Raw genomic sequence first — 67960 nt, forward strand, 5'->3', positions numbered from 1 at the left:
TCATGGCTAGTCCAAATCCAACCAATGCAATGCCACCAAGCTGCTTTGGGGACGCTGAGGGTTTTGGGCTGGTAACTTTCCATACTCAGGGTAAACGGCCTTGAAGAATTTCCACACTCAGGGTAAATGGCCTTGAAGAGAAAGGGAAGCTCAGCTGTTAGACAGGATGACCCACAAAGAGTATTCCTTTTACATGACAATTTCTTCCTTTCAGGTGACACAGCCTGGCTCCTATATGACACGTATGGTTTCCCAGTGGATCTCACCGGGCTAATTGCGGAAGAGAAGGGATTAAGAGTCGACATGGAGGCCTTCGAGGAAGAAAGGAAGACCGCTCAGGTAGGGCTTTGGCTGCTGCTGACCCTTATCTCAAACTTAACAGGGCATCTGTGTAGGCGGCTCTTGACTTACAATTATTCATTCAGTGACCAAGGTTAGAGGTGACTTTGAGACAGATGACTTTTTATTAGTTTATAATATAAAATACAAAATAAAATAGTAGGAAAATAAGGGGAGGGAGGGATGTGGTGGCTCAGTGGCTGAGACACTGAGCTTGTCGATCAGAAAGGTTCGGCAGTTCAACGGTTTGAATCCCTAGCGCCGCATAACGGAGTGAGCTCCCGTGACTTGTCTCAGTTTCTGCCAACCTAGCAGTTCGAAAATACGTTAAAAATGCAAGTAGAAAAATAGGAACCATCTTTGGTGGGAAGGTAACAGTATTCCGTGTGCCTTTGGCATTTAGTCATCCTGGCCACATAATCACAGAGACGTCTTTGGACAGTGCTGGCTCTTCGGCTTTGAAACGGAGATGAGCACCGCCCCCTAGAGCCAGGAACAACTAGCACATATATGCAAGGGGAACCTATACCTTTAAGGGAAGGGAATAGTGTAGGTCAAAGGGGAAAAAAGAAAGAAAAGGCATTGACTTCCAACTTCCTTTGGTGCAGTAGAATATGATAATAGCATCAAACCTCAACTTCATTCCTTCATTCCAACCTTCATGTTTGGGTTTGTTTCATTTCCAGCTGAAGTCCCAGGGCAAGGGTGGTGGTGATGAAGACCTCATCATGTTGGACATCTATGCTATTGAAGATCTCCGTGCCAGAGCTCTGGAACCCACCGACGACTCCCCGAAATACAACTATCGGTCGGATTCAGACGGTTTCTATGGTGAGCTCCAGGCCGTTTTTTTTTAGTGCAGCATCTTCTGCCCATCCAGAGCCAACATATTTTCATAGATATCTAAAACACCTTCAGATGAGTAGGGACTTGCAGGCAATACATTCTGGGAATTGTACCCCAACACATCCAGTTGAAGGCTGGCCATTGAATGGTCTCTTCTGCCAATGTTGATGCTGTCCTTGCCCATCTTTCACATGATCCTTGTGTCAGATTTCCTAAAGATGCCCTAATTGATTCATAAGCATCGAGTCAAGTTTTAAATACAAAACCAGTGATTTATTAGGAGCTCCATTAGGCAAGATCTGTTCGCAGTCAAGCCTGTGCTTTGCTTGATTTCCTTCTGAACTTTATCCCTGTTCCTTCCCTCCCCTCAGTCTGTGTCATAAATCACATTACCCTATAGATGCACCCCTCCCAAACCGGCTGCAGTAATCTGAGATCCGACTCCAGCCGAACAGTATGCATGGAATGCACTCCCCCTCATTCTGTCCCCATGAAAACACTGACAGTTGTTGGAACCTTGTTGGTTCCTGATGGGATATGAAGCTCACCTGACTTTTTTTTCCCCCCACCTCTATTGGGGTGTTTCGTTTTGACCTACAGAATTTGGTACCCCGGGAGCCACAGTGAAAGCTATCCGACGGGACAAGACCTTTGTGGATGAAGTTCACACAGGCCAAGAATGTGGGATTGTACTGGACCAGACCTGTTTCTACGCTGAGCAGGGTGGACAGATCTATGACGAAGGCTACTTAGTTAAAGAAGACGGCGCAGAAGATGTAGGTCGGCCAATTAGATTTGGTGGGAACCTCGATCGGTTTCAGGATGGGAGGGCTTGGTGGACAAATACGCCATCCTCCTCCCCCTTAATGCCTGCTGACTAGCAAGTTGGAGGATCATGTTGTGGCCCACCAATGGCCAGTGGAGGAAGTTGGGGAGGAACATGGGCCAGTCCTGGAGTCTGGGGAAGGCTCTGATGAAGGCTCTGTGTCGGAGGCAGAGAGGGGGCCAGGGCCCTCCGACATTTATCAGCTGCCTTCGGAGTCAGAGATTAGTGAGGCAGACGAACAGCTGGAGCCTGTTCCCAGTGTGCGCATGTGCAGAGTTGCCAGAGGAAGGGAACAGCTAAAGAACAGGGCTCTCCTTGAGAGTAAGGATACAGGTGGACGATGAATGGCCCCTTCCAGAGGAAATAAAAGAGGACCGAAAGGGGAGTGGAGTTTGCAGGAGACCATTAGTTCGCTTAATTGGTTCGTGACTCTCTGAGACTCCTTGCCAAGTTCTGCAGATATCGGCCTGGCAGCTCTCCAAGCCAGATAAGGTCTGTGACTGTAAATCCTCCCTTGAAAGACTTTGCTGGCTGTGAATGAGCAGAATTCACAGGAAATTAATAAAAGGCTTTTTTGTTGGGACCAGAAGTTTGCTTCATGCTCTTGGGAAGCCTCGGTCAGAACAGATCACAGTCGGATCTTCAATCTAGTAAGAGGTGACTGGAACAGGCTCTAGATCTAGCATGCTTTTGGCTTGTTGGGATCGGTCTTGTTATCAATCTCCTTGGTTGATTTGATGGACCACGTCCGCTGACTCTCTTCTTTGCTTTGTAGAGGACGGAATTTACGGTGAAAAACGTACAAGTCCGAGGAGGTTATGTGCTCCACGTGGGCACAGTCTACGGGAGCCTGAAGGTGGGAGATTTTGTCGGCTTGTTTATTGATGAGGTGAGTGACTCAAGAAGGGAAGAAGGTTAAAGAAATTTGGATTGGATTCTTCCATCTAATCCTTTTCTTATGGTCAAACCAGGATTAAAATTGGATGCGTTGGCCCAGAGTACCCCAAGCTTTCCGGCTTTGTGGGGAAAGGAGAGGGTATGTGTTAGGAAAGCTCCCCATTGGGAGAGAGAGAGTGTTCAGAGAAGCGTTGTGAGAGTTGGGTTGGAGAACACACAAACCAGCATACAGAGACACTGCAGTTTAAATAGGCTTTTACTTTTGTGGAAATAGAGGTATCAGAGTCCATCAAACAGTCCAAGTCATACACAGATAAGACAGTCAGTCATCAATGTCTTTCAGTGAACGGATAATCCAAATAACATAGTCCAGTATCATATAATCAGTTCACTACTCATAGCAGTTGCAAAATTTACAATAGCTCACGGCACTTTCTAACAGCCAGCTTCCAAAACACTCAGATCAGATCAGCCCAGCATCTAATAAACAGAGAGCTAACAGTCATTCTGGCTCCCTGTTATGGCCGATTGAGGAAAACAGCAACCAATCCCATTTTACAGTATGATTTAAAGAAACAGGTATAGCATTGTTACATGATTTATATATTGCCAACACAGTATAGTTCCATGTGAGCGACTGGCAAGCCTGCATGTGTAGTTCCATTTGCACGAGTAGCAGGCATACATGCCCATTGCTTGTGCAAATTTCTTCTGACCCAGCTCCCCAAACATGACAAGCCCTCTGAAGTGAACTCAAAGATTCCTTTATTAGGAGCGCCAGTAGCCCTGGCACAAAGTTTCTCTTTCATCACAGGCTAACAAGTCCATCCGGCTGGAAGATGGTTGTCTGCCACATGTATTCCTCTCCGCCCCCTGCCTTTTATCCCCAGAACTAGGGTGGGGCTTCGCTAGCACCGTTGGCTCTTCCATCCCAAGGATCGGCCCATAGATTTCCACTCCTCTCCTCTCCTCTGCCTTCTGCGTATCTGTGTGTCAGGCACTGGATGGAGATGTCCCTCCTTTTCCTTATCAGCCACCTCCAGACCTGGGGGCTGTTGACTCTCCATCTGAGAACTGATGGATGGCCCAGGCTCCGCCTCTGCCTCTATCTCTGACAGCTCCATTCCCTCTTCCCCCTCGGAGCTCCCGGGTTTCCCTGATGCTGACCCTGACTCCCATGCCGCCTCCTCTGATTCCCCTCCAGCAGCTGACAGGCCACAACAAAATCGAGTGTGCATGCACGCACTCGCCTGCTGCTCATATAAAGTGAGGGTGCTCGCCCACCACAGCCCAGTAGTGGGGTACAGCCCAGGGGTTGGAGACCCCTGTGTCTACACTCAGTGTTGTCATGGGGATAGAATGAGGGGCAGTGCATTCCACGCATACTGTCGGCTAGAGTCGGATCTCAGATTACTGCAGCCGGTTTGGGAGGGGTGCATCTATAGGGTAATGTGATTTCTGACACAGATGAGTGGAGGGAAGGAACACGGGGAAAGTTCAGAAGCAAATCAAACAAAGCACAGGCTTGACTGCGAACAGATCTTGCCTAATGGCGCTCCTAATAAATTACTGGTTTTGTATTGAAAACTTGACTCGACAGTTATGAATCAATTAGGGCACCTTTAGGAAATCTGACACCCTGCACTCGCCTATTGCCCAGATCGCTTATGGTTCAAAAGTTTTATTTTCTTTTAAAACAAACATTTCATCATTCCTCAATCAGTAAGACATCGGAGTACAATTTTGTTTGTGTGTCAAAATAGTTCTAATTTACCACCAAATTCTTGTCTAGCCTAATGTATACCCCTCCCTCCACCCTCCCCCCAACCCCCCTCCTCCTCCCCCCCCCCAACTTCCCAGAACCCGTACACGGTATGGATTTTTAACAAACACAGTCTAAAATCTATTGAGAAAAAAGAAATAAAGAAGTTAATGACATCTCTACATTGATCTTAGCTTCTTCTTGCTGAGCTAACTTTAAACAATTTAAATCATTCCTGATCTTAAGCATAGGCTAACTGGAATTTCTTGGTCCCGTATTTATTTTGTATATAGTCAATCCATTTTTTCCAGTCTCGTTTATATCTCTCATTTGAGTGATCTTTAAGATATGCCGATATTTTAGCCATCTCGGCTAAGTTTGTAACTTTCAATGTCCATTCTTGAATTGTAGGCAAGTCTTCCTTCTTCCAGTATTGCGCCACCAACAGTCTTGCTGCCGTTATTAGGTGCAGAGTCAAGTTAGTCTCTACAACTGTAAAGTCAGTACATATACCTAGTAAGAATAACTGAGGAGTAAACTTTATCCTTCTTTTAAAGATATTTTGCATAATCCACCATATTTTTATCCAAAATGCCAGATCGCTTATGGACCCCAGCTGGCTGACTAGAATTGATCCTTTTGGGATCCTTGATGAGAAGGATCCTTCCTTCCCTTGCAGATCCTCTCATATCCGGTAACCTCTCTCTTTACCTTTCAGCCAAGGCGAAGGCCCATTATGAGCAACCATACTGCCACCCACATCCTCAACTTCGCTTTGCGTTCTGTGCTGGGGGAAGCCGATCAGCGAGGATCCTTGGTGGCTCCGGACCGATTGCGGTTTGACTTCACCGCCAAGGGAGCCATGTCGACCCAGGAAATCAAAAAGACAGAAGAGATTGTTAATAGGATGATTCAAGACGCCAAGGTACAGTGAGATGGAGTGCCAGTGTCCTTGTGTTGAATCCCTTTGGAATATAATTACTTCCCTGGGTTTCTGGATAACCAGTGGAAACTGGATTTCTCTATCCAGATGCGTATCAGGGTATACAAAGATAGGTCAGTCTCTACTTTCTCTACCAATTGCTTATAGCAATAGACTTGTATACTGATTCACAGTGCTTTTACAGCCCTCTCTAAGCGGCTTACAGAGTCAGCCTCTTGCCCCCAACAATTTGGGTCCTCATTTTACTCACCTCGGAAGGGATGGAATGCTGAGTCAACCTTGAACCGGTCAGGATCGAACTCCTGGCACTGGGCAGAGTTAGCCTGCAATGCTGCATTCTAACCACTGCAGCCCCACAGCTCTTAATGCCCAGAATTTATCCCATTCTTTTACGTATTAAAACCAATTTATTGCATTTATTGCATGGACACGGCTGCTAGGTTTCTGGCCCGATTCTAACTTTTCTTGGGATCATTCTATAGAGTTGAGATTAAGAAGCTGCTCACCTGCCTGAAGGAAATTAAACTGAGGCCCATTGTTGTGGCCCGCCTGTAGCCCGCAGAGCTGGCAGCAGATTCAGACAGTGAGGAGGTTGGGGAGGAACATGGGCCAGTCCTGGAGTCTGGGGAAGGCTCTAATGAGGGCTCTGTGTCAGAGGCAGAGAGGGGGCCAGGACTGTATGCCAGTTATCAGCTGCCTTCAGTGTCAGACATCAGTGAGGCAGACAAACAGCTGGAGCCTGTTCCCAGTGTGTGCATGTGCAGAGTTGCCAGACGAAGGGAACAGCTAAAGAACAAGGGCAGACGTGGGAGTAAGGGCACAGGTGGACAATGAATGGCCCCTCCCAGAGAAAATAAAAGAGGGAAAGGAGAGTGGAGTTTCCTGGATACAATTAGTTTGCTTAATTGACTCGTGATTCTCTGGGACTCCTTGCCAAGTTCTGCAGATATTGGCCTGGCAGCTCTCCAAGCCAGATAAGGTCTGTGACTGTAAATCCTCCCTTGAAAGACTTTGCTGGATGTGAATGAGCAGAATTCACAGTAAATGAATAAAAAGGGGTTTTATAGGGACAAGGAGTTTGCTTCATGCTCTCAGGAAGCGTGGGTCAGAACAGCATCAGGGAAGGCTGCTTTTCACCACAGGTGAATGGCCCCTCCCAGAGGAAATAAAAGAGAAGCGAAAGGGGAGGGGAGTTTGCAGGAGACAATTAGTTCATTCCTGCATTCTTGTATTCCATCGTCTGAAAGATATCGGCCTGGCCACTCTCCAAGCCTGATAAAGGTCGATAATTGTGAACTCCCTTGAAAGACTGTGGCAAAGACTTTGCTGGAGAGGAATTCACCATAAATTAAATAAAAGGGGTTTATCGGGACGAAGACTCAGCTTTGTGCTGCTGGGGAAGGAACTAGGTAGGTATTGGCTTCTCCTGGTATGGCTAGTGGGCCACGTTTTGCTCACCTATAATGGGTCTTTATGTCTTGGCAGAAAAACAGAATGATCTTGAGACAGTTGCAGTAAGAAACACTAGGTACAGCCACTGGATCTCCTCCCCTGGGATCTGCTAATCTTCGGTGTCCCTGTGATCAATCCCCCAGGTTGTGTACGCCAAGGAGTGTCCGCTGGCAGCTGCCAAGGCCATCCAAGGCCTCCGAGCGGTATTTGACGAGACCTACCCAGATCCTGTACGTGTTGTCTCCATTGGCATCCCAGTTGACGACATGCTGAATGATCCCTCCAGCGCAGCGGGTGCCGTCACATCGGTCGAGTTCTGCGGGGGCACGTGAGTACATCGGGGTTGCAGGGAAAAACAAACCCTTTGCATCGGGAAACCCAAAACAAATCATGCATTACCTAGCACCGGGATGGCGAACCTATGGCACAGGTGGCACGCGTAGCCATTGTCAGCCATTTGTCAGGGCACGCAAGGCGTTGACTGACTTCAGACTTTTTTTGAGGCCATTTTTTACCCTCCCCAGGCTCCAGAGGCTTTATAGGAACCTGGGGAGGGCGAAAATAACCTCCACCGCCCCTTCGGGGGCTTCCCTGAAGCCTCCGAAGTGCAAAAAATCCGGCCCTACGGACAAACCGGAAGTTCAGGAACGGACTTCCAGTTTGCTCGTAGCACCGGTTTTAGCCCTCCGAAGCCTTCAGGGGCCTTCCGGAGGCTTCCCTGAAGGCCGTTTTTCATCCTCCGGAGCCTTCAGGGAAGCCTCCTGAAGGTCCCTGAATGCTCTGGAGGATTAAAAGCAGCCCTACATACAAACTGGAAGTGACTTCCGGTTTGCTAGTAGGGTTGTTTTTTGCCCTCTAGAGCCTTCAGGGAAGCCTCTGGAAGGCCCCGGAAGGCTCCAGAGGGCTAAAACCGGACCTACGAGCAAACCAGATGTCTGTTCCCGAACTTCCTGTTTAGGGCCAGTTTTTTGCGCTCCGGAGGCTTTAGGGAAGCGCCTGAAGCCTCCTGAGGGCCTCCGGGGGGGGGGGGGAGGTTGTTTTCGCCCTCCCCAGGCTCCTATAAAGCTTCTGGAGCCTGGGAAGGGTGAAAAAAGCATGCAAAAAATGGGGGGGGGGTGTGAACGCTGGCTATGCAGCATGCGCGCTGGGGTCGTGCATTGAATTATGGGTGTGACACACTCGTGCACGACCCCCCCTGCGTTCTCCCCGCTTTTGGCACGCAAGCCAAAAAAGGTTCGCCATCACTGACCTAGCAGATTAGGTCTTCCGATCCAGACATGCATTCAGTTGCTGAGATGAGAGATATTAAAAACTCTTAACTTGCCTTCTGTAGGGATTCTCAGTCATCCAGGTCATGGTTGTCCCAAAGGTGCTTTTCCAGGAGGCAACCTGAATGGTTTTGGGAGTAGGAATGGATTTCCATAGAGAGAGAAATTGCAGAGTACAGGAACCAATAGGTGACCCTGGGGACACAGCTAAACCTCCAAGTGCTTCAACAAACCTCTAAATCAGGGGTGTTAAACTGAAGAAGGCCAAGGGGCCAGATCCAGCCCGCTGGATGCTTAGATCTGGCCCATGGGGCTACCCTGGAAATATCAAAGGACTGGCCCACGGTATCTCTCTGCTAGTGAAAAGGAGGCCATCGCAGCCGAAAACACAGCTTAGGAGCCATTTTTCGCTGGCAGAGTGCTCGGGCCGCCACAGGCGTCCCCAACACAAGTGACATTGAGCTGGCCATGTCCCCCACAGGTCAAACACAACTCAGATGCATCCCTCAATGAAATGGAGTTTGACACCTCTGCTCTGAAAGGATGCCCATGACCACCTCTCTGCAAGGGATATAAATCCTTCCGTTCCCCACCGTCCTGTCAGAGCTGAAGAAGCTTCTTGGAGAAGAAGCGAAAACGTCTTCAAGGAAAAAAAAAATCAAGGAAATCCAGTTGCCTTCTGAGAAAGCACCTCTGGGATTGAACTTGCCGTGTGTTTTTACAGGCATTTGCAGAACTCGAGTCACGCCGGGCACTTCGTCATTGTGTCGGAAGAAGCCATAGCGAAGGGCATCCGGAGGATAGTGGCCGTCACTGGCGCCGAAGCGCAAAAGGTCAGTGGAGAAGGAAGAAAGACAGATGCTCTGGGGAAGCTGAGCCAGTTGAGAACCTGACCTGTTTAGATACATCAGGACTGATCCATTGGATCCAGAGGTGGAATTCTGCTGGTTCGGGGAAGCAGTAGTGGCGGTAGCACGAGGGTCTGCCCGCCCACCCCGATGTCATCACGGACCCCCTACGCAGGCAGACACACGCGCTCCCGAACCAGTAGTGAAGATAAGAGGATACCATTACTGATTGGATACCTGTTTAATTTTAAGCTAAGAGACTTGTCCTTGCTGTCAGGTTTCCAAATAGCATCCAAAAGTAAATCAGAGTCCAAGGCAAAGTTCCAATTTATTAAGAGAGCCACGTTGGCATTTCTGGGAAAACCCGGATCTGAAAGCTTCCCGGTTTTCTCCACCCAGTTGAAAGTTCAAGATCTTGCCCCCACACCCAGAAGTCCATCTCATGGTCCAATCTTCCACAGCCATGCTGGCAGTTCCACCCATCCAGTTCCGGTCAGGTGCAGAGGTGCAAAGACAAAAGGATGACCTTAGATTTCTAGAAAGAATGTTGTTATGGCTACATGTCATCTAACTCGGTACAATCCCTCCTCCCATTTTCCCGCAGTAGAAAATGCATAGCAGAATAATAGAGAGTGTGGCAGGCCAAAGACCCAAAAGAAAAGATGGCTGCAGGCCTGACACTTGCTCCTAGTCAACGTGATCGTTTTCCCTTTAGGAGAAATGCTGGCTCTCAAGTCGTCTCTCTTCTGTAACCTTAACTTACATCCCTTTTCTCTTCAAGGCGTTGAGGAAATCAGAAGGTCTCAACAAGCAGCTTGCTGACCTAGAAACCAAAGTAAAGATCCAAACGACACCCAACAAAGACGTCCAACGTGAGATAGCGGATCTTGGCGAGGTAAGGAAAGAGAAAAAAAGGGAAAGAAAAGGCCTTTGTAACCTCTCTCTCTCCTAGGACCCTCTACTAAGTCTGGTCATCATCTCCAAGTTACTAGCTAAAGAGTTGCAGTTTACAACTTGCCAGCTGGGTTTATAGAAAGGACTTTGCATGTCGCTACCAAAGAGGGTCTCTGCCTAGACAATGCAAATTCAGTAGCTGTCATACTCAGGAGCCGAGGTGGTGCCGTGGTTAGAATGCAGAATTGCAGGCCAACTCTGCCTGCTGCCAGGAGTTCAATCCTGACCAGATCAAGAGTGATTCAGCCTTGCGTCCTTCTGAGGTTGGTGAAATGAGGACCCAGATTGTTGGGGGCAATAGGATGATTCTATAAACTGCTTAGGGCTATAAACCACGGAAGAGGTATACAAATCTAAGTGCTATTGCAAACTATCATCTATCATATATCTCCCTATCTATTATCTATCTTCTGTCTCTACAATATCTATTATCACTGTCTGTTTATCTATCTATCTCTACCTTTGTCTATCACATCTATCTATCTATCTATCTATCTATCTAGCTATCTAGCTATCTAGCTATCTAGCTATCTATCTATCCCTCTGTCTATCACATCTAGCTATCTATCCCTCTATCACATCTAGCTATCTATATCTATCCATCCATCCATCTATCATCTCAAGAGCTCTGGTGCAGTGTTAGAATGCAGTATTGCCAGGAGTTCAGTCCTGACCGGCTCAAGGTTGACTCAGCCTTCCATCCTTTCGAGGTTGGTAAAACGAGGACCCAGATTATTGTGAGCAAGATGCTGACTCTATAAACCACTTAGGGAGAGCTGTAAAGCACGATGAAGCAGTGTATAAATCTAAGTGCTATTGCCATAAGCTGGGATGGTCTGTGCTTGGCTAGTAGTAGAGAAATTTATTTCTTGAATGTTCCAGTCCCAGTTTAAGGAACTTTGATTTTAGTGATGGGAGCCCACCAGATCTGCAGCTGCTACATTGAGATGTTACTCCTTTTGCAGGCCCTGGCTACAGCCATCATTCCCCAGTGGCAAAAGGATGAACTCCGAGAAGCCCTAAAAGCACTGAAGAAGATTATGGATGATTTGGATCGGGCCAGCAAAGCCGACATCCAGAAACGAGTGAGCCTGTCTCCTGATTTTCTTTCCCGTGCTGTTACTCATGGAGAGCTTAGAAATTGTTCTAAGGCAGCCCTTGATTTATGACTAGTTCGAAGTTAGTGACGGATCTCCCTGGAGGTACTTAACAATTTGCTTCTGAAGTTCCAACATCCCCACTCACCCCATCCTCATGTGCAGCGATTTTGAGTGTGCAAAGACTAAAACTTCCAGAATTCCTAACTATCTAGCCACACTAGATAGAAATTCTGGGAATGTGTAACTCTTAAAACATCTGGGAGAAACTCACGTTGGCAAAGGTTAGTCATAAGTTGCCCCACCTTCTGTCTTTACTCTTCATTTTAGCAAGCCAGACTTAGCTGAGAAGTTGGCATATTTATTTTTCTCGTGTGCGTCTCCCTTGGTACCTGGCACATTACATTGTTGTTGTTAGTTACGAAGTTGTGTCCGACCCATCATGACCCCAGGGACAACGTTCCTCCAGGCCTTCCTGTCCTCTACCATCCTCTGGAGTCCAATTAAGCTCATGCCTTCTGCTTCAGTGACTCCATCCAGCCACCTCATTCTCTGTCGTCCCCTTCTTATTTTGCTCTTGATCGTTCCCAGCATGAGGCTCTTCTCTAGGGAGCCCTTCCTTCTCATTAGGTGGCCAAAGGATTTGAGTTTCCTCTTCAGGATCTGGCCTTCTAAAGAGCAGACAGGGTTGATCTCCTCTAGGACTGACTGGTTTGATCATCTTGCAGTCCAAGGGACTCGCAGGAGTCTTCTCCAGCACCAGAGTTCAAAGGCCTCCATTCTTTGGCCCTCAGCCTTCCTTATGGTCCAACTTTCACAGCCATCCATTGCGACTAGGAAAACCATAGCCTTGACTATACACACTTTTGTTGACAGGGTGACGTCTCTGCACACACACACACACCTGCTACTGCTAGTACTACTACATAGACCCCAGATCAAGATCAGATCTTGGAGCCCAGATCAAGTTCAGTGTCAGGGTTCTAAATAGCATTCAAAATTAAATCAAGAGTCCGAGGCAAAACATTCCTCAAAGTTCCTATTTATTAAGAGAGCCATGCTGGCACATCTGGGAAAGCCTGAATCTGAAGGCTTCCCGGTTTTCTCCACCCAGTTGAAAGTTCAAGATCTTGCCCCCACACCCACCAGTCCATCACATGGTCCTATCTTCCACTGCCATGCTGGCAGTTCCACCTATCCAGTTCCGGTCAGGTGCAGAAGTGCCAAGACACAGGATGACCTTGGCTTTCTAGAAAGAATGTTGTTATGGCTACATAGCATCTAACTCCGTACAAGCCCTCCTCCCATTTCCCCACAATAGAAAATGCATAGCAGAATAATAGAAAGTGTGGCAGGCCAAAGACCCAAAGGGAAAGATGGCTGCAGGCCTGACAATGAGTAAGAATTCTCTCTGCCTGTGCAAGGAGCATCATTTTTCCATCTCTGTCGTTTGCGACCTGAATTAGGCAACCTCACTTTTGTCTCATGCTTGTTTTTTTCTTCTCCAAGGTGCTGGACAAGATGAAGCAACTCATTGAGGCTTATCCCAACCAGCCTCTGGTCATTCTGGAAATGGAGAATGGTGCTTCTGCTAAGGTACTTTTTTTCCCCCCAGTGCAACATCCTTTGTGAGGCTGTGGTGCCGCAGGGATTAGAATGCAGTATTGCAGGCTAATTCTGCTCACTGTCAGCAGTTTGATCCTAAAAGGCTGAAAATTGACTTAAAGTTCCATTCTACCGAGGACGGTCAAATGTGAGCCCAGATTGTTGGGGGGAATAGGCTGACTCTGTAAACTGCTTAGATGGGGATGTAAAGCACTATGAAGCGGTATATAAGTCTTAAGGGCTATTGTGAAAGGGGCAGAGAGAGATAGCGTGTTTCCCTCAAAATAAGACAGGGTCTTATTTTCTTTTGATCCCCTGAAATAAGCGCTTCTTAGCCTTATTATTTTTGAGGTGCAGGAGGCGGTGAGCTGCTGCTGTGTTGCAATATTTTCAGAGGGGGTGGTGGTTATTTTTAGCTCATTCGCTCCAAAGTCCGATAGGGCTTATTATCTGGGGAGATCTTGTTTTCGGGGAAATAGGGGTTTCAAAAAGTTGGACCTGAGTTACCAGCTGAACAACAACAAAACACCGAGAAGATTGCACATTTGGTTCCCAAGGACAAGAAGTGGTTGCACACACACCCCTTCTTGGCATGAAATGATGGGGGGGTTACCGTATTTTTTGGAGTATAAGACGCACCGAGGTTTTGAAGAGGCAATTTAAAAAAAAAAAAAGTTTTTGCACTCTGCAGACCTCCCAAAAACGGGTCCATTTTTTTTACACAAAAGAGGCATGAATAGCCTTTAGGAGGCTTGTAGAGTGTTCCTGTGGGGGTGGGGCCAAAAACAAGCAAAAAATGGCCTATTTTTTGTCAAAAGAAGGGCATGCATAGGTTTATAGAGTGCTCGCGGGCCGGGGGGGGCAAAATTGAGCAACAAATGGCCTGTTTTTCGCTCATTTCTACCCTCCCCAAGCCCCAGGAGCACTCTAGAAGCCTCCTAAAGGCTCTGCACAGCCATTTTGGTGAAAGGGGTGGGGTTTCGGCAGGCCAAAAATGCTGTATTCAGTGTATAAGACACAGCCAGACTTTCAGCCTCTTTTTTGAGGGGAAAAAGGTGTGTCTTATACTCTGAAAAATACGGTATTTCAGTTTTACAGTTCTTTCCTGGTCCAGCTTCAAGTGCCAGTTCTTGGCATGTTCTTTCCCTACAGGCCTTGAATGAGTCCCTGAAGCTCTTGAAGACACATTCTCCTGAGACAGCCGCGATGCTCTTCAGCGTGGATAACGAAGCAGGCAAAATTACCTGCTTATGCCAAGTTCCTCAGGTAAGTAAGATTGGGAGCACCTCCGAGTCTGGGTAGTATACGGATAATTCAAGAAACAGAAGTTCCATTCTTCTTTTTTAATGTTATAGAACTAGAGCAGGGTGTCAAACTCAAGACATGCGGGCTGGATCCGGCCCGCAATGTGGTCGGATCACAGTAGGATTCAGTTATTGATGTCATGTATTGAAGCTGAGAGGAGGACATTTGTGTGTTATGTGATCACTATCAAGTTGGTTGGGTTTTTTTTGTGTGTGTTCTTTCATTTAGTGAGCTTGTAAAACGTAATAAAATTAAAGTAATGGTGCAAAGAGTTGACTGGTCCCCCAGAAAGCGATGTAAAATAGTATTATTAAGTGAACAAGGCTACAGTTATAAAGACATTAGAAGAAAAATTGGTGGAAACTTAACCAAAGGTGGCATTTCTAAGTTTTTGAAGAGGTATATGGTCGGATCTGGCCATCTTGGTCAACCCACATCGCTTCAACCCGGTCTACCCATTGCGAAGAGGAAACAGCAGTTTGGGGAGTGGGGTCAAACTGGCCACACCCAACCAGCCGCTCACCCCACCCCTCATGAAGTCAGCCACAGCCCTGATGTAGCCCTCAATGAAATTGAGTTTGACACCCCTGATCTAGAGCAACAATAACAAGCCTATCAGATTTCCCCACATACGACATAAGCCGTAACTCCCAAGAGCCTCAGCATTGATGGAGGATGCTGGGAATTGCATCCGACCTTATCATGGTTTGTTTAACTGCAGATTTGCAAGTGTTTTGTCTTTCGGGAAGCTGTGGCGTTCTTGGTGCTCTCTGAGCTTGGTTGTTTTCTTGCAGGCATTTCATTCCCAAACTAGGTAACATCGGGTGGGATTCAGTGGGTTTGGACCGGTTCGGGCGAACCGGATGTTAATTTTACATCTTGTTTGCCGAACTGGTAGTTGTAAGAACTGGCTGGCCCCTCCCCTTCCAGAAATCTCCACGCGGCCTGTTTTGGATGCCAGGTAACTGCAGGACCCGCGTGAAGGCTTTGGAAGGTGCAAAAAACAGGCCTCCTGGAAATCCAGAAACACACACATTTCCAGTCTCCGGAGCCCGGGGGAGGCTGTTTTCGCTCTCCTGGAGGCTTGAGGAGGCAAAGAACCAGTTGCTAAAATTTCTGAATCCCACCCCTGGGTAGTATATTTCATAATGAAACATCTGCAAGAAAACCACCAGGCTCAGAGGGCATCAAAGGACCTCACGGTTCAATTCCAAGCTACAAATCTCCCCTTCTATCGGTTTCAGGAAGTTGCCAGCAAAGGGCTGAAGGCCAGCGAGTGGGTGCAGCAAGTCTCGGTGCTGATGGACGGCAAGGGAGGAGGCAAAGACCTCTCGGCCCAGGCGACGGGCAAAAACACCGATTGCCTGGAGGAAGCCCTGCAGGTGGCCACCGAATTTGCCAACCTGAAGCTCAGTGAGTTGAAGAACTGATCAAACCTGGGAAGGATGTTCCTTGCCTGCAGGCCAATAGCTTAGATGTTCTTTTTAGCGCCATCGGTGGAGGAGTAGACCATACGTGGTTGTCCTTCATTCGTCTGGCACAAACTCCAGGGATATGGTTGGAAAAGTCGATTATTCAGATACTTGACGATGAAACCAGATCTGTGGCCCTTTGAGCTCCATCTCCTGAGAATAGCCATGCCATCTCAGGACACCTGCTGCTAAAGGAACTGACCTTCCAGTTGTCACATAAGTGCGTCCTTCATTGCAATGCCACTGTGCAGTTTACAGGGAATTGTGCAGTTTCCTTCTCATCTCTGATTTAAGCACTAAGTTTCGGGGTATTGTAACGTGAATATACGCAGGGAGGAACCTGACCTGCAATCCTCGCATTTCTTCTTTCTAACCGTAGAAACCTCTCCCCCCTCATTGTTTAACCTCCGTTAGAACAAGCCTGCCCTACCTCTGGAAAACTAGGAGGTCAGAGAGGGGCCATATAAATAAAACAAGCAAGAATCTGTGTATCGCACAGTGGAAATAACAAGTGTGTTGTTTTATTGGATCGGCGCGTGTCATGCCTGCAGGGGGCAAGCTTCGGATTTACACAATTCGTTCTCCTTTGCAGAAAACATTGGGGAAATTAAGCCTTTCCCTATTGCGTAACAAGAGGTGGTTAAGGATGATAGCAATATCACTTAGACCTTCCCTGTTTCCCCGAAAATAAGACCACCTGGATAATAAGCCCTCCCCCCCCAAAATATTGCAACACAGCAGCAGCCATGAGGTGACCACGCTCTGCACCACAAAAATAATAAAACCTCCCTAAAAATAAGGTCAAGTACTTATTTTGGGGGTCAAAAGAAAATAAGAGCCTGTCTTATTTTCGGAAAAAACAGTATATACCGCTTCAGGGCTCTCTCTAAGCGGTTTACTGAGTCAGCCTCTTGCCCCCAACAATCTGGGTCCTCATTTGACCCACCTCGGAAGGATGGAAGACAGAGTCAACCTTGAGTCTGGTGAGATTCGAACCACCAAATTGCAGGCAGCAGAAGTAGCCTGCAGTACTGCACTCTTACCACTGTGCCACCGAGGCTCAATGATGGGCTTGTTGAAATCATAACAAGCAGATATGAAGCTTGTTTAAATTAATCTTGATTACCTTAATTATACCCAGCTAGGTGTCACCGTCTAGTGGATCTTGGGTGATCTTAAAAAAATTAAGCAGGGTGAAGCCAGGCCCCTGTTTGGGGGTGGGGGGCTATTATGATTGTTGACGAGACTGGGATGTTGGAAAAGCTTCACAGTAATGGTAGTGGTGGGGGCGTAGTGTTAAACCACTTCCATGTAGTTGCTACGGGGATTCACCTGAATGTGGCCACAAAGTCATATCTGAAATCTTGACTCAAAAGAAACTTTATTAACTGGAACAACTGTCCTCTTTGAAGCCATGAAAGAAAGGGAGACCCCATGGAGCTGGAGAAGACTCCTCCATTGGACTGCAAGGTGATCTGAGTTTTCTTTGAAGGCTCCACATTACGGTTGCCCCAAAGGGTTTTTTTCGAGAGGCAAACTGGATTTTGTTTTTCTTTGAAGATGTTTTACTTCTCGTCCAAGAATTTCTTCAGCTCTGACAGGATGGTGGGGAATGGAAGGACTTACATTCCTTACAGAATACCTTATACCAGGGGTGTGTGTGTGTATACACATACGTACATACATACACACACAGAGACACCTGATATGTCTGGAACCTGCACTGCATATCAGACATTAATACAATTGAGAGATATTTCATGAGAAGAATCCTCTACTCCTCTGCTCGCAACAGAATCCCTTATGCCACCACGCTTGAAATTTTGGCCTTAGACAATTTAGAACTACACCGCCTTCGGTCGGACCTAAGCGTAGTACACAAAATTAACTGCTACAACGTCCTACCTCTCAATGACTACTTCAGCTTCAACCACAACAACACACCAGCTCACAATAGATATGAATGTAATGTAAATTGCTCCAAACTCCAGTGGAGAAAATACAACTGTTGTTACATCCTCAAACCCCCAAGACTTTAACCTTAAACTGTCTATTTTGGACCTCACCTCATTCCTAAGAGGTTTGTGAGGAGCGTGCATAACAGTGGTGGGATTCTGCCAGTCCGCATCTATTCGGGAGAACCGGTTGTTAACTTTCTAAGCAGTTTGGAGAACCGGTTGTTGGAAGAAAGCTCCTTTTGTTTTTTTCCACTTTACAGGGCTAATCCTGTAAGGAAGGCAGGAAGGAAACATCCTGATGTTGTTTCTAGCCTAATCTTTATTGTCCTGCTTACAGAAACTGCCTCTCCCTTTAACCCTTATTACATTGTAACAGCTAAGGCCAAGCGCCCATCGATGTGAGTGACATTGAGTTGGCCACGCCCACCCAGTCACATGACCACCAAGCCACACCTACCCAGCTGGTCATTAGGTCAGAGAACCGGTTTTTAAAATTATTTGAATCCCACCATTGGTGCGTAAACGCACCAACTGTCCCTGTCCTGTCCCCACTTATTCGTATCCATTTTCCTGTATTCATAATCAAGTTAATACTTATATCTGTTATCTTATACATGCTTGACAAAATAAATAAAATTTAAAAAAAATATTTATTTATAAAATTTATATTTATTTATTTATAATATCTATAAAATTTAAGTTTGCATCCTTTTAAGAGTGAATGCAAAGAACCAGCTGTTCTTTGCAAGGAATATAAATCCTTCCATTCCCCACCATCCAGTCAGAGCTGAAGAAGCTTCTTTGGATGAGAAGCGAAACGTCTTCAGAGAAAAACCAGACAGTCCAGCTGCCCCTTTGAGGGGAGGAGAAGCACCTTTGAGCCAACCACGACCTGGATGGCTGAGCATCTCCACCGACGGTCCCCGCGAACGGAGCAGCCGCCGCACTCCAAGCCTTGCGCAAAAGCGCTCCAGGAAACCCCAACCTTGGAGAAGCGGAGAGCCGAAGCCGGCAGGGGGAGCTGCTGGAGGAAAAGGCCTCGCCGCCTTCCTCCGCCCTTCCCCTTCCGGAGCCGTGCGCGCCAAAGCCGTGCGCCATGCCGCTGGATCACCGGCGAGTGCCGGGCCCGGAGGAGTCGCAGTCGCCGCTGCTGTACGTGCCCGGCGGCCAGAAGGCGAGCGGCGAGGTGGCCCAAGCCAACCGGGACCCCTCGGCCCTGCAGCCGCTCTTCGCCCGCGTGGGGCTGCTGAGCCAAGCCAAAGGCTCGGCCTACGTGGAGCTGGACGGAGGCACCAAGGTCCTCTGCTCCGTGGCCGGGCCGCGTGAAGTGGGCGGTGGCGGCGGCGGCGCGTCCGGCGCTCCGTCCGAACAGCGGGTCCGGCTGGTGTGCGACTTTCGCCGGGCGCCTTTCTCCGGCCGCGGCGCCCGCAGCCGCCCCGGCGAGAAGGAACCCGAGCTGGCCCTGGCGATGCAGGAGGCGCTGGAGCCGGCCGTGCGCGTGGCGCGCTACCCGAGGGCGCAGCTGGAGGTGAGCGCGCTGCTCCTGCAGGACGGCGGCTCTTCCTTGGCCGCCGCCCTTTGCGCCGCCGGGCTGGCTCTGGCCGACGCCGGCATCGAGCTCTACGACCTGGTGGCGGCTTGCGCGCTCAGCCGGCAGGCCGGGCCGTCGGGGCCCGAGTGGCGGCTTCAGCCCACCGAGCCCGAGGAGCGCGCCGCCTCCGCCCGCCTCACCGTGGCGCTCCTGCCTTCCCTCAACCAGGTCTCCGGCCTGCTGGGCAGCGGCGACGGCGGGCAGGCCGACAGCTGGGCTCAAGCCCTCCGCCTGGGCCTCGACGGCTGCCAGCGCCTTTACCCGCTGCTGCGCCAGAGCCTCCTGCGCGCCGCCAAGCGCCGGGCGCCAGAGCCGCAGGAGCCCGCGGAGATGGACACGGAGGAGACCCCCGCGGGGACGGCTTGACATTCGCCCTCGGGGCTTTTCCACGCAGGATCGTGCACGTCGGACTTCGATGATGGAGAGGGATGTGGAGCCAGAGACCTGCCTGATCCCCGTCGGACTTAATTTGGAAACTTTGTTCCCACCCTCCGCTTTGGAAGATGGGGTGATGGTGCCCTGGAACCTCAAAAGCTGTGGCTGTTTTGACTCTAATTTTGCACCCTTGACTTTGCTTTTCTAAGTTGTGTAACCTGCGGCGTCTCCTGAACCCACAACCGGCGTCTCCTGAACCCACAACCGATGCCCTGTTTTCCTGCTGAAATATGACTGTGGGCGAGATGAGAGATTGTTGGTCCTGCGGAAGTGGCCTCTTGAACCCTGTTTGTTGATGTGATCTTTTGGGAGACTTGGGGAGTTTCTTGCAAGTTTAGGTTCAGTTGAAGTGATGGCCAAGTTTTCACCAGAAACCACAATTCAATTCAATTTATTACATTTATATGCTGCCCTTTTCCCCCCCGAAGGGGACTCAGGGCGGCTCACAACTCAAACCAGGGAAGGGGAATACAGACAAAAATTTAAAAAAAACAAAGCATAACAATACATAATTTAAAACACACGACAGTCATACCATTTGAGACGGGGGCAACAGCTCTTTAGCCCCAGGCCTGTCGGAACAGCCAGGTTTTAAGGGCTTTGCGGAAAGCCTGGAGGGTGGTGGTGGTCCGAATCTCCACGGGGAGTTCGTTCCAGAGGGTTGGAGCAGCCACAGAGAAGGCTCTCCTCCGAGTGGTCGCCAGTCGACACTGGCCGGCGGATGGAATTCGGAGGAGGCCTAATCTGTGGGATCTAATCGGTCTAGTGGAGGTAATTGGCAGCAGGCGGTCTCTCAAGTACCCACAAGTTAGCCACAATAGAGCTGAAAGAAAACCAGTGGGGTGATGTCTTAAGGGGCGCCATGGGGATTCAGGTTATGACATTAAGCCAGAGGTCTTCAAACTTGGCCACTTTAAGACTTGTGGACTTCAATTCTGGGAGTTGAAGTCTACAAGTCTTAAAGTTACCAAGTTTGGAGACCCCCTCCATTAAGCAATAACATGGCTTGTTTCATTCATTATGAACCCAGTGTAATCCAGTGTGGTTAACCATAATTTATTTCGTGCTTTGGACAGATACAGCCAGTAGCTTGTGTAAATGCAGGTTTTTAAAAGCCAAATGAATGTTGATACCATTTTTTTTCCATTTTCACACAATAATTTTTAAAAAAATACCCAGTCTTGTTTATTTTGCATTGCTTTGTTTTTCCTGGCTCCTCCTGTCTAGGAAATAAGCCACATTGTTATCTTTTATTTCTTGTTTTTGATCCTCGGTTGACTAAATCCTTGTTAGTACAATTTTTTTTTAAACTTCTCGACTCTCCTTTGGCATTCTCCTAACTTTCATTCCATGTGGTTTCATTTTCCTCTCAATAATAATTCACTGGGACTTGATTTTCTGGCTGTCATTCGAACATAGACTGGTTGTCTTATTTATAATTAAAACACCTCTTTGTGTTTTCTATAGGTTGCTTTATATATTGAAACATTTTACTACCTCCCATTGTAGAAAATAAAGGACACTATTTTAATGAAAATAAGCAAAAACTGGACTTAGGCAAAGGGGTGTGTCTGAAACTTTTAAATCCAGAGAGATGAGATAACATTCAGAAGAGAATCAGGTAGAGAGACCCCCACACACACAATTCAAAGAAGTATAAGGAGGAGGAGGAGGAAGGGGGCTTGCCCAATCAGACTTGAAAAGAATGTTGTTATAGTTTCAATCAAAGTAGTTTTAGCCTTGCATGGAGTTTTCTTAATCTGGCCTACCTAGTTGCTGATACCTATTCTAAGAATAAAACTATTCTCTAAAACCAACGGGCAGAGAAACTAAAGGAAACATATTCATAGGGCAGATGACTAAGAGCTGGCATTTTGAGTGCCAAGGTGAAAGGATGGCATTGGCTTTGATTTTTTTTAAGAGATAAGAGGGAGGTCTTAATGCTCTCTCGTTATTATGGTTATATCATGCGGTCCAGTTCTAATACCATTTGGTGGGGAACTTTGTGGGTTTTGCAGAGACATCTGATTGGCCATCTTTGGCATGATCTGGCAGGATTGATTCTTATTATAAAATTTATAAAGTGCATTAAGTCAGAATCCAGATTCATTCTGCATGTTGTGTAAATACAGGTCAATGATCTGGAGCAGCCTATATAGTCTATTCCTATTCCCTTTCCATTCCCTTCCAATCTATATTTAGTCTAGTCACGATGGAGTCCTTCAGGATTGGGCGGCCTATAAATTCATTAAATTCAATTCAATGGTGAATTTTTCTCTGTCACGCATGCACGAGACACATGCACGGAGGCGGGGGGGTTACGTATGCATGCATGGGACGCAGGGGGATTGTGTGTACATGCGCGGGGGGGGAGATTGCGGTCTGCCAGGCCCAAAACGGGTTGCAGGGGACTGTGGCGTGCCCCCCCCCCCCCCCCGCAGCACATTTTTGGTCCCAGGAGGCTTCAGGGAGGCCTGCTTACCCCCAAAATAGGACACAGGGTTTTTTGCGCATGCATGGGGGGCAAGCGCATTACATTATGGGTGTGGACACTTACACGTGTCCACATAATTTTGGCACGCAAGTTGAAAAAGGTTAGCTTTCACTGGTCTAATGTATTCTTTCCCATGTCTATTCATATTCTAATTCTATTCCTGTTCTCTGGAGGTGGCGCAGTGGTTAAATGCAGCACTGCAGGCTACTTCAGCTGACTGCAGTTCTGCAGTTCGGCTATTCAAATCTCACCGGCTCAAGGTTGACTCAGCCTTCCATCCTTCCGAGGTGGGTGAAATGAGAACCCGCATTGTTGTTGGGGGCAATATGCTGACTCTGTAAACCGCTTAGAGAGGGCTGAAAGCCCTATGAAGCGGTATATAAGTCTAACTGCTATTGCTTTTGCTATATTCCTCAAACGCATTCTCAAACCTCAGCAAATTTCAAGATGTGTGGGCTTCAACTCCCAGAATTCTCCACCCAGTTTGGCTGACTGGGAAATTCTGGGAGTACGCCTTGAAATTGTCACGTTTGAGAAACACTGATTTAGTATGTCCAGTAGCTCCAGCCACTGTAGTTAATTCAGTAAACTATGGTTAAAATAAGCTATGGTGAGTACAAGAGCAGACGAGCATTATGTAGCCATTCATGGCATGTTGTTTTCAAAGCACTCCTGAAGTAAGCAGAGCAAAAAAATGTGTTCAGTGTGTGCAGTTTTGATGGAGATTCTTAGACATCTTTTACCTGCTAAACCACGCGGATCCAGTCTTTCTTATGAGGGACCAAAGCCACCCAGGACACCCATCATTAATCACCCAAGAGCTCCCCTTGAGGGAGGTGGGTGGTTTAGAAATATGAAATATAAATAAAATATTCACGGCATAAAATCTTTGTCCTGCCTTGCCTAGAATAATGTGTGCAACACAAATCCCAGAACGACATCTTTTGATGACTGCAGACAAGATGAACCTGGACTTGAAGCATCTTGAATCTGATGTGCAATTGCTCTTTATTGTTGTTGTTAGTTGCGAAGTCGTGTCCGACCCATCTTGACCCCATGGACAACGTTTCTCCAGACCTTCCTGTCCTCTGCCATCCTCTGGAGTCCGTTTAAGCTCACGCCTTCTGCTTCGGTGACTCCATCCAGCCACCTCATTCTCTGTCGTTGCCTCCTTCTTTTGCCCTCCATCTTTCCCAGCATGAGGCTCTTCTCCAGTGAGTCCTTCCTTCTCATGAGGTGGCCAAAGTATTTGAGTTTCCTCTTCAGGATCTGGCCTTCTAAAGAGCAGTCAGGGTTGATCTCCTCTAGGACTGACCGGTTTGATCACCTTGCCATGCAAGGGACTCACAGGAGTCTTCTCCAGCACTAGAGTTCAAGGGCCTCAATTCTTTGGCACTCAGCCTTTCTTATGGTCCAACCTTCACAGCCATACATCGCAACTGGGGAAACCATAGCCTTGACTATACACACTTTTGTTGGCAGGGTGATGTCTCTGCTTTTTAATATGCTGTCTAGATTTGCAGTCAGGGTTGATTTCCTCTAGGACTGACCAGTTGGATGGCCTTGCAGACTCGCAGGAGTCTTCTCCAGCACCAGAGTTCAAATGGCCTCCATTCTTTGGCGGTCAGCCTTTATTAATTGCTCTTTGGGCACCCATAAAAGAAAAAAAAACACGTTTGATCTGTAGCACATTGCTATTGTTTATTTCGGAGTCACAACGATTGGTTCAAATGTGCAGTCACAGTGACTGCTTTTCCTCTCCTCCCCCCACCCTTTCTCCCATCCTGGACCTATGTTTAAGGTGGTTATCTAACAACAGCACCCAAGGTCCTCCCTCAAGTTGACGCAGGAGGCTCTCCACCAGCACGGATTGGAAGGAAGAGACATCAAAGGCTGCACAAGCTGTAAGTCGTGGGAAGAAAACGCAATACATGGGAAAGGAAGCGCTTGGCGAGGGATTCCCAGCAAGGTAGCCCTCCCTACTTGCTTTCTTCGAGATCCGGTGTGTGATTTCTCGCCTGCAAGGGAAGAAAATATTCATATGGCAACTCTCAGCTTGTCCAATTGCAGCTTCTCTTTTTTTTTACGATTGGAGGGCAAACATGGCTTCCTACTGCAGGGATCACCAACCCCAGGGACTACTAAATTCACATTTTTAAATCCCGTGGACCACTAATAAAATCTGCCTAATGACCAGCTGGGTGGGTGTGGCAAGGTGGTCATGTGACTGGGTGGGCGTGGCCAACTTGATGTCGAAGGCCGCTTTGTCAGCCTCTACTCGCCACTCCTCGCCTGCCCGCACGGGCTCCTTAGGGGTCCCAACAGGAAGCAGTTGCTAGAGCTAAGCAGCCCCCATGAGAAAGAGTTGGCAAAACAGTTCAAATTGGATCTGATCAAGAAGGAGGCTCAGCAGAAGCACCTCACTGAGGACTACGAGTATAGGCTTTCCAAGCAGAGGGAAGAGCTGCGGGAGTACAAGGCCAGGTACCGGCACCTGGAGATGGGCTGAAATGCGGGCTCAGTGGGCTGAGATGGTCAGCCAGTTCCAGGCCATGATGCAGTCCCACTGGAGCAAGGCCCTCCGGCTCTTTGCCATCAGCGGCACTTCCCTCCAGCCTTCACCCAAAGCCCCCCACCAGGAGGCTGAAGGAGACCCTAAGTCAGAATTTCTTCCCTCCTCCGACCCGCACAAAAAGACCCCGAAGGGGGAGACTCTCTGCAGCAACACAAACATTCATTGTACGTATCCGGCCCAGGGGCCGTAGTTTGAGGACCCCTGATTTAGTGCAATATTAAAAAATGCAAATATTTTTCTGCAGACCCTCCAAAATTTTCTTGTGGACCACCAGTGGTGAACAGACCACCAGTTGGTGACTGCTGTCCTATGGCATCTGAACCAGGTCACCATATCTAGAGCTGCAGAAACATATTTCGTAGTTCCCAAAATGTCAGACGCCATGGAAAGATGGGGGAAACCAAAACAAAACTGCCTGCATTATGGCTTAATGTTAAGGATGAGCCCGATCACTAACTGGCAGCAACTCAGCAGGTTTTAGCTATTTCATGCCTTGCCCTTGGAAGCCTGCGTTGGTTCCAGAATCTTCCAAACGCTACTGCCAAATTGTAATTTTTAATGTCACGGAAAGAGCCGGTGATTTGATGCAGAAGAAGCAACGTTAATGGTCTAATTAAGTTGCATTTAATTGCCGTTAAACCGGGGACACTGTTTTCTTGCTTCTGCTTCTCTCTTTGTGGTCTTGCCCTTGGGAAGCACCACCTCCACACTTGTGTGGTCCTTAGCCTACACAAAATTGGGACCCCCTGCCCTAAAGGGCCCCCTGATGTCCCCCGTTTCATTTCATCAATCTCTTGGCAAATATCCCAAAGCTGCTTTTCCAAAAGGCAACTGGACTTTCGTTTTTCGTTGAAGTCATTTCTCTTCTCATCCAAGAAGCATCTTCAGAACCAGAGAAGGTCACCCATCTTCAGAAATAACTCACCATCCAAACCAATTTCTAAATAAACATAAAACTCAATTCTCCTAAGAAGTCTTAGAACAAAAACCAAAGCCCTTTGACACAAGAGCTGAGGTGGCGCAGTGGTTAGGATGCAGTACTGCAGGCCACTTCAGCTGACTGTGATCTGCAGTTCAGCGGTTCTAATCTCACCGGCTCAAGGTCGACTCAGCCTTCCATCCTTCCGAGGTGGGTGAAATGAGGACCCAGACTGTGGGGGCAAGTTGCTGACTCAATTTGCTAAAAAATTTGTAAACCGCTTAGAGAGGGCTGAAAGCCCTATGAAGCGGTATAGAAGTCTAATAAATAAATAAATAACTGTCAGTCAACAACTGAGAATTTGTTCCCCCGTTACATATCAAATACTACCCCTTCAGAAGAGATGCTTAAATTGCTATTTGCAAACCACAATGGGGACAGGCTAAATATGATTTAGGACAAGGAGTGCACAATGGGCCTTAAGACACAGTCTAACACTTTGACCCATGGCTGCAGTGCCGCTAGCCATAAATCAAATTTATCTTGGAGCCTCGAAGTTGAAATCCCAAAGGTGCTTATTTTTTTTTTCAAAAGGCAAGTGGACTTGTTTGTTTGTTTTCCTTTGACAACGTTTCTCTTCTCATCCAAGGAGCTTCTTCTGTGCTAACTGACAGCTGGGGAATAGAAAGAATTACCGTATTTTTCAGAGTATAAGACGCACCAAGAGTTTGAAGAGGCAAAAAAATTTTTAAAAGTTTTTATACTCTGCAGAGCTCCCAAAAACGACTCGTTTTTTTGCAAAAACAGGTACTCTTTTTTTTTTCAAAAAGGCATGAATAGCCTTTAGGAGGCTTGTAGAGTGCTCCTGGAGGATGGGGGCCCAAAATTGAGCAAATAAACAGCCCGTTTTTCGCTCATTTCTGCCCTCCCCACCCCCCAGGAGCATTCTAGAAGCCTCCTTAAAGGCTCTGCACAGCCATTTTGGTGAAGGGGATGGGGTTTTAGGAGGCAAAAAAAAATGCTGTATTCAGTGTATAAGACGCACCCAGATTTTCAGCCTCTTTTTTGAGGGAAAAAGGTGCGACTTATACTCTGAAAAATACGGTATATTCTTTGCAGTCATCTGTTTATTTCTATTCCCCGCTGGTCAGTTAGAACTGAAGAAGACAGAAGAAGACAGGAAGGGGAAGAGAGACGGTAGGAATAGGGGAGAGGTAAGGGAAGAAGGAAGGGGAAGGAGAGGAGGAAGGAAGGATGTAGAGAAGGAAGGGAGGGAGAAAAGAAAGGGAAAATAAGGCAGTAGGGATAGTAAACAAAGCAACTCAAACTGTACATTATAACTTTTTAAATGGAATAACAAAAGTATAAGAATGGCAAAGAAAAAGAATAACTATGTGAATGTATACCTATAATTGTATGTAAAAGAATAAATAATAGTAAGAATATAAAGCACAATATAGGTAAAAAATATTTTATTATAAATAGCTAAGTATAAATAAATATAGAATTGTACATAAAAATGGATAACGAATAAGGAGACCATGAATGCAAGATAGAAATGTATAGAAGGGAAAACACTAACTGCAAAGAAACCGATACGGAACTGCTGTATGATATATGATGGAACTTCTTGTTCCTATGTTGTTTTAAGTCATGTGTTTGTTCTTGTTGATGTGTTTATGTGTTTAAAATTAAAAAAAAAAAAAGAACGGAAGAAGACGTTTCACTTCTTGGACAAGAAGGGAAACACCTTCAAGGAAAAACAAAAATCCAGATGCCTTTTGAAAAAGCACCTTTGAGACAGCCACGGTCCTGGATGACTGAGAATCTTCCACAGGCACTCTTGACATAAATAACCTGAGCAGATTGCACCCAGATGTTAATTAGGCAACCAAATCTTTGCAGCTCGGTGTTTTCCAGCTAAGCTACCTTCGACAGCCAAGACCTCTAGAATGGTATCGTCCACTTCCACCCTGAGCTTCTGCCCTCCCCTCTCCTCCCCCTCCCCCTCCCCTCAATGCTTCTGAGCCATCTGATAACAGGAGGAGGAGAAACAGCGGGCGTAAGCATGCCATCGAGGCAAATGAGGATGGATGCTCTGATGTGTGAAGGAAATGCAGTAAAACCCCATCTGGTGGAATAAGGCTGCTCCCTTGGGGGAAATCGCAGAGCCCCACTTACCGCGGTGGCTTCTTCGGTGTCTGTGCTCTCCTCTGCGCTGTCAATCTCTTGCTGAGGGGTGTGACCCTCGTTTTTGGCGCTTTCCTTCATCCTGATCAGTTCTCCCGCCGGGGAGGAAGCCTCCACGCTGGTGAATAATTTTCTCTTGCTGTCCTTGGTACCTGTGAGGTCAGAGATGCTCGAGGTGGGGTTTCTCCTATTATGGCAAGCAGGAGCAGGGGGCTTTGGGGGTTCGCCCATCTTCAATACGTGTTTACAACCATTTGACAGTTGACTCAGCCTTCCATCCTTCCAAGGTGGGTAAAATGAGGACCCAAATTGTTGGGGGGCAAATAGGCTGACTCTTTAAACTGCTTAGAGCAGGTTTTTCAACCTTGGCAACTTTAATCCTTGGCGGACTTCAACTCCCAGAATTCCCCAGCCAGCAGGTCTTCCGGTTACTGCTGCACATGCCCACGCTCTGATCAATTGGCCAGCCTGCATGCTCACACCGGAAAATGGAAGACCAGCTCTTCCGGTTTCCAGCACTGCCGTGTGTGTGAAGGCCAGCTGATCAGCACATGCGCATCAGAAAGCCGGGAGATAAATGGGCACCGCCGTGCATGCCAAGCAACATGGCTCTGAGTGCCATAGGTTCGCCATCACAGTGCTAGGGTAACAAAGAGGATTCAGAATGGCATGAGTTGTCTTTCAGTACTTGAGCGCAGAGGTGAAATTCATTTTTTTTTTACTACCAGTTCTGGGGGCATGGGTTGGTGGGCATGGTGTGGCTTGGTGGGCATGGCAGGGAAAGGATACTGTAAAATCTCCATTGCCACCCCACTCCAGGGGGAGGATACTGCAAAATCCATTACCACCCCACTCCAGGGGAAGGATGCTGCAAAATCTCTATTACCACCCCACTCCAGGGGGAGGATACTGCAAAATCTCCATTACCATCCCACTCCAGGGGGAGGATACTGCAAAATCTCCATTACCATCCCACTCCAGGGGGAGGATACTACAAAATCTCCATTACCACCCCACTCCAAGGGAAGGCTATTGCAAAATCTCCATTACCACCCCACTCCAGGGGGAGGATACTGCAAAATCTCCATTACCATCCCACTCCAGGGGGAGGATACTGCAAAATCCCCATTATCACCCCACTCCAGGGGGAGGATACTACAAAATCTCCATTACCACCCCACTCCAAGGGAAGGCTATTGCAAAATCTCCATTACCACCCCACTCCAGGGGAAGGATGCTGCAAAATCTCTATTACCACCCCACTCCAGGGGGAGGATACTGCAAAATCTCCATTACCATCCCACTCCAGGGGGAGGATGCTGCAAAATCTCCATTCCCTCCCCACTCCAGGGGGAGGATACTGTAAAATCCCCATTACCACCCTACTCCAGGGGGAGGATACTGCAAAATCCATTACCACCCCACTCCAGGGGAAGGATACTGCAAAATCTCCAATACCACCCCACTCCAGGGGAAGGATGCTGCAAAATCTCCATTACCACCCTACTCCAGGGGAAGGATACTGCAGAATCTCCATTACCACCCCACTCCAGGGGAAGGATGCTGCAAAATCTCCATTACCACCCCACTCCAGGGGGAGGATACTGTAAAATCCCCATTACCACCCCACTCCAGGGGGAGGATACTGTAAAATCCCCATTCCCTCCTCACTCCAGGGGGAGGATACTGCAAAATCTCCATTACCACCCCACTCCAGGGGGAGGATACTGCAAAATCTCCATTACCACCCCACTCCAGGGGGAGGATACTGCAAAATCTCCATTACCACCCCACTCCAGGGAAAGGATACTGTAAAATCCCCATTCCCTCCCCACTCCAGGGGGAGGATACTGCAAAATCTCCATTACCACCCCACTCCAGGGGGAGGATACTGCAAAATCTCCATTACCACCCCACTCCAGGGGGAGGATACTGCAAAATCTCCATTACCACCCCACTCCAGGGGGAGGATACTGCAAAATCTCCATTACCACCCCACTCCAGGGGGAGGATACTGCAAAATCTCCATTACCACCCCAGTCTGGTGGCATTTGCAGGTTCTCCGAACTACTCAAAATTTCCACTACCGGTTCTCCAGGACCTGCTGGATTTCACCCCTGCTTGAGTGGCTATGACAGGGAGGAGGGGGTCAACTTATTCTCCAAAGCACCATTCCAAGAAGCAGCGAATGGAAGTTTGTTAAAAAGAGATCCAACCTAAGAACTAAAGAGAAAATTCCCGACAGTGGGAACAGAGATGGAACAGCTTATCTCCCAGAGTTCTTGGTGCTCCATTGGAGGCTTCCAAGGAAAGATTGGGCAACCATTTATCCAGGATTGTATACGGTCTCCTGCCTTAGGCAGGGGGTTGGGCTAGAAATTCTCCAAGGTCCCTTCTAGCCCTTAAGAGCCTTCTCTCCCTCACCTGTGGGGTGTTCCCGCTGTTGATCCATCCGATTGAGGCTTTCCAGTAAGTTGTCCACCTGTGCTTTGATCTGGCTTAATTCCCCTTTGATGGAGTGCAATTCTTCGGCTCGTACTGCAAGGAGGAGGGAGAGAGAGATGGGAGAATGAGCAGTGCTCCTTTTAAAAACCCTCTGCAGAAAATGAACTGGGAAATGTGGGCTGGTGGGTGGGGGAGGTATTCGTTCTAGCTTTTATGCCAGCAGCCATTTGCATCCTTGCTAATGAACAGGATAATTTCCCAGCTTTTGCAAACAACGGCATCTAAAAAAAACCCCAAAAATGCTGCTGCAAAGGACACCACAATAAAGATCAGGAGAATTGTTTCCCTATGCACATCTGCAAACCCACCCACCCACAAATTGGCGCATACAGAGTGTTGTTGTTGTTGTTTTTCAACCCAGAAATCCTTTCCTTCGAAAGAAGCAGATTTGTAATAGGAATGGTTTGTATTTGAGTATTTGAAAATTTATTTATAGGCCGCCCTTTTCCCTGGGGGGACTCAGGGCGGCTTACAACTCATAGGGAGGGGGATACAAACAATAACACATAAGAGCAATACATAATTAAAAATAGAACACAACATTCATACCATTCGGGTGGGGGTGAGTTACATTCTTTATCCCCAGGCCTGACGGGATAGCCAGGTCTTGAGGGCTGTGTGGAAGGTCTGGACGGTGGTGAGGGTACGAATCTCCACGGGGAGATCGTTCCAAAGGGTCGGAGCTACTACCGAGAAGGCTCTCCTCCGCGTAGTTGCCAGTCGACACTGACTGGCAGATGGAACTCGGAGGAGGCCTAATCTTTTGTAGATTATTCCCGCTTCTTCCTGGCCTTCGATTGAATCGGCTGGCTGGTTCAGATCAATACAAAATCCTGCTTTCATTTCTAAATTCCCACCATCGTTTCTCCAGCCTACGTTTCCTATTCTGCCTTTTCCCTTAAGACAAACGGAATTCCGCTTTCTCTATCTTCATTGGTTCTGCCCTATTTGAAGACCTGAATGCTTGGGTGGGAGGGGGTTGGACTAGATGACCTACAAAGTCCCTTCCAATTCTGTTAAATCTAGTACAATCTAGTGCAATAAAACAGATTAGATGGAAAAGATGCTACCAAGCTCCTGATTTTTGTCTGTTCTGACCCAGAATTACTTAACAAGCAAGAAACAGAGTCTTGGTTCTGGCAAAACCCCTTTTATTTACACGACTGTGAATTCCTTCCATTGACAGTCAGCAAGGCTTAGCAAACAGTCTTTCAGGGGAATGTTTATCAAATACGAACCTTATCTCATTTGGAGAGCTGCCAAATGACTAGTTCCAAATGCAGGGGAAGGCAAAACTTGGCACTGAGTCTCTTATAGTTACAGACAGACTTTTTCTCTCTTGACATGACCAAATCAACTTATTGTTTCCTGCAAAAGCCCACTCCCCATTCGCTCTTCTTTTGTTTCCTCTGGGAGGGGCCAATCACCTCCAAGGTGTGGCTTTACTCCTAAGTCGACCCTCCTTTCTTAGTTGTTCTTGTCTTCTGGCAGCTCTGCGCATGAGCACACTGGGAACAGGCTCCAGCTGTTCCTCTGCCTTGCTGCTGTCTAGTTCCCTCTCTGTCTCTGGCGCAGGCTTGGAGAACTGCCAGGCCGATATCTTCCAAACGCAACTGCTGTACAAGAAAATACTTGGCTAGGAGTCTCTGAGAATCAGGAACAAATCTTCACACTAATTAAGCGAACTAATTGTCTCCTGCAAACTCCACTCCCCTTACTCTTCTCCTTATTCCCTATGGGAGGGGCCATTCACCTTCCACCTGTGCCTTTACTCCTGAGTCAATCCCTGTTCCTTAGCTGTTCCCTTCTCCTGGCAGCTCTGCGCATGCGCACATTGGGAACAGGCTCCACTGTTCTTCTGCCCCACTGACTCCAAAGGCAGCTGATAAATGTCGGACGGCCCCGGCCCCCTCTCTGCTTCCAACACAGAGCCCTCGTCAGAGCCTTCCTCATCCCCCAGGACTGGCCCATGTTCCTCCCCAACCTCCTCACTGTCCGACTCTGCTGCCAGCTCCGCACTCAAAACCATTGTTCCTCAATCATGACAACTTGAAGATGCGTGGACTTCAACTCCCAGAATTTCTGGCTTGAGAATTCTGGGAGTTGAAGTCCACAGACCTTCAAGGTACCAAGGTTGAGAAACACTGCCCTAAATTAACGTGGCTCTTGTACTACAAGATGACTCTTGCCACCCAAGTCTCTGTACAACATTGGGGTCCCCAGACACTCACATTTTGTACGTCCTGTTGTGGGATTGCTGTTGCTTCTTAAATCCGTGTGTGGGCTCAGTCTGGTTTTACTTTCCGCCCCGAGATGGCTTCTTCTGGTTTTGATAGGAATGTGTCCAATAAGAGATGGGATCTTCTGATATTCGTAGATCCTGCAGGAAAAGTGGGCAGGAGAAGTTGATTTACTAGTCTCTTTTTAGAGTATATTTCAAGAAAGAGTAGTGTAGACATTTTTTGGGGGAGGAGAATAAAAGCTAAGGAAGTTGCCATCTGTATGATTGAATAGCAAAGTTAAGGAGACAAGATGAAAGCGCTAAAGTCACCTGTATGGCAAATCATCTTTGTAAAGTTCATACTCCAGGTCACAGTTGTTCCTGCAAAGGAAAAGAAAAGCGCTTTTTTTTTTGAGTGATTACAGCATTTTTATTTATTTAGTAAATGTATACACATGCAGTGATCTAAGTAGGAATGGACCATGACAGTTACATCCATCAACTCCAAGGAGAGATGGAGACAATATACCAACTGATGCCAAGCAGGACAACCATTGGGCCATCCAAGATTTCTTTTTCTTTTTCTTTTTGAATTTTTATTTTATACACATAAGCACATCAACAGAACACATAAACACATTAACAAAAATAACCACATAACTTAAAAACAACATAGGAACAATAACTTCCATCGTATATCATACAGCAGTTCCGAATCGGTTTCTTTGCAGTTAGTGTTTTCCCTTCTATACATTTCTGTCTTGCGTTCATAATCTCGTTATTCATTATCCATTTTTATATACATTTCTTTATTTATTTATACTTAGCTACTTGTGATCAATTATTATTTACCTATATTGTGCTTTATATTTTTACTGTCATCTATTCTCTTACATACAGTTATAGGTATACATTCACATAGTTATTCTTTTTCTTTGCCATTCTTATATTATTATTATTCCATTTAAAAGGATATAAGGTATAATTTGGAATGTATTGTTTACCATCCTTCACACCTGCTATGATACCACCTTATTTTCTTTCTTTTCTTTTCTCCCGCCCTTCCTTCTCTACTTCCTTCCTTCCTCCTCTCCTTCCCCTTCTTCCTTCCCTTACTTCTCCCCCACTCCTACCCTCTGTCTTCTCCTTCCTACTCTCTCCCCTTCTCTTTTTCTCTCTTCCTCCCTCCTCTCCTTCTCTCCCTCCCACCCACCTCTTCTTACCTCTTTCTTCTTCCCCTACCTCTCCTCCACATCTCACCTTATTTTCACCTTCTTTGGAAAAGAAAAGCTTTAGAAATGCATACTTTCAAGAGCGAATAGCTCACCATTTCCATAGCACATTTGAACCAGCATCTCCATAACTTTGATCTCATTCTCCATCTTATTTTTTAAAGCTAAAAGTTCCCCTATCTGCTAGTCAATCCCGACTCTGGGGGGCGGTGCTCATCTCTGTTTCAAAGCCGAAAAGCCAGCGCTGTCCGAAGACGTCTCCGTGGTCATGTGGCCGGCATGACTAAACACCGAAGGCGCACGGAATGCTGTTACCTTCCCACCAAAGGGGGTCCCTATTTTTCTACTTGCATTTTTACATGCTTTCGAACTGCTGGGTTAGCAGAAGCTGGGACAAGTAACGGGAGATCACTCCGTTACGTGGCGCTAGGGATTTGAACCGCCAAACTGCCAACCTTTCTGATCGACAAGCTCAGTGTCTTAGCCACTGAGCCGCCACGTCCCTTCTCTCTTATTTTTTAAGTCAGTCTAATTATCATCCCCCCAAAATCAAAGAAGGTCTTTGTAAAATGGTTCAACCTCCATGCACGTCTGAACGGAAGAAAACTGGAACGCGTTAAAAAATAAATCTTCTCTTTTAAACAACGGATACTGTAAAATGCCAGGCGTGATAAGCTTTTGAATATGGTTCAGTCTGAAATTTAAGTCGTTCTATCTTTTTTTGCTTTCAAGGTGGGGACAAATGTGTAAAACGTCTTTCAAAGAGAAGAGGGAAAAAAAAGGATTCATTTCTTCAAAATTGGTTTTGAAGTTTTTATAGAGTAGAGTAGAATAGAGTAGAATAGAATAGAGTAGAGTAGAGTAGAGTAGAGTAGAGTAGAATAGAATAGAATAGAGTAAAATAGAATAGAGTAGAATAGAGAAAAGAGTAGAATAGAATAGAGTAGAGTAGAAAAAAGTAGAATAGAATAGAGTAGTAGAATAGAATAGAATAGAATAGAATAGAATTTTTTATTGGCTGTGTGATTGGACACACAAGGAATTTGTCTTTGGAGCATATGCTCTCAGTGTACATAAAGAAAAATAAAATAGAATACATTCATCAAGAATCATACGATTGATATTCATAGGTTACTAATAAGCAATCATTATACTAGGAAACAAATAAAACAATATAACATGGTTATCGTCATAAGTGGGAAGAGATAGGTATTAGGAAGGAAGAGAAGGAGAATAGAAGTGCAATAGAATAGAAGAGAAGAGAAGAGAAGTGGAATGGAATGGAATAGAATAGAGTAGAATAGAGTAAAATAGAATAGAGTAGAATAGAGAAAAGAGTAGAATAGAGTAGAAAAAAGTAGAATAGAATAGAGTAGAGTAGTAGAGTAGAATAGAGTAGAATAGAATAGAATAGAATTTTTTATTGGCCGTGTGATTGGACACACAAGGAATTTGTCTTTGATGCATAAGCTCTCAGTGTACATAAAGAAAAATAAAATAGAATATATTCATCAAGAATCATACGATTGATATTCATAGGTTACTAATAAGCAATCATTATACTAGGAAACAAATAAAACAATATAACATGGTTATCGTCATAAGTGGGAAGAGATAGGTATTGGGAAGGGAGAGAATAATAATAGTAATACAGTCTTAGTAGATAATTTGACAGTGTTGTCGGAATTAGTTGTTAAGCAGAGTGATGGCATTCGGGGGAAAACTGTCCTTGTGTCTAATTGTTCTGGTGTGCAATGCTCTATAGCAAGTATGGCGAACCTTTGGCACGTGTGCCACAGGTGGCATGCGGAGCCATTTGTCAGGGCACACAAGGCGCTGCCCTATCAGCTGGTCAGCACACATGTGCATGCTGGCCAGCTGAGTTCATCCTTTTTTAAAGCCATTTTTCGCCCTCCCCAGGCTCCAGAGGCTTTATAGGAGATTGGAGAGGGTGAAAACACCCTCCCACCCACACCCCACACCCCCCAGAGGACCTCCAGAGGCTTCATGAGTTTCCCTGAAGCCTCCGGAGCGCAAAAAAAACCAGCCCTACGGGCAAACCAGAAGTTCGGGAATGGACTTCCGGTTTGCTTGGAGGGTTGTTTTGACTGCTCTGAAGGCTTCAGTGAAGCCTCCTGAAGGTCCCTGAAGCCTCCGGGGGGTGTACGGGGGGCAGGGAAGGCTGTTTTCACCCTCCCCAGGCTCCTATAAAGCCCCTGGAGCCTGGCGAGGGCGAAAAAAGCATGGAAAAAATGGGGGGGCGCCTGTAGTGCGCGCATGCGCACTGGGTGCATCGTGCATAGCATTATGGGTGCAGCACGCCCACACACGACCTCCCTGCGCTCTCCCCACTTATGGCATGCGAGCCAAAAAAGGTTCGCCATCTCTGCTCTATAGCGTCGTTTTGAGGGTAGAAGTTGAAACAATTTATGTCCTGGATGTGAGGAGTTTGTAAATATTTTCACCGCCCTCTTTTTGACTCCTGCAATATACAGGTCCTCAATGGAAGGCAGGTTGGCAGCCATGGTTTTTTTCTGCAGTTCTGATTCTCCCTTGAAGTCTGTGTGTCTGTCTTGTTGGGTTGCAGAGCCAAACCAGACAGTTTTGGAGGTGCAAATGACAGACTCAATAATTCCTCTGTAGAAGAGAATCAGCAGCTCTTCCGGCAATTTGAGCTTTCTGAGTTGACGCAGAAAGAACATTCTTTGTTGTGCTTTTTTGACATCAAAAACATTCTTTGTTATGCTTTTTTGATATCAAAAACATTTTCCCCCTTTCCTCTGCATGGCTCACAACGTCTGCCAACATTCCTCCTGTACGCAACTATTAAAAGGCCCATGAGCTCCTTGTACGGTTATCGCTTGTGGTTTCTTGGGCAACAGCTTAAGCCGTGTTCTTTCCATGACTAAAGTAGAATGTTCCATTAGTGCCGGTACTTCTGACACAGCTTCTACGCAACGAATCTCACAACCATTTCCTTGAGGGAACCAGGAAGCTGCTCAAAACAACAAGGACAAGCATTTACACAAGGCATCCTCCTTGACTTTTCCATACAGGTAGTTCTCAGCTTATGACAACTGGGACTGGAATGCCTGTTGCTAAGCAAAACAGTCGTTAAGTGAGTAATACCCGATTATGCAAAAAAAAATGGCGTAATCATTAAGTTCATCACCATGGTGTTAAACAAAGCTCCAGGTCATTAGGCAAATCCAATTTCTCCTTGACTTTGGAAACTTTGGAAGGTTGCAAATAGCAATAGCAATAGGACTTAGACTTATATACTGCTTTACAGCCCTTTCTAAGCAGTTTACAGAGTCAGCCCATTGTCCCCAGCAATCTGGGTCCTCAATTGACCCACCTCGAAAGGATGGAAGGCTGAGTGTCTACGCTTGCCAGTGGCTCAGGACCACAGAGGCTTTCCACCCCATGCCCCCACCCCCCCACTCACCCCTTCTGGAACCCATTTTGCCCAATGGCGTGAAAGGCGCAGCTCAGATGATGATTGGAGTTACTCCACCACGGTGGGCAGCCAAACTCTACCAATGCTGCAGGAAATGTTTGGGGCAGTGGGCTTCCGAGATAATGGACGTGGCAGTGGTTGGAGAGATATTGCGGCAGGGTCCCTGGAATTGGACAGTCCAGGATAACCAATCCAGAATGGTGAGGTATCAACCCCAGGGAGGCCTTTGCCCAGGTTCGCCTGGTGCACCAGTTGCGACCCTATCTGGACCGGGAGGCCCTTCGGATGGTCACTCACGCCCTCGTCACCTCAAGACTGGATTACTGTAATGCACTCTACATGGGGCTGCCCTTGAAGAGTGTTCGAAGACTTCAGTTGATCCAGAATGCAGCCGCGCGAGCGATAGTGGGGGTACCTAGGTACACCCACTTTACACCTATCCTCCGCGAGCTGCACTGGCTTCCCATTGGTCTCCGGACACGTTTCAAGGTGCTAGCCATTACTTTTAAAGCCCTACATGGTTTAGGACCTGGCTACCTGAGAGACCGCCTCCTGCCATTTACCTCCCAGAGACCAATAAGATCACACAGATTAGGCCTCCTCCGGATTCCATCTGCCGGTCAATGTCGGCTGGCGACTCCCCGGGGGAGGGCCTTCTCTGTAGCTGCTCCGGCTCTATGGAACGATCTCCCCATGGAGATCCAGACCCTTACTACTCTTCCAGCCTTCCGCAAAGCGATTAAGACCTGGCTGTTCCGGCTGTTAACTCATCCAGCCCCATTCTAAGTTATGTGAATGTTGTGTATTTTAATGTCTGTTTCTTTTTAATTTTTATATGTTCCCTCTCCCCGTTTTTATCTGTAAGCCGCCCTGAATCTCTCGGGAGTGGGCGGCATACAAATCCTAATAAAACCTAAAACCTAAAACCGAACCTGGTGAGGCTCAAACTGGCAAATTGCAGGCAGCCGGCAGGCAGCAAAAGTAGCCTTCAGTACTGCACTCTAACCACTGCGCCACCACAGCTCCAGCAGTGAAATCCTCTGAAGTCTGCTGCCAATTCAGTGATTCTGCTACCTTTGCACGTGTATGGGAACTTTCCACCCTTAGGTGCTTTGGAGAAGAGCTTGACTCCCTCTTCTTTGTGGCAACCCCTGAGATATCAGAAGACTGCTATCATGTCTCCCCTAGTCCTTCTTTTCATTAAACAAGACATACCCAGTTCCTGCAATTGTTCTTCATATGTTTTAGCCTCCAGTCCCCTAATCATCTTTGTTGCTCTTCTCTGCACTCTTTCTAGAGTCTCCACATCTTTTCTACATCATGACAATGCAAGCCATGGGCCTGCACCTTGGAGATGCAGCTGATCATGCAAAATGGCGTTCAATGATCCGAAAAGCGGACCCTGCACTAGGAAGAAGAAGATGAATGAGGAACGCTTCTAAACCTCTTCAAAATTCAAGAGGAAAAGAAACTAGCTTGGGTCCTCTTATGTATCGTGAGTCGGAAGCCTCAACTCTTAGCCACAATTGTGGAATTCACCTTTCCAGTTTTCCACTTCTTCCTTTGGTTTTTTTTCTCTTCCTAGAAGCAGGAGAGAAAATGGCCCTGCAGTTCTGGGAAGGAACCCTACCTATCATAAATATGCATGTTTCGGTTTTGATATGCCATTTCCCCTTGTTTCCCCTGCTCTTTTGCTTGTTTTCTGCATGGTCCAGGGAGCAACAGCAATTGAAGAGTACTTTAGAGATCGTATTTGAACAGAAGAAACCTCCGTGATTATGCAGATGTGGCAGACTTTTGCAAACAGTGGTTTTTAGAGCCATCCACTTGGGCACTCTGCGAGAAACTAAGAGGGAGCACGCTGAGCGAGTAGAACTAATAGTCTACTTCAGGATGTATTATTGCCAGCACTATACGCTGTGATTGCACCAGGGAATGAATGCAGAATGTGAATATTGCTATAATAATAATGTACTAAATGCACATGCTACCTGACGCCTGATAATGTGGCCGTTGGCTACACATTTCAGTGAAACAATACAAAAATAGGTTTTTAGCCTGAAAATTGAAAGTTGAAATGGAAAGTACTTGGTGAAAGCACAAAAGCTTGATTTGCAACTCTTCTACTAATAGGCAACACTTCTCAATAACTCACAGAGGCGTTTGGATCAATCAGGATAGAGCTGGAAGGAACCTTGGAGGTCTTCTAGTCCAGCCCCCTGCTCAAACAGGAGACCTTATACCATCTCAAACAAGTGACTGTCCAGTCTCTTCTTAAAAACCTTCCACTGATGGAGCACCCACAACTTCTGAAGGCAAGCTCTTCCACTGGTTAATTGTCCTCACTGTTAGGAAGTTTCTCTTTAATTCCTGGGAAGGTGATTTTTTTCCACAGCTGCAGTTTTCTGGCTCAGACAGAGCAGAGAGCTCCATGCCATTCCTGGAAGAACAGCTGCACCAGGTTTTCAGGTTCCACCATAAAACCGCGGACGACAAAATCGCGGTCGACGAAAGCGCGCATTTGACGTCATCACAGCGCGACGAAAACATAAAGCGAAAAAATAAAGCGAAAACCTTACCCTAACCCCCCCAAACCTAACCCTAAACCTAACCCTAAACCTAACCCTTAACCTAACCCTAAATCTAACCCTAAACCTAACCGTTAACGTAACGCTAAACCTAACGCTAACCCTTAACCTAACACTAAACGTAACCCTAACGCTCTAAACCTAACCCTAACCCTTAACCTAACCCTAACCCTAACCCTAACCCTAACCCTTACCTTTATGTGAATCGGCTTGCTTTAATTTAATTTTTATTTCAATTTTTAATTTTTTTCGTCGCGCTGTGATGACGTCAAATGCGCGCTTTCGTCGATCGTGCTTTTGTGGACCCCGGTTTTGACGGGTCACGGGTTTTCAGTGTTGCAAACAAGCAGAGAAGTCATCATTTGGAGCATTTGAAGTTGATCAACAGGGCCTCTAAACTGGAAGAGGACATCTGCTGGGCCAGGCCAGGCTTTCATTTGGAGATGCTGGTGCCATATAAATTATGAAATAATAAATTAAGACATGATAGCAGGCTTCTAATAGAGTGGTACCTTGGACTCATTGTTAATTGGTTCCGGAAGGCGTGATGAGTACCAAACGAATTCTTCCTATAAAAAATAATGTAGTAAGTCATAAAGCAGCCGACACCGACAGGTTTTACCTTGTGCCGTGAATACTAAACAAACGACGAGTACCGGGACAAACTTTTCGCAACAAAATACATGGAGTAGCAAATCTGATGAGTTTCAAAGCAGCTGAGTACCAAGGTACTTCTGTATTTGAGAGACTGTCAGAAAGAAGAGGTATTTATCAAAGCACCTGAGGGCAGGACAAGGAGCGGCAGGTGGAAACTTATCAAGGAAAGAATCAACCTAGAACTAAGGAGAAATTTCCTGACGGTGAGAACAATTGATCATCCGAATGACTTGCCTCCAGAAGTTGTGAGGGCTTAATCACTGGAGGTTTTCAAGAAGAGATTGGACAGCCATTGGTCCATAATGGTGTAATGTGAAGGACTATGGTATATGGTCTCCTGCTTGAGCAAGGAGTTGGACTAGAAGACCTCCAAGGTCCGTTATAGAGCTGAGGTCGCGCAGTGGTTAGGGTGCGGTACTGCAGGCCACTTCAGCTGACTGTTATCTGCAATTCAGCGGTTCTAATCTCACTGGCTCAAGGTTGAGTCAGCCTTCCATCCTTCCGAAGTGGGTGAAATGAGGACCCAGACTGTGGGGGTGATATGCTGACTCTGTAAACCGCTTAGAGAGGGCTGAAGGCCCTATGAAGCGGTATATAAGTCTAACTGCTATTGCTATTGCTATTATAACTCTGTTTTTCTGTAATTCTATAAATTCTAGAGAGAGTATTTCTGGATATGCTTTGAGGCTTTCTTCCCCCTCTCTTTGTGTTCTTCACCTCTTTCAATCCTCAGAGTGGCACACCGCTCCTCCAGACCAAATGGTGCCAACTCATGCCATACCCAGAGACCCGAAAGCAGGGGGGGGGGGGTGCCAATTCCCAGGATGTCTAACCCTGAAATGGAGCAGAAAGCGAGTCTGGCATCCAGGAGAGATTTACAAACCACTCAGGATGGCTAATAAAAACAACCCTCCTCCTTTTAAAGGCACAGAGAGGCAGCCTGCTGGCAGCTATGAGGATGGACCAAGCCAGGAATTCCAGAAAGGCTGTGCAGAGAAGCTATTGTTTTCCCCAGGAAGTTATTTTTGGGTTCTTTGTTAAGGCCTTTTGTTTTCCAAGCTTCCATCTGTTGGCTGCTGCACTGGTCCAGAGGGACCAATTTGTAACTGAAATGAGACCTGCTTGACATGTTCTCCCAAAGGCACCTAGGTTTCAGCTTTGTGTATATCTTAAAGGTAAAGGTTTCCTTGCACATATGTGCTAGTCAGAGGTGGATTCCTCCCGGTTTGGAGCGGTTCGGCCAAATAGGTAATAACTCGGCGGTGCACACGCCCAAACTGGTTTTTTCAGCAGCACCGTAGGCGCCACAATCTTGTTTTTTGCTTCTGTGCATGCACTTGTAGTGTGCATCAAGTGCGCATGTGCACCTGAAGCACATCCATGAGCGAACTGACAGTAAAAGAATCCGGAACCCACCCCTAGTGCTAGTCGTTTCCAACTCTAAAGGGCGGTGCCCATCTCTGTTTCAAAGCCGAGGAGCCAGCGCTGTCCGAAGACGTCTCCGTGGTCATGTGGCCGGCATGACTAAACGCCGAAGGTGCATGGAACACTGTTACCTTCCCCCCAAAGGTGGTTCCTATTTTTTCGACTTGCATTTTTATATGCTTTCAAATCGTGACCCGTCAAAACCGCGCTCGACTAAACCGGGCCCGATTAAACCGCGTCGCTGACATCATCAACAGGGCGACAACAGCGAGCACGGAGAAAGAAGGGCGCTTTAAATAGCGCTTTGAAAGCAAGCCGATTCAACTTAAGGTAAGGGTTAGGTTAAGGGTTAGGGTTAGGGTTAGGTTTAGGGTTAGGTTTAGGATTAGGTTTAGGGGGGTTAGGTTTAGGTTTAGGGGTTAGGTTTAGGTTTAGGGGTTAATTTTAGGTTTAGGGTTTACAGCGTGCTTCTGTCTCCGCGCTGTTGTCGCCCTGTTGATGACATCAGCGATGCGGTTTAGTCAGGCGCGGTTTAGTCGAGCGCGGTTTTGTGGGTGAATCCTTTCAAATTGCTAGGTTGGCAGAAGCTGGGAGAAGTAACGGGAGCCTACTCCATTATGCGGCGCTAGGGATTCGAACCGCCGAACTGTCGACTTTTCTGATCGACAAGCCCAGCGTCTTAGCCACTGAACCACCACATCCCCATGTGTATATCTTACAATCAAGGAATGGGGGGGTTCTTTCTACATTCCCCCAGATTTTGGGGATCCCGAGCAACCACCTCCCTGCAGCCTCGTTTAAATTCATGTTAGTGTGCAATTTCTAAGAGGCTCTGACTGTATTCACACAACCTACTTAGCCAGGTAGACAAAACTAGGGGTCAGAAACTGGGCCACGCAAAGAAGCGGAGCCCCATCCGTGGGATGCAGGCAGCAATAGTGAAACCGTGTCCCCCTCCGGTCCACGCAAAAACTTCTCACCACGGAATCGGCCTCTGGTGCCCAAATGGTAGGGGACCACTGGACTAAACTTACCTTTGTGAGTTAATTCAGATCACCCCCTAAGCTTGGCTAGTTTCACGCTTGCTTATACTGAACGCAGGGCAACAATCCATTTGTTCTTTTGTGATCAAAAGTGTCACGAAAATCTGGTCATCTGAATTGTATCCAAAGTCTAACCTGGAAGGGCTGCCAGCTGCCCATGATGCTGTTGGCCCAGTGTTTCTTAACCTTAGCACAGGGGGTGAAATGCTACTGGCTCGGGCCAGTTCGCCCAAACCAGTAGCAAAAAATAATAATAATAATGCTACCAGTTCAGGCGATCTGGTATTTCCGAGGATCAACTGTGATGTGCAATTTATACCATGTTTCCCCGCAAAAAAGACAGGATCTTATTTTCTTTTGACCCCCGAAATAAGCACTTGCCTTATTTTCAGGGAGGTCTTATCATTTTTGAGGTGCAGGAGGCGGCGAGCGTGATCACCTCATGGCTGCTGCTGTGTTGCAATATTTTCAGGGAGGGCTTATTTCCAGGGGAGGGCTTATTTTAGCGCATGCGCTCAAAAGTCCAATTGGGCTTATTATCCGGGGAGGTCTTGTTTTCAGGGAAACAGAGTATTAGCTAGAATCATCGGATTTCCTGCTTTCGTGATAATCTAAATCATTTGACACAGCGGATTTCCCCCCTTGCTGTTCTACTTATTTTTGCAAGCGCACTTGGTAACAGGCTTGTCCTGTTTTGATGCTCTGCGCATACACGGAAGGTCCTGCGCACGCTCACATTGCTACCAATCCAGTAACAAAGATAAGTTGATTTCATCCCTACCTTAGCAGTTTTAAGATGTGTAGACTTCAACTCCCAGAAGTCCCCAGCCAGCTGGGAGTTGAAATCCAGATATCTTAAAGGTGCTGAGGTTGGGAATCGTTGTACCTTGTTTCCATTCTGCTTTGCCCAGGTCTCTTTTTTAGAAACAGATTCAATGCACCAGCTGCGTCCCTTGGCGTTGAGAGATCAGCCCACGGTTTCTCCTAGCAAATGATTCCCAGATTCCACTAGAACCACGATGGCCAACCTATGGCATGTGTGCCACAGGTGGCCCGTAGAACCTTCTCTGCAGGCACATCAGCCGTCGCCCCAGCCCAGCTTCCCCATGCAAGCACATGCGCCTCCCACCAGCCAGCTGGTCTTCGGGTATCTGCCACGCATGCACAGGCGGTGAGGCACAGCGGGGGACACACGCACGCATGCAGGGGTGGGGCATTTGGGGGGCTCACACAGCATCCCCTGGGGTCGTGTTTTGGTTTCCAGGTTGGTGCAGGAGGCCTCCTAGGCCCAAAATAGGGCATGGGGGGGATGCGTGGGCCCCTGAGTCCCATTTTGGCTTCCAGGTTGGTGCAAGAGGCCTTCCAGGGCCAAAACAGGGGGAACAGGGGAACGCGGGCACATGCGCAATGCGGCAGAGCACGGGGAGGGTGTTGCAAGCACATTGCATTATTCGACATGTGACAACCAAAAGATTAGCTATCACTGCACTAGAATCCAGCAACTGCATTCTCTTCCCCCCCACACACACTTTTTTTAAAACATAGCAATAGCAATAGCAGTTAGATTTATATACTGCTTCATAGGGCTTTCAGCCCTCTCTAAACGGTTTACAGAGTCAGCATATTGCCCCCAACAACAATCCGGGTCCTCATTTTACCCACCTCAGAAGGATGGAAGGCTGAGTCAACCCTGAGCCGGTGAGATTTGAACCGCCGAACTGCAGAGCTGCAGTCAGCTGAAGTAGCCTGCAGTGCTGCATTTAACCACTGCGCCACCTCGGCTCTATTGACTTCCCACTGAAATACTGTTTGCAACCGAGTCATTTACCTCCCCAGCCCTAAATAAATAAAGATAAACAGATAAGCCTCATCCAAGCCCCCAATCTCTTCCGTCAGCTCCCTTCTAATCTCTTTTATTGGCAGCGAAAAGGAGTCCCTTAAGTGGATCAAACCGGAGGAGGAAAACTACGTGTGATAAAAGATCACAGAGCTTGCTCTTTTTATCTGCGGCCATTTCGGAAAGCAAACCGGCTGCCAGAGAAAATTGTCTTCTTGCTGACGGGCCAATATTTTATTTAGCATGAAAGTGGAGGTTTTTTTATCCAGGGTTGACAAGTTTTATACGATTGAAGCTGAAACAGGAATGGAGGCTTCCTTAATGCAATCTATACCAGTGTTTCTCAACCTTAGCAACTTGAAGATGTCCGGACTTCAACTCCCAGAATTCCCCAGCCAGCGAATGCTGGCTGGGGAATTCTGGCAGTTGAAGTCCGGACATCTTCAAGTTGCCAAGGTTGAGAAACACTGATCTATACCATGTCAATGAGAATAGGAAGGGGCCTTGGAGGTCTTCTAGTCCAATCCCCTACTCAAACAGGAGACCCTACCATTTCAGACCAGTGGCTGTCCAATTTCTTCTTAAAATCTTCAGTGATGAAGCACCTACAACTTTTGGTTAATTGGTTAATTTGGTTAATTGTTCTCACTGATTGAAAGTTTCTCCTTAATTCCAGTTTGCCTCTCTCCCTCCATCAATGGTTAGTTTCCACCCATTGCTTCTTGTCTTGCCCTCCCTCTTCTTTGTGGCAGCCCCTCAAATACTGGAAGACTGCTATCATGTCACCCCTAGTCCTTCTTTTCATTAGACTAGCCATACCCAGTTCCTGCAACCGTTCTTCATACGTTTCATCTCCAGGCCTTTAATCATCCTAGCTGCTCTTCTCAGCCCTTTCCCCAAAGTCTCAACATCTTTTTTGTAACGCGATGACCAAAACTGGATGCAGTATTCCAGGTGTGCTCTTATTAAGGTTTTATAAAGAGCAGTACAGTGGTGGGTTTCAAAAATCGTTCGAACCTACTCTATGGGTGTGGCCTCCTTTGTGGGAGTGGCTTGCCACCCATGTGACCAGATATGAAGATGCCGACGACACTTGTCACAACCACCTTAAATTACCTCACACACAGCACTGGCATGCATAAGAATATGATGTAAACTTGTTTTTCAAAGGCATCTTTGGTTTGCGTTAAAACAACTTCAACACACGCAATGTTCTGATTGCACCACAAACACAGTAGTCATCCTTACCTTTCACAGAGGCACTGAGTTTTATAAATATGAGCATGATAGTGTAGAATAATCCTATCCAAGGACCAGTGGTGGGTTTCAAAAAAATTTGGAACCTCTTCTGTAGGTGTGGCCTGCTTTCCGGGTCCATTGGTGAAACCTCTTCTAACCGGTTCGGTAGATTTGACGAACCGGTTCTACCGAATAGGTGCGAACTGGTAAGAACCCACCTCTGGAGCAGTACTAATACTTCAAGGGATCCGATGGCTCAGTGGCTAAGACGCTGAGCTTTTCGATCAAAACAGTTGACAGTTCAGTGGTTCGAATCCCTAGCGCCGCGTAACGGAGTGAGCTCCCGTTACTTGTCCCAGCTTCTGCCAACCTAGCAGTTCGAAAGCACGTAAAAATGCGAGTAGAAAAATAGGAACCACCTTTGGTGGGAAGGTAACAGCTTTCCATGCTCCTTCTGCATTTAGTCATGCCAGCCACATGACTACAGAGACATCTTCGGGCAAGGCTGGCTGTTCGGCTTTGAAATAGAGATGAGCACCGCCCCCTAGAGTTGGGAACGAATAGCACATATGTGCAAGAGGAACTTTTATCTTTATCTTTTTACTAATACTTCACGTGAGTTTTACTAGCTCAGCTCTTCTGCTGATCCTGTCCTTTGATATGAATTATTTATTCATTGCATTTCTACCCTGCTTTTTTCTCTGAGGGCTTCAAAATCCATTAATTTGGAACACTGCAACAGCCCTGAACACAGATTAGTCTAAGAGACAATCAATGACTCAAATTCAGCCACCCAAATTTCATTCCTAGCCAACCCTTTAGCACCATGCTCTAATATCACTCAACTTAAAAGCTTAATATTATTATAATTCTCAATGCCTGCCATGCCATTTTTGCACCTTCCTACCTTGTCTGCTATAATTAATTATTACAAAATGCTGTGCACCCTTGATAGCATTTGATGAGCTCCAAAAGTTCATGACTTGTGTTTCTTGTCCCAGTGGAATACCCAAGACAAAAGTTTCAATGATTGGGAAATTCCAGAGATAGTGAGAAAGTATCCTATTAGACCGAAGGTGTCCAGCGTTGGCAATTTTAAAACGGGTGGACTTCAACTCCCAGAATTCCCCGCTCAGCATGTGCTAGATGGGGAATGCTGGGAGTTTGAAGTCCACAGGTCTTCTGGTTGTCAAGATTGGACATCCCTGTATTAGACTAAAAAGCATCAAAATGTACAATGAACCTTGAAGAGTGTTCGAAGACTTCAGTTAGTTCAGAATGCAGCCGCGCGAGCGATTGTGGGTGTACTTAGGTACACCCACGTTACACCTATCCTCCAGGAGCTGCACTGGCTGCCCATTGGTCTCCGGACACGCTTCAAGGTGCTAGTCGTTACTTTTAAAGCCCTACATGGCATTGGACCTGGCTACCTGAGAGACCGCCTCCTGCCAATTACCTCCCTTACACCGATTAGATCGCACAGATTAGGCCTTCTCCGGATTCCATCTGCCAGCCAATGTCGGCTGGCGACCCCCCGGGGGAGGGCCTTCTCTGTTGCAGCTCCGGCCCTCTGGAACGATCTTCTCGTTGAGATCCGGACCCTCACTACCCTTCCGGCCTTTAAAGCTGGCTGTTCCGGCAGGCCTGGGGCTGTTGAAGTATCCAGCCCCACTTTAAGTTATGAATGTTGCTGTAATTTTAAATTGTTGTATTGTCTTATATATTCCCCCTCCCTTTTTTATTGTAAGCCGCCCGGAGTCTTCCGAGAGTGGGCGGCATACAAAACTAATAAATACAAATACAAACCTAAATGGAGCCCTTTAAGCCTTTCAAGAGCCCAGAATCCCAACAGATGGAATTCAAGGTTGAACCACCACCGGGTGATTCTTTGTGGCTCTGACACTTTCACATTCTCCATTAGTCAGTGAATATTCTTGGGTGATGGAGGACTCCGTTGGCCATCAACTGCGTTGCTTGCTGAAGTGACCTAAAAGATGCAAAGCCAAGCTGGACCAACATTGGGGAGCTTGTTCAAATTATGTGCAACACTCTAATGGTGTTAGTTTCCAAAAAAAAGGTCACAGCTCAGTAGGCGCAAGACAAAGAGCACAACACGAGGTCTGCTGTGTTTAGGACACAAGCTAGACACACCACTCATAAGTGTGGGAGGTGAAGGTTTCAGTCTCACTGCTTTCGATCCAGTTGTTGTGTCATTTTCTTTTCTATTTTCAGTTGAGCTTTTGAAACATCCCATTCTTATTTCCTGCCTTTGTGATGTAGCTTTTTTTTAAAAAAAAGACTGCTATTTTTCTGGCCTTCATTCTTCCATTTTCTGGCCTTCATTCTTCCATTGTTCCCTTTGATGCTTTGTCTATTTTCCAGTCAACTTCACAAACTAACCTCTCTGAAATCTTGATCTAGTCCATTTCAGCATCGCTTCTGGTCAATTTCATGGGGAAATTGTCCTGATATAAATCTATCTATCTATGTGGTCACAAGGAATAATGTGTGTGTGTATGAGAGAGAGGGGAGGGGGAGGGGGAGGGATATGATAGATAGATAGATAGATAGATAGATAGATAGATAGATAGATAGATAGATGGATGGATGGATGGATGGATGGATGGATGGATGGATGGATGGATGGATGGATGGATGGATGGATTAGGTAGGTAGGTAGGTAGGTAGGTAGGTAGGTAGGTAGGTAGGTAGGTAGGTAGGTAGGTAGCAGAGGTGGGTTCCTACCAGTTCGTACCTATTCGGTAGAACCGGTTCATCAAATCTACCGGATCAGTTAGAAGAGGTTCCACCAGTGGACCCGAAAAGCAGGCCACACCTACAGAAGAGGTTCCAAACTTTTTTGAAACCCACCACTGCCCCACCCCCACACACAGAGACAGACAGACTGACACAGAGAGAGAAAGAGAAAGAAAGGAAGAAATAAATAAAGAAAAAAAGAAAAAAGAAAGAAAAAGAGTGAGAGAGAGATGAAAGAAAAAAAGAAAAAAGGAACAGAGAGACAAAAGGAAGGAAAGAGGAAAGAGAGAGAGAGAAAGAGAAAGAAAGAAAGAAAGAAAGAAAAAAGAAAGAAAGAAAGAAAGAAAAAAGAAAGAAAGAAAGAAAGAAAGAAAGAAACACATGGCTGGCAAGCCACTCCCACAAGGGATGCCACACCCACAGAGTAGTTCCAAAAATTTTGAAACCCACCACTGTAGGTAGGTAGGTAGGTAGGTAAGGGCTGGGGCTAGGATACATAATCATCAATATACACATAATCAATCTAGTCAATATCACAGTACAACACACAACTTCCTACTTTGATCTTCTCTACTCAAAAACAGCTTGCATGCTTTCCCTAGCAGCGCTCAAAAGCAAAAAGAAAATACCGTATATACTCGAGTATAGGCCGACCCGAATATAAGCCGAGGCACCTAATTTTACCACAAAAAACTGGAAAAGTTATTGACTCGAGTATAAGCCTAGGGTGGGAAATGCAGCAGCTACCGGTAAATTTAAAAAATAAAAATAGATACCAATAATGTTTTTGAATATTTATTTCAAAGAAAAACAGTAAACTAGCGGTGTATTCAATGAAATACTTCACTCACCTCATGATGCTGATGTCCCGCTGTGATGATGATGTCCCGTGCAGCCGCGGGAGCGATGTCCCGCCTCCTATGACACACGGCACAGTGATTCCTATCATTGGATCACTGTACCAGAGGAGGTGGGACATCGCTATGTGGCTGCTTGCCATAACAAGGAGGAGGTGGGACATCGTTGCAGAGCGGCAGGAGGGGGAGGAAGGGGAATCGTAAGACAGCCCTGCATTACTTAGAACGTGAGGAGGGGGGATGGTGCGATGCGCGCTGCGCGGCAAACTGACACAGAGGGAGGGGAAACTCACAGGGGCACTGGGCCATTCACGAGTGTCACCCAGCGGCATGGCCCCGCCCCTTTTTCTCCTCCATTTCGGGCAAATTTTTCACTGACTCGAGTATAAGCCGAGGCGGCTTTTTTCAGCCCAAAAAGTGGGCTGAAAAACTAGGCTTATACTCGAGTATATACAGTAGGATTATGACATACAGTAGAACCGCTGGTCACGAACGCTTCTGACCATGGCCAAATCGGGTTCTGACCCAAAAATTCACATTCCTCTCCCCCCACCCCCACCCCCGGTAGCCAATTTCCCATTCCGCACCATTTTTTTTGGAAGCACCAAATTTCCAAAATTAGGTTTGGGTCATGACTCATGACCAAATCGGTTTGCAACCAAAGTTATGGAATGAAGTATGGTCGTAACAGAGGTTCTACTGTACAACCACAATCAGAACTAGAATTTTGATTGCTAATCAAGGTGGTTTCTAAGAGGTGCATAGGACACAGTCTCCTGGTTTCTAGGACAGCTAGCTTCTTCACCATTACTGTGGATTTCACCTCCTTTTTACTTATTTCTTTCCCTATGAAACGTAGGACATTCACATGTTCTTAATTAAGCACAAGCATCATATATCATCCATGAGAATGTCTCCAAGGTATCTATTCTCCTTTGAAATTCTCTCTTGCCGACGTGAATAGAATATAATAGAATAGAGTAGAGTAGAATAGAGTAGAATAGAGTAGAATAGAGTAGAATAGAGTAGAATAGAGTAGAATAGAGTAGAATAGAGTAGAATAGAATAGAATAGAATAGAATAGAATAGAATAACAGAGTTGGGAAGGGACCTTGGAGGTCTTCTAGTCCAACCCCCTGCTTAGGCAGGAAACCTTACACCACTTCAGACAAATGGATATCCAACATCATCTTTAAAATGTCCAGTGTTGGAGAATTCACAACATCTGGAGGCAAGTTGTTCCACTGATTAATTGTTCTAACTGTCAGGAAATTTCTCCTTAGTTTTAAGTTGCTTCTCTCCTTGATTAGTTTCTCTCCATTGTTTCTTGTCCTGCCTTCAGGCGCTGTGGAAAATAGTTTGACTCCCTGTTCTTTGTGGCAACCCCTGAGATATTGGAAGACTGCTATCATGTCTCCCCTAGTCCTTCTTTTCATCAAACCAGACATATCCAATTCCAGCAACCAGTCTTCATATGTTTTAGCCTCCAGTCCTCTAATCATCTTTGTTGCTCTTCTCTGCACTCTTTCTAGAGTCGCCACATCTTTTCTACATCATGGTGACCAAAACTGAATGCTGTATTTCAAGGGTGGCCTTACCAAGGCATTGTAAAATGGTATTAACGCTTCACGTAATCTTGATTCTGTTCCTCTGTTTATGCATCCTAGAATTGTGTTGGCTTTTTTTGGCAGCTGCTGCACATTGCTGGCTCATATTTAAATGGTTGTCCACTAGGATTCCAAGATCCCTCTCACAGTTACTACTATTGAGCAAGGTACCACCTATACTGTACCTGTGCATTTCGTTTTTCTTGCCTAAATGTAGAAGCTTACTTTTTTCACCATTGAATGAGAATGACCAGAGGGGAAAAATGGAGGATTTCTCTGCCCTACAAGCATTTGATCCCCGCTAAGTAAATCTGTTTTATGTTACTAAGCCCCAAAAGTAATCATGGATCCAAACTAGCTCTGAACACTAGTTTGCCACCCAGATGCGTTTCTCTTCTTTCTAGAGCTGCCAATTTTTGAACTGGTCCCTGTAGGAAATTGTTATCCATCATGAATTTAATCCATCCTTATCCAATCCAGCCTTTGAATTGTATGGAGACAACATCTCCCAAAACTCACAGCAAGAAAGGCCAAGAACTCCAGGAATTGTAATCCCAATATGTATTGAAGGACACCAAATTGAGGAAGACCATATTAATCTAAGTTAGCTCAGGTTAGAGATGTAACTTTAATGTCCTGGTGTGGGAGATCAATGTTGGATGTAATGAAGTAGATTTTCCCTCTCCGAGGATGCTTTTATGCAGCTGCCACTTTCACTTCCCAAATCCTCACATCATTTGCAGAATTCCCTGCGATTATCCTTGAAAAGTTGAGACTTCTACAATAACCAATCAGGCTCCCAAAGAGGAACACATAGATGAGCAATGGGATAGCTGTGACCCAACAAAAGCGCGCACGACAAAAGCGCGCCGACAAAACCACGCCGCTAAAACCGCAACGTCATCAACGCGCCGACAACAGCGCGTTGACAGAAGGGCGATTTACAACAGCGCGTTAACAGAAGGGCAATTTAAGTTAAGGTAAGGGTTAGGTTTAGGGTTAGGTTTAGGGTTAGGTTTAGGTTTAGGGTTAGCGTAGGGTTAGCGTTAGGGTTAGGGTTAGCGTTAGGGTTAGCGTTAGGGTTAGCGTTAGGGTTAGCGTTAGGGTTAGAGTTAGGGTTAGGTTTACAGCGCCCTTCTGTCAGCACGCTGTTGTCGGTGCGATTCAGTGCTCATTCATTGGCGTGGTTCAGAACTCGCAGTTTTGTCACCGCGGTTTAGTGGGGGGCGCTTTTGTCGGTCACCCTTTTGTCGGTGAACCTGGGATAGCACCTCATCCTTTCCTTCTTTGGACTTCATTTATTTCTCCAGCGACATGACATGTCCCTGTTATAAAACTACATTCATAGCTAATCTTCTGTACCACTTCTGAGTAAGAAAGAATCTGTTCAGGTGCCTTGGTAACAACGGTTGCAATATTGATTCAGGAGTGGTGGAAAACGTCTGTGGAGAAGTGACCACAGAGGTATACTTGCCCATTATTGTCTAGGTTGTTAGATTGAATTATGAGAGCTGTAAACAGCTGGATTCTGTCTGTTTATTCTTAGTCACATTCCAATTTGTGCCACATCAAGAACTTCAGAAGCCATATCACACTGGCTGCGGTGAAACTAACTCCCAGAATATATGCTGGTTGGTTGGGTGATTGGTGGTTGATTGGTTGTTGGTTGGTTGATTGATTGGTTGGTTGGTTGGTTGTTGGTTGATTGGTTGATTAGTTGGTTGGTTAATGGTTGGTTGGTTGGTAGATTGATTGGCTGGAGAGAAGTCCAATCTTCATTTAGCCCTAAAACTCACTGGGGGATTAGACGTCACTAACCATCCTGTCCAATCTCATAATGTAGTTGTGAGGAGACCAGGAGAAATCACCCATGTCCTTAAGGTACTAGATGGAAGGTTGAACAGAAAGAAATATATCTGGCCCTGAACTCCCATTTCTCTGCTTCCAAATTTGCTGCTATCTTTCTACCAAGGATCATTTGGGAAAGCTACATCTTCTTCCTTCACCATCCAGCCTCAGTTGCGGACATGAATGCACAACGGGCAAGAGATACTGAAAGGAGTGATTCCACAGTTAGAAGGGACGATGAAGTTGAGAACTGGATGTTCTGTGCCTCAAGCAATTCTCACCTCTAAAATCTTAACTTGCTTATTTGCATGCTCATCTCTGAAATATATATATATACATGTAATTTGGTTCTCTTAATTCAGTCTCCAGGGAGATTCGATTTTGATTACAGCCCTATCTGGCTTTGGGCCAATCTGGAGATTAACAGAATCATTCCAAGCAATTTAATGTAGAAAACCAAAGGTTAGGTTTGGGGAGAACAGTAATGGGAGGTAGGGGAACGACAGTGATGGGATGGACTCACGGATACAGGCTTGCGGTGTGCTGCCTCTTCTGACAGGCCTGGTATGGGCTCAATTTAGGCTCTTGGGCCATGTTTATATCTAGAGAAAAAGAAAAAATTGGCTTCTAAGGAGAAACAGCGGAGCCAAACAAGAGCACAAGCAGGAGAGGACCAATTCTAGCAAAATAATAGCACTTAGACTTATATACCGCTTTATAGCCCTCTCTAAGCAGTTTACAGAGTCAGCCTCTTGCCCCCAACAATCTGGGTCCTCATTCTACCCATCTCCAAGGGATGGAAGGCTGAATCAACAGATTGAACTGCAGACTGTGGGCAGAGTCAGCCTGCAATACTACATTCTAAATTTGTACCACCATGGAGGAAAAGGAAGGAAGAGGAAGGAGGAGAATAGCAATAGCACTTAGACTCATATACCACTTCATAGGCTTTTACAGCCCTCTCTAAAAGCAGTTTACAGAGTCAGCCTCTTGCCCCCAACAATCTCGGGGTCCTCATTCTACCCACCTCCGAGGGATGGAAGGCTGAATCACCTTGAGCCAGTCAGGATCGAACTGCTGGCAGTCGGCAGAATTAACCTGCAATACTGCATTCTAGCCAATGCATCAGCAAGGCTCATGACCCTTTTGTCACCCACATGAAGAAGAGACGTTGAAGCTAAAATTTAGAAGGGAAACAAGCCATGGACATCTTTTCAACCTATCTGTGCTATTTATCAGCTTTGGACAGTGTCTGAAGACAGAATTAGACTCTCACTCAGGGACTGGCAGCATAGATGCAATTTAAGTATCATTTACCCCCTGGGGAGGCAAGATGCTCCTTTTGGGGGGATAAAAAAAGACCAGCTTGCTTCTTGTCCATCTAGCTTGCAAAGGATGTGTCAAGATTATTATTTTTTTCTGATACAGAATTATGTTTTGTTTGATAGAGAAAGGAAAGCGTTCTTTAGCTTCACTAAAAAGCCAAAATGCATTTCAAAGATGAAGTGCTTCCTTAACTAGGAACTGTAATTGGGGCTGCTTCCTATACTTACTCATATATATATATATTTATTAATGCCTGTTAGTCATTCCTGACTCTAGGGGGCGGTGGCTCATCTCCGTTTCAAAGCCAAAGAGCCAGCGCTGTCTGAAGACGTCTCATGGTCATGTGGCCACCATGACTAAACGCTGAAGGCGCACAGAACACTGTTACCGGTCCCACCAAAAGTGATTTCTGTTGGTTATTACCTTTAAAGCCCTGCATGGCTTAGGACCAGCATACTTGCGAGACTGCCTACTGCCACACTCCTCCCAACGGCCGGTAAGATCCCACAGGGTGGGCCTCCTGTCAGATGCTGTCGAGCCAGACATGTCGGCTGGCGGCTCCCCGGAGGAGAGCCTTCTCTGTGGCTGCTCCGACCCTTTGGAACGAACTACCCCCGAAATCCGGACCTCGCCCACTCTCATGGCCTTCAGAAAAAGCTGTCAAGACCTGGCTATTCTGGCAGGCCTGGGGCTGTTGACCCCAATGCTGAGGTCCAGCTCTGACTGAAACCAATGTATCTGTGTTGTTTTTAACTTGTCTATTTTATTTTTTATTTTCTTTTATTGTTTCCTCCCCTCGCTGTAAGCCGCGCTGGAGTCCCTCCGGGATTGGGCGGCCTATAACTAAAATTAAACTTGAAACTTGACTTCCTATTTTTCTACTTGCATTTTTACATGCTTTCAAACTTGTATATTTGGCCGAAAGCTGGGACAAGTAACAGGAGCTCACTCCGTTATGCGGTGCTATAGATTCGAAACCACTGAACTGCTGACCTTTCTGATCGACAACTCAGCATCTTAGCCACCTCCTATATTTATTATTACATGTATGTAGTATGTATGTAGTATGTATGTATGTATGTATGTATGTATATTTATATACCTACCTAGAGCGATAAGAACCTAGAGCAGTGTTTCTCAACCTTGGCAACTTGAAGATGTCCGGACGTCAACTCCAGAATTCCCCAGCAGCTGCTGGGGAATTCTGGGAGTTGAGTCCGGACATCTTCAAGTTGCCAAGGTTGAGAAACACTGATACTAGAACAATCAGTAGGACTCAGCTTTCAAGTCTGAGCATTCATGGGAATGCGAGAAGCCTAATACGCGAGACAAAAGTTTCCTTCCAAAATCTACTTCTATCTTTCTTCTTGTCCATTCCAGATGGATTCGCCACCCCCTCCAGCCATAAGGCACCCCCAGAATCTATTTCTGCTAGGAACCTTCTCCAGATAAACCATCGACTTCTGCTTGGGGTGCTACCCACTCCTGGCTCCCATCACTTCTGAAATGAGTTCTCTGCCTGTTTTCTTTTTGAAGATGTCCACAGTCGCAATTACAGATCATGCTCAGAGTCCTTTTATATCAAAAGGAATTGCTCTAACGCAGTGTTTCTCAACCGTTGGCAACTTGAAGATGTCTGGACTTCCCCCAGCATTCCGTGGCTGGGGAATTCTGGGAGTTGAAGTCCGAACATCTTCAAGTTGCCAAGGTTGAGAACACTGCTCTAACGGCAGATCAAGATCTTGATCTGTTAAGCTATTTGTGCTACCAGGGCCAGAGATGAGGGGGGGGGGTGGGGTCTTGTCTTCGTCCCTTGTTTGGGCAAAGGCTACTGTGCTACACAGATGCACTTGCCCGTGGTTACTGATCCAGCCCAATCTTCCATTGGAATAACAGTCACACACGAACTAGATCACCAACAGCCTCTTAGCTAAATATACTTGATTAGTACGCCCACAAGAACCGAGCCACTGAGAAAGGCAGAACTTCAGCAGATAATGGGAATGGCTAGACTGAAGCTTAAGAGGAAGAGGGCTATTTTTTTTTCCCCCCCAAACCACGCACTCACTCACTCACTCACATCCATCCTCGTGCCCATCCATGCCATGTTGCAAAAGATGCTGATTGCCTTCTGACCGCGATTCTTAAGCGCTTAGGTTAACAACCTTCCCTGGCTAGCTCTATCGATCATCTACCGTGTCCATTTCCTTGCCTCTCTGATCTAACTTTCATCCAACCCAAGAGCTGGTTAGAGAGAGAAGAAAAACAGAAGAGAGGGTGAGCAAATGCCATGCTTTGTTTCCAAGCAAGAAACAACAACACCCCCCCCCAAACACACACACACAACACACAGGTTATTCTGCATAACAAAGTGTAATACATCGATTTGTGTTGCCTTTCTTCAAATGTATCGGCTGCGTATCGTATCCAGAAGAAGGACAAGGCTGGTTAAATTTGGAAGCAGCCTTCCCTCCCTCTCTCCCTCGCCAAGGCTTAATTCTCTCCCTCCCTCCTTCTTCCCTGCCTGTTTTTCCCCTGATTGCCTCTGCCTTGGCAGCCAATTTGTGCCACCTTGTCTTGGGGGGGGGGGGGAAGCCCTACGTCCAACCCAATGAGCAAAATAGGGTTACTCACATCTCCAGCAGCCTTCTCTGCGGCCAAAAAGTGTCATGCCAGAGGGGGGGGGGAGGAAAGGAAGACCCAATCCAAGACCCGAGTCTGTCAGTCTCTCTCTCTCCAAGCCCCCAGCAAGGTTGGTGAGCAGCAGTTTTCTCCTTCCCCACCCCCACCCCCTTCTTCATGGAACAAATGGATCTCCAGCCTGAATACTGTACCAGAGGAATGTACCAACTGGCATGGTGAGGGGGGGGGATGCTAGACAGGAGGGGGAGGGGTCAGGCCAAGCAAACCATCTCCACATGATGGGCAGGGGAATTTTTGCAGCCTACAGTTTCCATCATGACGAGCCGCTCCTTATTATTGTGGGCATAGGATGATTTAGGCAGGGGGTGGGGAGGTCTTACAAGTAGCTGATGAGGGGTATCTGGGAAGGGAGGAGATCCAGAGGAGAGGAGAAAGAGGGGTTGCTATTCTCAAGCTCGCTATTTTTCTGCCTTTGGGGTGAGGTGGAGAGCAGATGCTCAGGAGAAATCCTGATTTTTCTGCACTCTGGGGGCCTCCAAGGAAATGCTTGCTCCAAGTGGTTGCTTCCCAATTTTCCTCCCGCATCTGTGTCCCTCTGGTGTGCTAAATTAGGGTTGTCCAACCTTGACAAGGGACTCAGGGGCTAAGATGCTGGTCTTGTCGATCAGAAATGTCGGCAATTTGGCGGTTCGAATCCCTAGCGCCCCTTAATGGAATGAGCTCCCGTTACTTGTCCCAGCTTCTGCCAACCTAGCAGTTCCAAAGCATGTAAAATGCAAGTAGAAAAAATAGGAACTACCTTTGGTGGGAAGGTAACAGCATTCTTTGCGCCTTCGGCATTTAGTCATGCCGGCACCATGACCATGGAGACTGCTTCGGACAGCACTGGCTCTTCGGCTTTGAAATGGAGATGAGCACCAGCCCCCTAGAGTTGGGAATGACTAACACGTATGTGCAAGGGAAACCTTTACCTTTAACCTTGACAACTTGAAGGCTTGTGGACTTCAACTCCACAATTGAAGTCCATAAGTCTTCAAGTTGCCAAGGTTGGACAACCCTATCCTAGACCTACGATTTGCAAAGTACCAGAGACCAGTATCACAAATCCAGAGGAACCTAACCCATGTTTAGAGATCCAGGTGAGCAAAATTGGCGTAATGTTCCAGGCAGAAGGACAGGTTTGATAGGGTTAGCCTAGCTAGCTAATCTGCAGAATGCCAGACCACCAGAAGGTGGCAGTAAGTACCTGTAGATATGGAAACATGTCCCTCTCTTCTGCCATCTCATGGCCAGTTGGATTTTGGCAGCCTAGGGATTGACCACACCTACCGTAGCTTAACATTCCTCCACATTGATAACGTTCTTCTCAAGGCTCCTCCACAGAAGAATTCTGCTCGGGTTTCTTGGTGTAGATGTTCTCCCGTAGAAGATCTACCTTCTCAGGAGAAATGCTGGCTCTGAAATCTTTATTTTTAAGGTGGACAAGCTTGAAGTCTTTTTAGCTCTTGTGACTCTAATTCTCCATCTTCTGGCTCTTCATCTTCTCAGCAGGCTGGGCAGTCCTTCAGAAATGGCGAAGAAGAGGTCCCAACATCCCTCTTTGAGACAGAGGGACGTGTCATTCAGAGAAGGAGACCGCTGTAGGAAGTTAGCACCATCCCTCTCCTAGAAAAACGAAATATTTTAGGCAATATTAAAAGGGAAGAATATTTCTCCTAAAAGGGATACAGAAATTCAGCCCACCACCACCTTTGTCAATGGGCCATTGTGGGAAGTAAATTTTCTCAGGTTATAACAGTGGTGAGGATCCTTTTGAGCCGTGGGAGTATCAAATATGCATAGTAACCTGTTGTGGCCCGGCAGGAGCCATTGCAGCTGCCACCAGACTCCGACAGCGAGGGGCCCTATGAGTCAGCCCTGGAGGATGTGGAGGACCCTGGACAGGGTTCCGACTCCGAGCAGGGCGCAGAGAGACTGGTTGGCCACCAGGTGGCACCTGAGCCTTGGATCAGTGGGGAGGAGACAAGAGAGAGTGATCCAGAGACCAACAGCGAGTTGTTCCAGGATGCACGCCATCGAAGGGCTACTCGGCGTCAAGCACAATTACAATTACAGGAGGTAATTACGCTCAGCTGATGATCATTAAGCTTCTCTCCAGACTATAAAAGAGACTGCTTGTGCCACACCCTTCTTGCAGAAGTCAACGCTTGGACTAAAGAGGAATTAATTTGGCAGGCTGGATTGCTGCCAGAGTTAGTCTGAATTTCTGCCAAGGTGTCGGACTTGCTGCCAAGGTCCTTACCTGTTTGTTTATTTGGCTTTCAGCCACCGAGATTCTGGTCTTGTTATTAAAGGACATTCCATTTTACGCTTGTCTCGGCTTTCATTACTGGATGGAGGAGGGGGTCAGAACAGTAACCATAATATACATAACCAGTGAGAAAAGTCCAATTTTATCAGAAGATAAATAGATAAGATTGCTATGCTCTGTCACTCAAGTAGGAGCTTTGGAGGGAATTCCAAGAAATATGGTGCCAGAAACTGATGTTTTGCTCTGTATCACATAAGCTTCCTTTATTGATTTTACTAAAATTTATGTTTTTAAATGCATTAGATGCAGAGATGGGTTCCTACCAGTTCGCACCTATTCGGTAGAACCAGTTCGTCAAATCTACCAAACCGGTTAGAAGAGGTCCCACCAGTGGACCCGGAAAGCAGACCACACCTACAGAAGAGGTTCCAAAATTTTTTGAAACCCACCACTGGTCCTTGGATATGCTTATTCTACACTATCATGCTCATATTTATAAAACTCAGTGCCTCTGTGAAAGGTAAGGATGACTACTGGGTTTGTGGTGCAATCAGAACATTGCGTGTGTTGAAGTTGTTTTAACGCAAACCAAAGATGCCTTTTAAAAAACAAGTGTTTTTATGCATGCCAGTGCTGTGTGTGAGGTAATTAAGGTGGTTCTGACAAGTGTCGTCGGCATCTTCATATCCGGTCCCATGGGCGGCAAGCCACTCCCATCCGGTCACATGGGCGGCAAGCCACTCCCACAAAGGAGGCCACACCCACAGAGTAGGTTCGAACAATTTTTGAAACCCACCACTGATTAGATGGCAACGGGAGCTTGGTGGGAACCAAAAAATAGGTGTGTTGGAGCTTACAGGATCCACATTTTGCTATAGTTTTATGGTGGGTTAATCCCTAAATATTGTCCCTCCCACAGTTTCCATTCCTCTCCCTAATTTTTCATATTATGCCTGAAAATGACGGGCATTTCCTTGTGGGTGTAATGAGCAGGAAAAGGGGAAACTGCAAAATTATTGAATCGCCTATTTGTTTTTTTGTTATTTTAAAGACCAAAATAAAGAATTAAGCCTATATAGCACAATATATAAAGCGCTAGGGACGCGGTGGCTCAGTGGCTAAGATGCTCAGCTTGTCGATCAGAAAGGTCAGCAGGTCAGCGGTTTGAATTCCTAGCGCCGCATAACAGAGTGAGCTCCCCGTTACTTGTCCCAGCTTCTGCCACCTAGCAGTTCAAAAGCAAGTAAAAATGCAAGTAGAAAAATAGGAACCACCTTTGGTGGGAAAGGTAACAGCATTCCGTGTGCCTTCAGAGTTTAGTCATGCCAGCTGCAGGACCACGGACAGCACTGGCTCTTCGGCTTTGAACGGAGGTGAGCGCTGCCCCCTAGAGGCAGGACAAACTAGCACATAGGTACAAGGGGAACCTTTACTTTTACCTATAAAAGGACTAAAGTTTTAGGTTTACCTAACTGTAAATTAATATAATCCTATTCTGCTATACCGTAGCCTATTAAGATAGTAAAACAATGTAATAATTGTTTAAATGTTAGATTGTTTTCAAAGGTATCCTAGATGGACCTAATTAAAAACAGATTATTGTACACACAAGATCTAATAAACATCAGGTTACTAACATCAGTAATATACTAGATACAATATACTATATTATTAGATATAAACATCAGGTTACTATGCTAAGACGCTGCCTAGAATATGTTTCTCAACCTTTGCAACTTTAAGATATGTAATCTTGATTACTCTTCTGATTGCTTCAATGTGTTCCTGATTTCAGGAAACAAACTACAATAATATTTTAAAACCTGAGCAATTTTTTAGAAAGGTTTTGCACCATAACATTTCCCTCATTACCAGGAGATGGTGATGTGAGGCCAGGGATTAATTTTCTTTTCTTCTGTGGCTAATGCAAAAGGAATCCAATTGCAGACCAAAGTCTTTGAATATGTGGTAGGAATTAGTTCCAACTGAAATATATTTTGTACCTATTTCATTCCCCGAACTTTCGTGAGATTAAACCAAGCAAAGACAAGAAGACTATGCAGATTACATATGGAAAACGTAGCATCTCATGGTACTTTATATTGAATAAAACCCTGCCAGGAGAGCTGATTGTCCACACACTTTTTTTTCCTGCTAGAAATGAAAAAGAAGGAAAGGTCACCAGCCAAACTTCTCAAGAAGTTTAGAATAACAGCCAGATAAAAGTTTCATAAATATTTAAGCTGGCTGAGAACAAGCAGGATTTTATTTTTCTACATTGAAAAAAAAGCAACCCTTCTGACTTGTCTTATATATTAGATAGATAGATAGATAGATAGATAGATAGATAGATAGATAGATAGATAGATAGATAGATAGATAGATAGATAGATAATGATGATGATAGATAGATGATTAGATAGATAGATAGATGATAGATAGATAGATAGATAGATAGATAGATGATGATAGATAGATAGATAGATAGATGGATGGATAGATAGATAGATAGATAGATAGATAGATAGATAGATAGATAGATGATAGATAGATAGATAGAATGACAGACAGACAGACAGACAGATAATGGAGAGAGAGAGGAGAGGAAAAGAGATAAAAGGAGAGAATATTCTTTATTGGCAAAGTATGTTGGACAGAAGGAATATATACTCTAGTCTATCTATTCTATTCTATTCTATTCTATTCTATTCTATTCTATTCTATTAATTCTGTTTTCTGTTCTGTTCTGTTATCATGGTCCCAGCCTACTCCTGTTCTATTCTACTACTCTACTATTTTACTCTACTACCCTACCCTACCCTACCCTTCTCTCTCTCTCTCTCTCTCTCTCTCTCACACACACACCACACACACACACACACACCACACAGACACACACACACACACACGGATGGAGTGAGAGAGAGTGAGAGCATAAACACACACAAAATATATGTCTGTGTATATGTATTTGTATGTGTGTATTTAGTCACATTTCTTTAAAAAAAAACATTTCAAAGGCAGGGAGGGAAAAAAACAGGCCAAAGATTGCAAGGAGCCCTTTTTTTTAAAGAAGCACCTGGCTACTCCGTCTGGCCTTCATTCCCCCCCCCCCTTGCTCAGTTGCTACGAGGCGACTGCTCTGCTGGGAAGAACTTCCCTTCCCTTCCTTTTGCCCCTCTTTGGCTTCCCAACATTCCGTCATTCAAGGGAACACAGCATGTTCGGAGCTGACTGCCTAGAGGAAGTCATTACTTCTGCGAGTTGACTTTGGGGAGACGCTCGCTGGCAGGTGGGTGTCCCCTTGAAGGCCTCGTGTCCCCCCTCCCCCAGGAGGAGATAATTATGTCCGGTGGCAGGCGGAGGATGCAACTTTGCTAAGGCAAAGCACAAAGGCCTGCTTCATCTTAATGCACACCGCAATGTCGGCAGGCACCAAGTCCTGGAGATTTTTTTGTTGTGGGGGTTTTTTAACTTTTAAAAAAAAGAAGAAGAAGAGAAAGGGAAAGAGAGAGAGAGAGAGAATTGCCATTTCTTTGGCCTTCAGGATGGGTCATCCTTTTTGTAACCACTGCCTTTTTTACAATGGGTTTTTTACAATTAATGGGGGAGCGAGTGAAGGGGGCAGGGAGTGCAGCGCACTCTGGTGCTTTGCTGCAAATTTGGGTGCATGCAAAAAACCAAAGTCACAAGTTTGTTCTGAGTAAATTTGGACTATGGTGGTGGCAGTTAGAGTGATTATCATAATAGCTCGCCAAGAGAGGCCTTTTTTAGTAAAGATATTCCAAGTAGTTTGATTTTATTCCATTCCGTTCTGTTCTGTTCTGTTCTACTCTACTCTTCTGCTCTACTTTACTCTTATTCTACTCAACTCTTCTCTCTTCTCTTCCTTTCTGTCTCACTCTACCCTACCTTACCCTACCCTACCCTACCCTACCCTACCCTACTCTACTCTATGCTACTCTTGTTCTCTTCTACTCTACTTTACTCTATTCTACTCTTCTCTCTTTTTTCCTTTCTTTCTACTCCACTCTACTCTAATTCTACCTTACCCTACCCAACCCTACTCTACTCTACTCTACTCTATGCTACTCTTATTCTCTTCTACTCTACTTTACTCTTATTCTACTCTTCTCTCTCTTTTTCCTTTCTTTCTACTTCACTCTACTCTAATTCTACCTTACCCTACCCAACCCTACCCTACCTTACTATATTCTATTCTATTCTACTCTGTTCTGTTCTATTCTATTTTACTCTACTATTATTCTACTCAACTCTTCTTCTTCTCTTGCTTTCTGTCTTCTATTCCACTCTACTTCTACCTTACCCTACCCTACCTATTCTATTCTACTCTACTCTGTTCTACTCTTATTCTCTTCTACTCTGCTCTACTCTTATTCTACTACACTCTTCTCTTTTCTCTTCCTTTCTGTCTTCTACTCCATTCCACTCTACTTTACTCTAATTCTACCTTACCCTACCCTACCCTACCCTACCCTACCATATTCTATCCTACTCTACTCTACTCTACTCTACTCTACTATATTATACTCTATAAATAAAATATTACAAATAAATAAAATATTCCTTCTCCCCATAACCTTTTCCTGGGTTGATCAAACCACCATCTTTCAATTGTTCCTCATAGAATTTGGTCGAATAGAATAGAATAGAATAACAGAGTTGGAAGGGACCTTGGAGGTCTTCTAGTCCAACCCCCTGCTCAGGAAGGAAACCCTACACCACTTCAAACAAATGGTTGTCTATGACAATCTTATCAACCATCTTTCTTTTTATTATTCTCCAGTTTTTCCATATCCTTCTCAAAACCGAATGTCCTAGTCAGCATCAAGAAAGAGTATTTTATTTCATTATTTTAAAAGGGACTTTTTATAGCTCGATGGCATGCTTTGCTCTGCTGTTCAGAAGGGAAAATAAATAACCGTGTCTATTTTTATACTTCTAACAAGGTTTCCCTGATTTCAACGGGAGATCCTTCAGCACCCGAGTGTACAAGGCACAGCAAAACTATTTTAACAGGAAATGAAAAAGAAATGCATTTTTAGAAACTCCACAATCATAAAAAGCTATCCAAAGACTGCTTAAAAAAGATTAAGGTAGCAGATTAAAATAAATCCAGCCAAGAGCAAGAACATTTAAATCCTGAATTCTGAAAAAGGGGCTGAATAAATTAAATCCCTTTATCACAACCTCTTGCTAGTTCACAAGGGAGTGCAGTTGCCTACCAACAATGCTTAATAATCAAGCTAAACTCCTTAAGAGCTTAATTTTTCTGCAAATAATGGAAGAATTGATTGCCATCCAGCGCATGTTTCTGTATTGGGCAAAACAGAACAAGAGGGCAAGGAGGTGAGACTTAACATTCCCGATCTCCTGGGCTGCAGGGGCCCCTGAAGGAAGATACAAATACTTGCCAACAGGAGTTGATAACTCACGGTTTAATGCAGGGGTGACCACTTGAAGACTTGTGAAATTTCAACTCCCAGAATTCCTCGGCCAGTCAGAGTTGTAGTCCACAAGTCTTCAAATTGCCAAGGCTGGACATCCCTGTTTTGACCTGGGCTTCCCGAAATCACGTAGCAAACTCCTTGTCCCGACAAAATCCCTTTTTATTAAGCTAATGTGAATTCCACTCATTCACATTCAGCAAAGTCCCGGCAAACAGTCTTTCAAGGGTGAATTGACAACCACAGACCTTATCAGGCTTGGAGAGCTGCCAGGCTGATATCTTCCAAACGCAACTGCTGTACAAGAAAATACTTGGCAAGGAGTCTCTGAGAATCAGGAACAAATCTTCACACTAATTGAGCGAACTAATTGTCTCCTGCAAACTCCACTCCCCTGACGCTTCTCCTTATTCCCTTTGGGAGGGGCCATTCACCTTCCACCTGTGCCTTTACTCCTGAGTCGACCCCTGTTCCTTAGCTGTTCCCTTCTCCTGGCAGCTCTGCGCATGCGCACATCGGGAACAGGCTCCAGCTGTTCTTCTGCCCCATGATCTCCAACTCCAAAGGCAGCTGATAACTGTCGGACGGCCCTGGCCCCATCTCTCCTTCCAACACAGAGCCCTCATCAGAGCCTTCCCCAGACTCCAGGACTGGCCCATGTTCCTCCCCAACCTCCTCACTGTCCGAATCTGCTGTCAGCTCTGCTGTCTGCTGGTGAGCCACAACACCTTCACAGACCTCCGTGAAGACTTGTCGGCCCCTCTCCAAGGGTCTGCGCATGCACACACTGGGAACAGGCTCCAGCTGTTCGTCTGCCCCACTGATCTCTGACTCCAAAGGCAGTTATTAACTGGCCCTGGCCCCCTCTGTGCCTCCGATGCAGAGCCCTCATCCGAGCCTTCCCCAGACTCCAGGCCCATCTTCCTCCCCAACCTCCTCACTGTCTGAGTCTGCTACCAGCTCCGCTGGCCACTGGCGGACCACAACAATCCATGGCCGAATGGTTGCATGTGGATTGGCCCCCGATTTCGTTCCTCCTTTTCAAGAAATCTGAACCGTGAGACAAATGCTCTGAACCTTCTCCGGAGAAAAAGAGAAACCTGAAACGGGTGTCTCATCTATTTTGAACCCTGGCCCCACCCAGTGCTCCTTCAACCCTCACCCAACCCAGAACCTCCGAAGAGCTAATTTAATTTAATTTAATTTAATAATTTAATTTAATTTAATTTAATTTATTAGATTTATAGGCCGTCCAATCCCGGAGGACTCCGGGCGGCTTACATAGAACAAGAAAGAAAGCAAACAAAATAAAAATAAAAGTAAAAAAATTTAAAATTTCTCCAACACGCATACGTTCTGATTGGGGCTGGACCCTACATAGTAAGGTCAACAGCCCCAGGCCTGCCGGAACAGCCAGGTCTTAACAGCTTTTCTGAAGGCCATGAGGGTGAGTGAGGTCCGGACCTCTGGGGGCAGCTGATTCCACAGGGTCGGAGCATCCACAGAGAAGGCTCTCCTCCGAGGCCCCGCCAGCTGACACTGTCCGTCTGACCGCATCCTAAGGAGGCCCACCCTGTGGGATCTTATCCGCTGTTGGGAGATATGTGGCAGTAGGCGGTCTCGCAAATACGCTGGTCCTGAGCCATGTAGGGCTTTAAAGGTAATGATCAACACCGTGAATTGCATTCGGAGACCAATTGGCAGCCAGTGCAGCTCGCGGAGGATAGGTGCAATATGGGTGTATCTCGGTACACCCAATATCGCTTGCGCGGCTGCATTCTGGACTAGCTGTAGTCTCCGAACGCTTTTCAGGGGTAGCCCCATGTAGAGCGCATTGCAATAATCCAGCCTTGAGGTGACAAGGGCGTGAGTGACTGTTTGAAGTGTGCCCCGATCCAAGTAGGGCCGCCATTGATGCACCAGGAGAACCTGGGCAAAGGCCCCCCTGGTCACAGCTGACAGCCTAAAAAATAAAGCTCAAATCTAATTTCTCATCCTGGCCTCCAGTCCTTCTTTGAGATGATTGTCCTGATAGCTGAAGAACTGGGAGCAAGAATTCAGCCTCATCAGATTCCCCCCACCCCACCCCCAGGTTCACATGCCAACAGGGGCTCATCGCCAAGCCCTGGCATTCATTCTCCCCTTGGCTGGTTCTGCTGCTTCCAGTTCATGTTGGCCTCCTAAGCACACAGAGGAGCGAGAAAGGGAGCAGCAGATCTCTCCTCCCTTTCCTCCATGCCTAAGGCTGCCTTCACCAGCCAGGTATTGCCCTACAAATCCCATCATCGCTTTGTAAGGTTCCAGCAGTTTCCCAGAGCCACTGAAATGGCAAAGAGGGTGGAGACTCGAAGCGAGGCTTGCAAAAAACCCAGCTTTTATTTATGGCCGTAGCAAAAACTATGTGACAAAACTATATCCAAACCATACGTACAAATGCATGTAAGGAATAGCCACAGCCTGGAAAAGCGGCTCAGAATATTATCTACATTTTAGGCAGATAGAAACAAAGTTTATCCAATCAGAGAGAAAGATTTGTTACCAATGGGATCTTTAAAGCGTTCTTTTGTTCAAGCTCCTGTCTCTGTCTATCTTATCTATGGAGTATTCCTATAGCCTTGTGTAGGGGGTGGCAGCCTCCCTTTGCCAAGAATGCTTTAAGGATTTATGAGCCAGGAAAACTCCCTAGTTTGGTTCCTTTATCTATGGGGCCTGATATTCCCATGTAACAATTTCTTCTATGTTTTCAAGAATGTCTCTAGCTTTGAAGCCAAGAATAGAAACGAGACGCAGCAGTGAAATAACATTGGCAGTACTGCCATCCAGTATTAAGGTTACAATTTGCTAGGCTAGAAAACAACTAATTTCTGACAGAATACAATTGTGGGAAGTTATCATCCAGCCCTGTTCCAGAAAAATGAAATATTCTAGGAAATATTGAAAAGGCAGAATATTTGTCTGGATATGAAAAGAAAGAAACATGTTTTAAAAGACAGAATAGTTGCCTGTAGCTTCCTGCCCATCCCCACTTTGTTAATGGGCCATTAAGAAGGCCAAGCTTGTCTACTTTACATAATAAAGACTTCTCCACTTCAGCTACAGGAAAGCATGATAATATTGGCCCCAACTGACCATATGGCATATGAGAACTCAACCAAACCTG

General features: G+C 46.2%; 3 protein-coding genes across 3 annotated transcripts in view; 2 read left to right on the forward strand and 1 right to left on the reverse strand.

Annotated features, from left to right (window-relative positions):
• AARS1 (alanyl-tRNA synthetase 1) overlaps positions 1-16122 on the forward strand; it is a 35571-nt gene extending 19449 nt beyond the window's left edge. Inside the window, exons 11-22 of the mRNA XM_032230634.1 lie at positions 215-339; positions 1026-1170; positions 1786-1961; positions 2787-2900; positions 5389-5595; positions 7209-7393; positions 9058-9166; positions 9963-10076; positions 11101-11220; positions 12742-12828; positions 13990-14103; positions 15387-16122. Of these exons, the coding sequence (XP_032086525.1) occupies positions 215-339; positions 1026-1170; positions 1786-1961; positions 2787-2900; positions 5389-5595; positions 7209-7393; positions 9058-9166; positions 9963-10076; positions 11101-11220; positions 12742-12828; positions 13990-14103; positions 15387-15572 (1682 nt within the window). The 3' untranslated portion in view covers positions 15573-16122. The remainder of the gene's footprint in view (positions 1-214; positions 340-1025; positions 1171-1785; positions 1962-2786; positions 2901-5388; positions 5596-7208; positions 7394-9057; positions 9167-9962; positions 10077-11100; positions 11221-12741; positions 12829-13989; positions 14104-15386) is intronic.
• Positions 16123-18642: 2520 nt separating this feature from the next.
• EXOSC6 (exosome component 6) lies at positions 18643-20049 on the forward strand. Its single transcript, XM_032230255.1, has one exon. It carries the CDS (start codon positions 18669-18671, stop codon positions 19527-19529), a length of 861 nt encoding a protein of 286 aa, XP_032086146.1. The 5' UTR covers positions 18643-18668; the 3' UTR covers positions 19530-20049.
• A 3622-nt stretch (positions 20050-23671) lies between these two features.
• On the reverse strand, positions 23672-53648 carry LOC116518009 (heterogeneous nuclear ribonucleoprotein C-like). Its single transcript, XM_032231216.1, has 6 exons — positions 53576-53648; positions 32833-32883; positions 32513-32661; positions 30201-30314; positions 27768-27928; positions 23672-24110 (listed from the first exon to the last, which is right to left on the reverse strand). Exons 1-6 carry the CDS (start codon positions 53644-53646, stop codon positions 24072-24074), a joined length of 585 nt encoding a protein of 194 aa, XP_032087107.1. The 5' UTR covers positions 53647-53648; the 3' UTR covers positions 23672-24071.
• Positions 53649-67960: the final 14312 nt, after the last annotated feature.

The sequence above is a fragment of the Thamnophis elegans genome, chromosome 14 (genome assembly GCF_009769535.1).
Source record: "Thamnophis elegans isolate rThaEle1 chromosome 14, rThaEle1.pri, whole genome shotgun sequence".
Classification (NCBI taxonomy): domain Eukaryota; kingdom Metazoa; phylum Chordata; class Lepidosauria; order Squamata; family Colubridae; genus Thamnophis; species Thamnophis elegans.

Excerpts from the sequence above, each read along its gene's own strand:
- EXOSC6 (XM_032230255.1), top strand. The coding sequence starts at position 18,669 with ATGCCGCTGGATCACCGGCGAGTGCCGGGCCCGGAGGAGTCGCAGTCG.
- LOC116518009 (XM_032231216.1), bottom strand. The coding sequence starts at position 53,646 with ATGGCCCAAGAGCCTAAATTGAGCCCATACCAGGCCTGTCAGAAGAGG. Across the intron at positions 32,884-53,575 it reads CACACCGCAAGCCTGTATCC|GAACAACTGTGACCTGGAGT; the intron begins GTGAGTCCATCC and ends TTTCCTTTGCAG. Across the intron at positions 27,929-30,200 it reads ACAGCGGGAACACCCCACAG|GTACCAAGGACAGCAAGAGA; the intron begins GTGAGGGAGAGA and ends CTGACCTCACAG.